Source organism: Apodemus sylvaticus, chromosome 5 (genome assembly GCF_947179515.1).
Source record: "Apodemus sylvaticus chromosome 5, mApoSyl1.1, whole genome shotgun sequence".
Classification (NCBI taxonomy): Eukaryota; Metazoa; Chordata; class Mammalia; order Rodentia; family Muridae; genus Apodemus; species Apodemus sylvaticus.
The window spans coordinates 105,265,998-105,321,003 of record NC_067476.1 but is presented as its reverse complement, the minus strand read 5'-3'; the positions used below and the strand labels follow the sequence as shown (position 1 = coordinate 105,321,003).

Sequence of the window (55,006 nt, the reverse complement as noted above, 5' to 3'; positions counted from 1 at the left end):
ATTGTGCATCTCTAAATGTTTTGTTTTTTAGATTTGGTTTTTTCGAGACAGGATTTCTCTGTGTAGCCCTGGCTGTCCTGGAGCTCACTCTGTAGACCAGGCTGGCCTCGAACTCAGAAATCCACCTGCCTCTGCCTCCCAGAGTGCTGGGATTACAGGTGTGTACCACCACCGCCCGGCCTCTAGATGTTTTTAGTCAGTGCAATATTTCATGACATGAAGATTATGTGGACTCTAAGTTCCAATGGCTATCATATCCCTGGGAAAATGTTCACTCATGCAGCTATGCAGCTGTGGCTGCTCTCATTCTGCAGTGGCAGAATTGAGTAGCTGTGACAAATGCTAAGCTTTTATTGTGGGGACTTTGCAGGAAAAGTTTGCCCTGTCCTGGTGTAGATGATTAAACCTCTGAAAGGCTGAAACAATGTGTGCATGCCGGAATCCCACTTGGAAGCAGATGTACTGGGGGAAACTTAGGCATCATTCACACCAGGTCTTTCCTTGTTTTTCCCCCCTTTTTCTTCATTCATTTTGGGGCTGGAGGAAAGATATGCAAGTAGCAATATTTCCCATCTTACCATAACCTATGGCATTCCACAGCTGTCTGCACAGCACGTGCTCACTACAGCCGTGGTAGCACACTTCCAACAAAAAGATTACACTTTAAATTCTCACTTGTACACTAAGTAGAAAGTAACAAGACTACGAGTAATGGAAAGTCTACAGCCTTGTGACTATAATCGACATGTTTGGAGTTTAAGATTATGAGAGACATCTACAAAAAATACAGTCTTTTGAGCAGCATCCTGGTTTAACAGACTTCATGTGATTTTTTACAGAAAATTACAAACTGCAAAGTTTACTCCATGGGTATTGCCCAATAGACACCAAGATGATACTTCAGGGTAACCAAATAGCTCCTTGTCTCCTGTCCTGACAGACATGGTTTTCAAGTGTTTGTTCTGGTTTCAGTTTCAGATTCCTTTGGTCTGTGTTTTACTTGCCAGTTCCTGCATGTTGGCTTGCGTGGGGTTGATTTGGTTTTTTAATTTTTCATTTTAACAAACCACTGACTGAAAAATGCAGGCTGGGAAAGTAGCAAAGCACTTGCCTTCCTTCCTCAGCACCACAAGAAATAAAAAAGATAAAAATGTATGTGGGTTGGTTTTTTTCCCCAAAATATATTGAGCTGTTTCTTGGTAAGAGAGTATGCTTCTTTTTAAAATAGAAAAATGCCAAAAAAGGCCTCATGAAAATAAGCCTAGCCTTAAAGAAAAACTACCTTGCCCCCTCAACTTCCTTAGGGGACCCCACCCTTTCTGCCCCTGCCACTATTCTCACCCAGAGGAAACCTGTTAAAGTACTGCAGGGAAGCTTGCCTTCAAACAGTGATAATGACTATGATGTCATTTGGGGTATGAAGAGGACCTGGGGAAGAGAAGGTATAGTTTCTGGCCACCCACTCCCCTATCTGTTGCTGACAAATCCGTGTTCCTTTGGGCTTTTAGTCAGCTACGGTTTGTTTAAGTATTGTCAGAACCCAAGTCCATTCCATTCTCCCCTTGCCTCTGTGTGAGTGTATTTAGCGAAAACTGACATACTTTTAAAACCCAATGCAAAGTATTAGTAATTTAGTGTAGTGGCCATGGATGTATATTTGACTCTAGAATCACTCTAGAATCATTTCTTAAGACACCATGATACTAGATCTAAGGTTGAGATCAAGAAGTCACTCAATTAGTATATGGGACCTATTCACAAATGCCTTCCATTTCAATATCCTTTAACTAAAAATTGACCCTTAAAGATTACCTTCGTGCCACTGAACATTGTGTGAAGCAGGGCTCAGGCCGGTTGGTGGTGGTGCATGCATTTAGTCCCAGCACTTGGGAGGCAGAGGCAGGCAGATTTCTGAGTTTGAGGCCAGCCTGGTCTACAGAGTGAGTTCCAGGACAGCCAGGGCTACACAGAGAAAAACAAAAACAAAAACAAAAAACAAAAAACAAAAAACAAAAAAAAAGAAAGAAAAGAAGAAAAGAAAGGAAAAGAAAGAAACAGGGCTCAGAAGTGTTCTTGGCTGTTAAACGGGAAAATAGTGTTATATTTGGGGACATCTTGGACCATATCCTCCCCCCTACAGATAGAAGGTCACACTTGTCTTCCTTTGGCAATGGCTTTAGAACCTGACTCTCAGGATAAAGTCCATTCTCTTGGTAAATATGCAAAATCCCAATATGGTCACCACATAGCTCACTCCCCCTGCCACATCTTTTCCACTGCCACTATCCTGACTCTTACATCAATTATGCCAACCCACAGCCAGTTTGGGCTAGTCTGGGGACAATCATTGCTTGTATTTGTTCATCTTTGTGCATTTGCGATGCTGTGCTCTGTGCCTACTCCCCCAGATTGTCTTGCAAAATAATATTGCAGTCCACATCAGAAGGGGTTAGGTGACTTTCCTAAGATCCTATGGGTAGAGTTGCAAAACAGCCATAAGTCACACATAGCAAAGAGTTGTAACTGGTAAGATGTAACTCAAAAGGGATCTGGTGTTGACTGATGTAGGTAAAAATCATGATCAAGTTTTAGGTAACATATGAAAGTAATGGAAAACTATAGTTCAGTAGCACTTTCCAAAACCGCATGCATGTTTGGTTACTGCTGCTGTTGTAGCCAAAAGTTTGCTGTGTTAAGTCTTTGGGTGGGGGAAGCACTAGACTAGTATCAAATAAAGGTCCCACTGTGTTCCTGTCCCTATGTCTTCCTCTATTTGGTCCTCACAACCATAACTCCAAGGCATCTCCTGACCTTTGCTCTCTAACCAACCTCTGCTTTGCCACTGGGGTACTGTATCCTTGCTCTGTCTTGTCTTTGATAAGAGGAAGTAATTGCATATTACAGTGAACATTCTGTGATTCTCAGTGGTCATAGCAGTAGCCCACATCCTAAAAGAAGGCTACACAGAACAGAATGGACTTGATCTACAATTGGACCATCACCAAAATGGGATGGAAATGAAACTGCTCAAAAACCACTGCATGGAGCAGGAGCCTGCCGGACACAAAAGCATACATCTCTGCAAAGTCACAGAACTATACAGGACATCAGAATCCAAGGTTAAAGTTAGTCTCATCGTGCTTGGTGACTGAATAAGATGCAGCTGATAGTGGACTTAGCTACAAGGTTGCTCCAAACCACACACATATTCTTGTTGTGAGTTCACACGGTGACAGCCTTACTCAAAACAATCTGACTGTGCTCCATCTTGACTCCCTTCTCAACAGTGAGACGTGCAAAATCCCTGACTTCTCCGTGTTCCTATTTCTTCATCCATAAAACGGGTGGGGTGGGGTGGGGTATAACACTTTTTCTGTATGACTCTCCTACTGAAGCAGGAGGAAACCCTCCTGCTCACCTCTTGGTGCAGACCCAAGGGTTCCCTTAGCTGTTTCCCACCGCCTTCTCGGCCTTTCTTTTTAACCTACATCTATTCCTTTCCTTTTAACCTACATCTATTCCTTTCTATCAGCTGCTGGTCTACAGAAACATTTTCTACCCAGGACCCCTAGCGGCCACATTGGGCTGTGATGCAGGTAAGAGATTTTTCTTCTCAATTCCAGTCTCTCCTGAATTACTCTTAGCCCTGTAGCAGCCAGCCTGCAGAAGCCCTCTCTCCCATCCTACCCCCATTCCCTGGGACTCTGACTCTTAGTGAAGACCCCAGTCCCCTAGATTGCTCCCACTGCCTCTTTAACCCTTTCCTGCAAACCAGTTGTGTCTTTCCTTTGTGTCTGTCATGTGCCAACCTACAAAAGCCCTTTCCACCCGGGGACCACACAGCTACCACACTGACCTAGGATCCAGAGAGCAAAAGCAACCCAAGGAATATAGTACCCACCTAACAAAGACAAGACCCCTATCTACACAAAACACCCCAAATATCATAATTCCAGATATCTAGATCCTAGTGCAACAACACAAGCATGAAAAGCCTCCTCTGGAAGCTAGTGACCCGATTACAATCAATCCTGAGAAAATCAATTTAGCTGAAGCACAAGACAAGAACTTCAAAATAGCAATGATGAATGTTTAAGGGCCTTAGCCAAGTCTGGTGGCTCGTGTCTTTAATCCCAGCACTGGGGAGGCAGAGACAGGCAGGTCCCTGAGTTTAAAGCCAGCCTGGTCTACAGAGTGAGTTCCAGGACATGCAGGGCTAGAGAGAAATCCTGTATTAAAAAACAAAAAAGGGATGTAAAGAGGATTGTGAAAACACAATCAAATGAAATAATGAAATCAAGACATGAAGTAGAAACAGAATCACTAAAGAAAACACAAGCTGAAATAAACTGGAAATAAAAACCTTGGAGAAGGTTTCAAAAAACAAACCCTCAGTGGTAAGCCTCAACAACAGATTACCACACATGGACTGAAGAATTTCAAGTCTTAAAAGACAAAATAGGCCGGGTGGTGGTGGGGCACACCTGTAATCCCAGCACTCTGGGAGGCAGAGGCAGGTGGATTTCTGAGTTCCAGGCCAGCCTGGTCTACAGAGTGAGTTCCAGGACAGTCAGAGCTATACAGAGAAACCCTGTCTCGAAAAAAACAAATCCAAAAATCCAAAAAAAGAAAAAGAAAAAAAGAAAAGAAAAAAACAAAAAAAAACACCTGACTTTTTAATGGAGATCCTGAAGGCCAGAAGGGTATGTCAGATGTTCTACTAACTCAGAGACCGCAGATGCCATCCCAGACTACCCTGCATATCAGAACTATCAATCATAATCAACAGAGGAGGGTGGGAAATCCATGATAAAACCAAACTTAAGTAATTTCTATTTATCAATCCAGCTCTAGAAAGCACTAAAAGAAAAGCTTCAGTATAAAGAGGCTAACCACACCCAAGAAGGAACAAGGAATAAATATTTCCTGAGCAACATTTCAAAAGAGGGAGTGAGACCCACATTAAAAAAAAAAAAGAAAGAAAGAAAAAGAAACAAGAAACCAGCACTGCTTATTGATAATTCTCAAATTCCCTAATAGAAGGACACAAGCTAACAGATTGGACTCCACTCTCCCAGACCTACTTGATCCAGTACTGTGTCTTGACTAGAGCAATAAGACATAAAGGAGATGGAAGGGATACAGATAGGAAAGAAGTCGAAGATCTTTATTTTCAGATAGTATAATTTTACATATAAATGATCGTAAAAGTTTCCACCAGGAAACTTCTGCAGCTGATAAACATTTTCAGCATGAGTAGCGGGATTATAAAATCAACAGGAATCAGTAGCCTTCCTGTTTACAGATGTCAAACGTACAGAGAAAGTAATAAAGGAGGGCGGGGAAAGTACCTTTCACAAGAGCTTCAAGAATATTTGAGGATAACTCTAACCAAGTGAGTGAAAGATGTGTACAATAAAAAACTTTAAAACACTGAGGGAAGAAATTGAAGATGGAAAGGTCTCCCATGGTCATGATCAGTAGGGCATTATATAAAGTGTAAAGTCGGCCATCCTACCAAAGCACCAAAGCACTACACCAGTTCAATGCAAGCCCCATCCAAATTCCATCACAATCCATAGAAACTGAAGATACAGTCCTCAGCTTCATATGGACACACACACACACACACACTAGCTAAAAAGCAATCCTGAATAATAAGTGAATAATAAAAGAACTTCTTGGGGGCTGGAGAGATGGCTCAGAGGTTGCAGAGGTTGAGAGCACTGGCTGCTCTTCCAGGGGTCCTGAGTTCAATTCCCAGCAACCACAGGGTGGCTCACAACCATCTGTAATGGGATCTGATGCCCTCTTCTGCTATGTTTGAAAACACAGCAGCAGTGTACTCATATACATTATATAAATAAATAAATAAATAAATAAATACTTAAAAATAAATAAAAACAAGAAAGAAAGAAAAAGAAAGAAAGAAAGAAAGAAAGAAAGAAAGAAAGAAAGAAAGAAAGAAAGAAAGAAAGAAAGAAAGAAAGGAAGGAAGGAAGGAAAGAAGGAAGGAAGGAAGAAAGAACTGCTGGAAGTGCCACCATCCTAGATCGCACGTTGGTCTACAGAGCTATCTTAATAGACTCAGTTCTTTTCTTTTATTCATTCATTCACTTTGTATCCCATCACAGTCATTCCTCCCTCCTCCCAGTCCCACCCCCACAAATCCCTCTCCCAGTTACCCCTTCTCCCTTCTCTGAGGAGAAGGGGAAACACCCCTTTGGGTACCAGCCTGCTCTGGGACATCAATTTACAACAGGACTAAGGCATCCTCTCCTACTGAAGCTGGAGCGACAGTCCAGATAGAGGAAGCAGATCCAATGTCAGTGACAGCCCCTGCTCCAGTTGTTAGAGCAGCTGCATGAAGACCAAGCTGCACATCTGCTACAATGTCGGGGACTTAGGTCTAGCCCCTGCATGCTCCTTAGTTAGTGGTTCGGTCTCTGTAAGCCCCTCTGGGCCCAGACAAGTTATGGGATTTCTCATTTCCCCTCAGGACTCAGGGATCTATGCAGAAGTGGAGACAGAAAGAACATAAGAATCAACGGGTGATGGGTGACTCTAAGGAAACAGTGTCTTCCAGACACAACAGGACAGATGCACATATGAACTCACAGAGAATGTGGCGATATACATAAGATTCTATTTTTAGGATTTTTTCCAAAACACCCCACATCCCACACCCAAGTGTAACTAAAGTGCTGTTGATAGCCATCAGTTCATAATAGTTCTAGCACTCATGGAGACTTTTTTAAAGTTATTTTCTATCTGAAGTAGACTTTTTTAAAAGATTTATTTATATATATATATAAGTACACTGTAGCTGTCGTCAGACACTCCAGAAGAGGGAGTCAGATCTCATTGTGAGCCACCGTGTGGTTGCTGGGATTTGAACTCAGAACCTTTGGAAGAGCAGTTAGTGCTCTTAACCACTGAGCCATCTCTCCAGCCCCTCGTGGAGACTTCTAAAAGATTCATTAATACCGTGATTGCTTTTCTCTTGAAGCTAACAGTTCATACCACTTCCAAAGTTTTGATCATTTTAAAACCCATTAACCTCTATCCTTAGTGTTAAAACATTAGCCGTGTATGTTTGAGCCCGGCAGCCTAATGGAATGAAGAACTAGGTTTAGTCCTGGCTTTGGTAGGCAGATCCCACTGAACATGTTATTCTTTCTTTGCAGGACCTCAGCCTGGCCTGGCTGTTTAGAAATACAGTAAAAATGTAAATGTGTAGCACTGTGCAGGCTTGGACGTGCTCCTAACAGCTTTGGGGATATTGATATTAACTCAATGTACTTCTACCTAAAATCCTGATGATTTATTACCACAGTCACACACTTGAAGCAACTGAGGCAGAGAAAGGTTGCATCCACTCACTCAGGATAGCCGATAAGGGCAGAGCTGAGATCCCATCCCAGACAGGCTGGCTCCAGCATCCATGCTCTCGGCCTTTATGAGCAGATTAAAGCTGGGACTGACCTTATCGTGCAGCTAGTGCAGTCTCAACTCCTGCTCTCTGAAGAACATCAGCGTGCCAGCGGGACTGCCCCAGGCAACGCTGAAATCCTGCCTGCCTGCCTGCACAGCTGTGTGGGAAGGGGCAGATGAGAGGAACGAGGGCCACAGCAGGACCAGGCTTGCCTTATCAATAGTTGCCCAACTATTGCTAGGCCTATCTGATATATTTTTTTTTTATTTTTGTAAATAAAAGCCCCTGAAGGAGCTATGCTTTTCTCAAGCACTGTTGGTAAGGAACTCAGGAGACAGCCTAGGGAAGTGGGTTTGGATCCAGCCTATAGCAAGATCAAATTCCAGCCTGCTTGTTTGATAGAGGCAAATGGGCACAGGTGATTTTCCTATAGTAATTTGGTATAGGAAGTTTGGCACTAAGGACTGTGTGATCATCTCTTAAGGCTCCACACAAAGTGTGATCTTTTTCTCCTGTATAGCTGAAAATGGGCATAGGTATACACTAGAGGGAATTTGTTTATTCCCAGCAGATTCTCTCCTAGGAGATCCATTTGAGAATGGAAGGAAACTTTCAGTATATAGGCATTACAGTTAGAGCGACCATTGTTGTGATGAAACACCATGACCAAAAGCAATTTGGGGGAAGAAAGGGTTTATTTGGCTACATATCCAGGTCACAGTCCACTGAGGGCAGCCTGGTCAGGAACTCAGACTGTGTAACAACCTGCAGCCAGGATCTGGTGCAGAGACCATGGAGGAATGATGCTTGGTGAATTATTCATCACAGCTTCCTCAGCCTGCTTTCTTACAGAACCCAGGGCCACCAGGCTAGGAGCGGCACTGCCTATAATGGGCTGGAGCCTCCCACATCAATTAAGAAAATGCCCCCCTCCACGGGCCCACCTATAACCCAATCTTGTGGAGACCCCCTTCTCTCATATGACTCTAGCCTATGTCACGTTGGCCTAAAAAGAGCCAGCACATTATTTTACATCAGTCTCTTTCATCCACACCACCTTCTGGCAGGGAAGAACTAACCCTAAGTTTAAAGTCTTCTCAGTGGGTGTGGTCTGGGCTGGTGAAGTGGGAATTGTTGCCCAGCTTATAGGAGTCTCCTAACTGAAGTCGGCATTCCAGGCCTCTGGCCTAAGCTGCGTATTCCACGGTTCTCCCTCCAGTTTGGTTTCCTGAAGATCCCTGGCTTCTCTGTCTTTACAGACTCTACAAACAATTCAAACTCTCTAACGTAAACATACATGTAGGGTGCAGGGTGGGTTTCACAGATGTGTCACTCATAATTGTCCTACCCTAGAACATTCCATCAGCTCAGAAATTATACCCTGTAGCCGACCCCTCTTCCCTCCCCTGTTCTCCCATCAGAAGTCTGTGATTAAGGAACATGTCCTGGGGCGAGATCTAATCAGTCATAGGCAGAAGGACCTAAAATGCTTAAGCAGTCTCTCAGTTCAGTACACCCACACCCATAGTCTCAGCCTGAAAATAGCTGCTCTCCGGGGAGAGCACTGACTAGAGCTGTCTCTGTCACATCATGTGTGGCGAAATGTGAGTTCTGGGAACTCTGTTAATCTAGTCTCCTAAGCTGGTGGTCGCCATGTCCCATCCAGAACGACCCACACTGACACGGTTGTGTCCTCTCTCTCCCCTCACCACCAACTGCACCCCATTCCCTCCATCCATGTACCTCATGTTTGCAGGTTACCTCAGCCCCCCAGCCAAGCCCACTTATCCACCTAAACACCTCCTATTTCTTGGCAGACTTCAGCAACAAATATATCCATATATATCTATACAGAGTCCACTTGGCTACAAGCATTTTGAGAACAAGATCAACATTCCAACCCAGTGACTCCATCTTTGCACAACAAGTGGTAAGCCAGTGAATCCAGATTTTAGACAAGCGTGGAAGCCTCTCCCTGACACCAGCCCACTGGAGACTCGAGCATGCTCCGGGACTCTGTGGCCTGGTGTGATAGCTAGTTGTGCTGTTAAACTAAACTTAATAAAATTAAATTTTACTATAGAATCTAGCCCCTTCTTCCCTCCCATGTGTAAGAACACAGCAAACCACGTGCCCCGAGTTCACCTCTGGACGCCACCCTTCTTCCCCTGCACCTTCTTTTAATCCTTATTTATCTGCCTCAGTTTGTTCAAAATATCCCCATGAGGTCACCAATACCCTTCCAACTGACAAAGCCCTTAAGTTCTTTGAGTAGACTTTAGTTTTCAAATAAAGCCTCCTATAATTCAAACATCAAGACAATATGAAACATACACCACACAGAGAAACATGTGCACGCGTGCGCACATGCACACACACACACACAGACACACAGAGAGAGAGAGAGAGAGAGAGAGAGAGAGAACAATATCTCACATCCAACCCCCTCCCCCAACCCCCACCCCATCCCCCTCTCTTCCAGAAGAGTACACACTTGTGTTAGCTTCTTGAGTCACTTCTCCAGAAGCAGACCTGCCCATTCTCTCCCTAACCCACAGGAAAGCATGCACTAACACACACTGCTGCTCAACTGCTGTGCTGTCTGTGATCTTCATATCAGCGCCTCCAGAGCCTTCTCAGGCTTGTTTTCTAAGTCCCAGTAGGCTTGATCTGCCCACTCTGGCTCTGGTGACCTAGCTCCTGACGCCACACTGGTTCTGTACCTATACCCTTTCCTGCTTCTCACCCCACTTCTCTGAGCTCTCATGGGGAGCCCTTGCCTCGCCCTGGTCCTGCAGTCCTCCAACGCCCTGTCCTTCCCTCCCATGCTCAGCCTGAGTGGTGTTTGAATGCTTGGTTCCCAACTGGTTGTGCTGTCTGGGAAGGCTTAGAGAGTGTGGCCTTTCTGGAAGAAGTATGTCACTGGGGTTGGGTTTTGAGGTTTCAGAGTTTGCTCCCTGTTTCCTGTTTGTGGTTCAAGATATGGGTCTCCAGCTCTCAGCGTCCAGCTCCTGCTGCCTGCTGCCTGCTGCCTTTACCCTGCCATCTTGGACTCTTAAGGAAGTGCTAAGCCCGGGTAACCCTGCCCTCCTTCTTTCAGTTGCTGTGTTTGTGGTGTTTTAATCACAGCAGTAGGAGAGTAACTAGCACAGCCTGGAAAGTGCAGCCCTTCCTGGGGAGATTTCCTAGGAAGCAGGAGCAGATGGCTGAGACTTTCCTTTAGGCGCACCCAGCTACGCACTAGCGTGGAGCCTTCTGCATCTTCTAGTGTGAGCCTTCTCACAGCCGCCCAAAACAAAACAGACAAAAACCAAGAAGGGAGACCTGCAGCTCCCAGATCACCTTCTGTCCCTTGTGGGCATCCTCACGCACTCAGACGTCCCAGCTTTGGAGAAAACAAGGCCCTTGCATTTTGGCTAGCCTAAATTTTGAAGGCAATTAATAGTAATGTAAAGGGCACAGCCAGAAAGAATAGAGGCACAATCCCTGACTCTCAGAGGGAAGGAGCCTGGTGAGGCGGCTCAGAAGATAAAGGCATTTGCCACCAAACCTGGGGCTCTCCATTCAATCCCCAGAGCCTACCTGGTGGAAGGGGACAACAGACTCTTTGGAGATGTTCTCTGATAGCCATCCATCCTCCACAAGTACACTGCAGCATGTGCATGCATGCCCTGACCCAGAAATACATACATAAATGTAAAAAGGTAAAAAGAAAAGAAGGTGGAGTAGAGCAAGAGCAGCAGCTATGGCTGACTGGATGGCGAGACCGGGATACGGCTCTGTGGGAACTTGGGCTACCTCAGTTTCCAGCATTTGCACACCAGCTGCTGAGCAGTACACAAGAGAATATGCGGAGTGACTGGCACCGAGCACACGGTTAACAACCACCAGTATCCATCCCTTCTACTGCCCACACTCCCAACCCACGGGGCCCCTCTTCCTGCTCCACCAGTTCTGCAGCACCAGGGGGATCTGTGAAAGTTCTGTATTTCCCTGGCTAGGCACCATCTACTCTAAGAACTGCGCCCCGGGAAGCAGGTCCCAGGGTACCAATCTATCTTGCCATCAGTTAATGCTAGGGAAATCGAAAGGTTCTTAATGCTTTTAACAGAGCGAAGTAGAGTGTCTTCCTTATAAAGACAGTGCAGAAGCCAGTTAAACAAAATGACTACATCAGAAATCCCCATGGAGAAGGTTCTGTTCAATAAACGGAAAACAGTAAAAAGACACCAAGAAGTCTTGCTTAATGAACTCTGCTAAGGAATGTTAATGAGTTGCTGATAACCAATAAACATTGATTTATAGCAGAATCTGCAGTTGGACTTTTTTTGACAGAGTGGGAGATTAAACGTCTGGATATAGTAGCACTTACCTTTCATCCCAGTACTGGGGTCAGGGGCTGTTCAGAGGCAGGCTGATCACTGTGAGCTCCATATCAGCCTGATCTATACAGCAAGTCCCAGGTCACCGAGAACTACATAATCTGTCTCAAAAAACAGACAGACAAGTGGTGGCAGCAGCGGCAGCAGCAGCAGCAGCAGCAGCAGTGGTGCACACTTTTAATTCCAGCACTGAGGAGGCAGGGGCAGATGGATCCCTGAGTTCAAGGCCAGCCTGGTCTACAGAGTGAATTCAAGAACAGCCAAGAATACCCAGAAAAACCCTGTCTTGAAAAACCGACCAACAAAACCAAAGATTAGCTGGATAATGCATAAAAGCTTTTGCTGAGACACACTGAAGAAAGCCTATATATCATGTCAGCCCTCTGGAAACACATGTATTAAATATTAACATAAAGCTGATTTCCATATAAATGCAGATCCATAATGAAAATGGTCTACCACTAAATAAGCAAAGGCTACACATAGAGCAGGCAGTGTGTGCGAAGGGAAGTCACCATCAAACATTTCAGAGGAAAACACTCAAGTATCTGTAATGGTTAGAGAAGCATGTACTCACCCCAAACAGCAGGGAGAATCTGAACCCTCGAGTGCATCTGAGATCACGGTTATCCCGACATCCAATACTGCAAATGGTAATACAGTCTGCATTAGCTTACATTTGGCTGTCTTTGATTAGCTTAAGCTTGGTGAATTTACTCATTTTTGCTGCATATAGGTGCATTGTTTGGTTGTTCTGTTGTTAGATACTTTGTGTTATCAACCCTATAATCTGTCTATAATACCTACTCTTCCTGGACATGTCAGAAGGCTCTGTTATTGGCCAGTGCCACTAGAAAAGTTAGAATGAATCTATGGCTCTTGGTTTACAGGTGTGGACATTTTTGTTAACTATATACAAAGAAATCCATTTGTTATGCTGTAGGGCATGTCTATATATAACATTCAAAATATGATATTATACAGGATAAGGTGGACAAGGGGTGGGGTTGGGGCCCCTGCCTTGAAGGCATGAGGACTTCCTTCCTGTGGAATAGGAATGGGGCAGAGCTCAGTGTTCAAAGCTCTGCCTTACAAGTGTGAGGCACTGGATTCTAAGTCACACTTTTCACATGGAGGACATTACGTGGGACAATTATCCACAGTGGTATGCTCCCGTCACGGTGGACATAAGCACCCCGTGCTCCCATCACGGGTGGACATAGGCATTCCGTGCTCCCGTCACGGGTGGACATAGGCACCCCGTGCTCCCGTCACAGGTGGACATAGGCACCCCGTGCTCCCGTCACGGGTGGACATAGGCACCCCGTGCTCCCGTCACGGGTGGACATAGGCACCCCGTGCCCCGGTTTTGTCTGGCTTGTCATTATTGCTCTTAATCGCACCCATTTTGGGTGCGTGTGGTGGGATCTCACTTTGAATCAAATTTACATTTTCCAGGGGCAGATTTAAAAATATGGTAAAAGTAAGTCCTCTCTCGTGTAAAGTCTTATCTGACAGATTTGTTTTGTTTGATTGCTTTGGATACTTTTTCTTTTTTTCTTTTTCTGTTGGTGGTGGTCGTTGGTTGGGGTTGGGGTGGGGGGTTGACATAAGATCTCTCTATGTAGCCCTGGCTGTCCTAGAACTTACTTTGTAGACCAGGTTGATCCCAAGCTCAGAGAGATTCTCCTGTCCTGCCTCTGCTTCCCCGTGTGCTAGGATTAAAGGTGTGGGTCACCATGCCCAGCCTGGGTTTTTTCTCCACAGAGCACAACACACAGGTTGTGTAGGTTTCCTGGACTTCCTCCATCTCTTCCCCTCAAAAAACTCTAAAGAGAAAAAAGTTGACTGCTCTCAAAGACTCGTTTTCATCTGAATCTCATTTTCATGTTTTCCTTTTAAGTCACTTGATGTGTCTGCTACATTTTTATATGACCTGGGAAGATTCAGGAGCAAGCCCTTGCTGGTAATAAATGTTGATGGTATGCAGACCTTTCCTCCTTAAATATTCTTTTTGTTTGTTTGGTTGGTTTTGGTTTTTTTGTTTTTTAGATTTGGTTTTTTTTTCAAGACAGGGTTTCTCTGTATATTTCTGGCTGTCCTGGAACTCACTCTGTAGACCAGGCTGGCCTCGAACTCAGAAATCTGCCTGCCTCTGCCTCCCAAAGTGCTAGGATTACAGGCGTGTGCCACCACCGCCCGGCTTCTCCTTAAATATTCTTATGTATGATTATTGCATGTGCATAGGATGATGAGATGGGGCATGTCTATAGTGTGAAGGTCAGAAGACAACCTTGTGGACTTGGCGGATGCCAGGCTTGGGTAGCATGTGATGTTACCTGCTGAGCCATCTCTTGGCCACTTTAACTTTTTCTGTTTTTCTGTTTGTTTATTTTTTGTTTGTTGTTTGTTTTTTGAGACAGGGTTCCCTGTTCTGGAACTCTCTCTGTAGACCAGGCTGGCCTCAAACTCAGGAGTCTGCCTGCCTCTGCCTCCCAAATGCTGGGATTAAAGGTGTTCGACACCACTGCCATGCCTGACCAACTTTAACTTTTAAGTCCACTGATTCTATCACCTATATGAACAGAAAACTCCGTTCAAGTTCAGTTTGATCATGCTCATAGTCGGCCAGTAGATGGCGCCCTGGGCTTGTGTCTGAGCCTTTTACCCACATACTGCCTAGTCTTCCAAAATACTTTGCAAGGAAGCAGAGCAATAGAGATTGTATTTTCAACCAAGAGGAGAGAATAAGCTGATTACTTGTGGAAGGCATCAAAACTTGTAATTCATCAAGTTGAGACCTTTGGAGAGACACTAAGGGCGACCCAACACTGTTGACCCAACACTGATGATCTTATTATGTTTATTCAGCCATGATAAATAGAGTGTAAATGGCTAGAACTAAATCTTCAGGTGAGAGAAATATATCTCTCTTTGGGAGGAGAATAACCCCTTCAATACAGAAATAGAGAAGTCTTCACCAAAAGGCAAGGAGCTCAGATGACGGTGTCCTAAACAGGCATCTGAGGGGTCACCTAGGGAGCCTGTTTCACTGTTTACAAAAGGCAGGCGCTCAGTCTGCAAAGAGAGTAGTGCCAGAGCTTGCTCGGGAGGCTGTGTGCCATTTTCCAACCCCTACCCCTCACCCCCGTCCCATATTCCTCCATTCAGTTTTTCAGTCACCCTGATTCTCTGCTGAGAACCAGCTTGGTGGGCCTTGGAAACCCAGTAAAAAGCGGACGGACGGCTGAGTGAGAATGCTGGGGAGATGCCTGCCTTCTGTGGTTCCCTGGCTCTCTCTGCCCAGCCCTCAGCTCGGAGGCTCTCCTGGCTTCAGCTGCCCACACTCAGGACACTTGGACAAGCCCTTCATCCTTTCCTCTCTGGCACTGTCACAAGCTACCTGGGTCAATGATCAAATGACAATGTCCTTAGCCTTCTTACATACAGGAACATAATGCTCTGTGCTCAAAGGAGACCCCAGAGAGAGCCTTGCCAGCCAGAAGGCTCTTCTGAGAAGGAACATGGAGAGCTATGCTTGAGAAGGAACGGGCATCTGCGGTTGTGGACCTGGAGAATCTGTGGTGCCTGAACCCTTTCTCCAGGCTTCTCAAGCCCTGGACAGGACCCTCACCTTCAGAAGTGACCACGTTTCATGAGCACACACATAGGAGCACACAGCCATAGATTCGAGTCATTGCCTGGGTCTTTTCTCCATTGTGAGTCACCGCCTCGGTAGTCTTAGAATTTGATGAGTGAGTTCTGTTCTACCTTTCTCCCTCTTCAGTTAGAAATGACTCCAGACAGAGCCACACTCATGCAGACCAAGCCTGGCACCCTTGCAGCCATGGAGAAGCAGATACAGAGGGAAGCCACAAATGAGACGCGGCCTGCCCTCCCTCCCTTCGTGGGGAGCGTTGAGCAAGCACAGATCTTAGCGATGTGGTAATTCTAGCCCTCAGAGTTTCACACCTCCAAGGGGAAGGGCTTTGCATCATGAGGACTTCCTGGGTCTAGGCCACCAGGGTAGGCATCCAGAGGCTGGGCTAGGGCAAGCCCAGGGCCCATGGGCACAAGCCAGGAAATGGCGTGTTTGCTGGGGCTGGGGAGCCAGGGACAAGCTCTGTCCCTTGGGTCTGGTACCCTGAGGAATCTTAGGTCTGTTGACAATCACCTGCAGCCTCAGCTGAGGCTGCCCATCCTCTGAAAGGGGAGAGGGGCCAAAGCCATGACGGCGGCGCCCTCTAGAGTTTGGGGCTTGCAGTCTCTCACTTTTCTCCCGGCCCAGGTATTGCTGGTGTAGCTAAAGCAGTGTCTACAGCTCTCAAAGGCTAATGGCTGCAGTGCTGTGGAGCAGCGGTAACACCATTATGGCTCTATGCCGTAAGCTATAAGAGTCTAAAAGGATCAGTTATACTTTAAAACAAAACATTTAAAATCCTCACGTCTCAGCGATTGTACCATTCAGTCCATGCCGGACGCCCCCAGGGGGATTTGCACAGGGGGATTCACACCCAGTGTGAAATGGTCTATGGTAACCAGAGCATCTCTTCCCTATTCTGCCTTCCATGACATCATGGTGGGTTCTCTGGTTTAGGCCCAGGCAGAGGGTAAATGCTCTGCAGGTATCAGCAAAGCACACAGAGCGAGACTTTCTGCTCCCCAGTGCCTGTATTTCAGTTTCCAGAAGGCCACACTAGACCTGGTCAGGGGCTTCCAGGACCCGTGATTTTGGGAGGCCAGTGTCCCTGGGTCACACAACCACTGTTGCCACCAGCCCTGGGCCTTCCAGTCAGAGGAAAGCAGGGAGTACCTGGGAAGGGAGGTGGCATTCCCAGAAACATACCCACCCCTACCCGGGCACGGCCAGTAAAAGCCTACTCACTACTTGTTGGAAATGAAAGAAAAGAAATCCAGGGGCATTAGGACACCAGGAGGTCAGCTTCAAGAAATGAAACTAGCCTGTGGGCAGCTAGCCTTGTGAACTCTCAGGAGAGGCAGTCACAGAACTTGAGTGTTCTTGTGGCACAGATGAGCCAGACCAGAGTAATCACAGGGCGGAGACTCCCCGTGGCCCCACTGCTGCCATCCTAATTCCTGTTAATAGGATTAGTTGGGTAACAGTGAGGGGTGCTAGGGACAGTGACAGGATGCTCTGGGTGCTCTGGGCAGCACAGGAAGCCCTCCCAGGGCCACTCCCTTCTTGGTCCCTCCTTAAAGTTTCTCTGAGTCACCTTCACCAAGAGGCTTCTTCCAAGTCACACATTAGGGCTAATTGCCCCTGGCACTCTGTCCTTCCTCCCTCCAGACTGCTCCCAGGCCTCTAAACACTACTACCAAATAGTCCTAGGAGGTGCCCATGACTGCACTTACAAAATTCTGGCAGATCTCCCACTCTTTTGAAAATAAATTTCTATTTTCAACTTTCAGTCAAGACTTCACCAACTGAACACTTACTAAACAGTTGACAGGTCCCCACCCTGAGCTAGGTGTGACGAATGTATAGGTGCCCAGGGTTTGGCCCTGGCACTCTAGGAATCAAGGTGACATAAAGAATCAATAAACTGGGGCTGGAGAGATGGCTCAGTGGTTAAGAGCATTGACTGCTCTTCTGAAGGTTCTGAGTTCAAATCCCAGCAACCACATGGTGGTTCACAACCATCTGTGACGAGATCTGATGCCCTCTTCTGGAGTGTCTGAAGACAGTGACAGTGTACTTACATATAAATAAATCTTAAAAAAAAAAAAAAACAAAAGAATCAATAAACTGTGGCAATGTTTCAAGTTCAGGACAATGGTGGGAGCATGTACACAGTCCTACCAGACCACACTGGGAAGCTAATTTGCAAGATAATAATCCAGACATAACTTTCTGATTTTTATTTATTTTTGAAGTTGTAATTTAGTTTCATTTTGCCTTCCAAACCCTGCTGACCATCTGCAAATTCATGCCTCTCTTTGCATTGTTACTGCATGCGTGTGTGTGTGTGTGTGTGTGTGTGTGTGTGTGTGTGCGCGTGCGTGTGTCTGTTGAGTTCATATAATGTTAATCATATGTATGTTTTCAGGGCTGACTGTTTGGCTGGACAACCAACTGGTATACCCTTCTCCCAGGAGGGCCACCTCTCCTGCTCTCAGTTTTCCTCAGTTACCCGTAGGATTGAGGCCTTCTAGGCTTCCCCCATTCAACTTGCCATGTCCCTTCATGTTGTCCTTGCTCAGCTCACATGTGGCAGTCTTGTTGGTGAAATTTTACAGGCAGAGCTTCTGCTGTTCCCAGGAGACACAGTCTCAGAGCAAACTCCCTGATCCTCCAACTCCTACAATCTTTCCGGCCCCTTCTTCCATGATGTTTCCTGAAACACAAATTTCTTTTAATTTACTGAAGAAAACTCAACAGTCAAATCTACCCTGTCTTTGCCATGAAGCTGCATCAGTCACAGTGTGAGCACACTGTGGGAAGCACGTGGCCTGTGTGCTTCAAGAGCAGAGTGGAAACTGTAAACCCCAAAATAGATACTATCTAGTTTTTGCAGAAAATGCTTGCTGGCCCCTACACTAAGGGACTGTGAGCAAATGTGTTGTGTGACTGGGGAGAAGGACCCATTAGAAGTAAGATCTGGGGCTGGAGAGATGGCTCAGCAGTTAGGAGCACTGGCTGCTCTTCCAGAGAACCTGAGTTTCATTTCCAACACCCACATGGCAGCTCACAATTGCCTGTGACTCCAGTGCCTACAGATCCGACAACCTCTTCCGACTCCTGCAGCCACCAGGTGTGCACGTACTCCACCTGCAGACAAAACACTCACACTTGTAAAATAAACAAATACAAAAAGGGAGGAAGTAAAGTCTAACCCACATGGTGCTACAAACTCCTACTACCATCCCTCAAGAGGCGAGAATTAGATCAGGAGTCTAAAGGCTGCCATGGCTATATTGCCAGTTGGAACCTTGCCTCATGGGACGTGACACTTTGTCTCAAACAGTGATCAGAGCTATTGAAAGACTGAATATCCAATTAGGAGAGAGTTAGGAAGTTTGACATGATTTCCTTGGTAAACCTATTGGTGTAAATATAACTGTAAATTGTATAACTAGTCAAAAAAATCAGTATTCTAGTAAGGGATTGTCTCCATGGCCCTCACTGCTTAGATCAAGTCACCCCCAAGCTCTGGGTCAGGACTCCTAAAGTCCAACCCTATGCAGCCCCTCCACAGGGGCCAACGGAGCCTCTCCTGGTGCTGGCTGGACTATGGTTCCAGCCTTCCATACCGAACCCTACAAAGAATCTCCCTGGCTAAAACCTCAGCCACTCCTGTTGCCCTTAGAGTGATGTCTGTCTTAATCAGGGCTTCTGTGGCTATGATAAAACACCATTTCCAAGAGTAACTCGAGGAAGAAGTTTATTCCTATTTCAGCTTCTGAGTCTATCACTGTGTGAAGCCAAGGTAGAAACTTAGAGGCAGAGGAAAGAGCAGAGGCCATGGAGGGGCGCTGCTTACTGGCTTGTTCCCCTGGCTTGCTCAGCCTGCTTTCTTATAGAACCCAGGACCACTACCCTGGGGCTGCCACTACCCACTACCCACAGTGAGCTGGGCCCTCCTGCACCTATCTCTAAGAAAATGCCTCACAGACTTGCCTACTTACCTTAGAGAAACTTTTGTTTGTTTAGTTTTGTTTGCTTTTTGTTTTTTTTTGGGGGGGGGGGACAGGATATCTCTGTGTAACAAGCAGCCTTGGCTGTCCTAGAACTCACTTGTAGACCAGGCTGCCTTCAAATTCACAGAGACCTGCCTGCCTCTGCAGTGCTGGCTTCTCCAAGTACTAGGGGTAAAGGTAGGCACCACTACTGTCTGGTGAAAAACATTTTCTTAATTGAGAGTCCCTCTTCCCAAATGACGTTAGCTTGTATCAAGTTGACATAAACCTAGCCAGCACAAGGTTAAAATCTAGCTTAGCACTGTGTCACACAACTTCTAATTTAACACACTTTGATATATAAATAGTTTTCCATTCATGTCTTCTGATTCCACTGAATACTTACCATGTGCTGGGTGTTGTCGTGGGCTTAGGATGCTGCGGTGAGCGTTCTGCTTCCCGTCCTGGAGCCTGTGCTCAAGCAGGGGACTCAGACATCAGAGAGATTGTCACACTGTGATATGTGCTGGTAAAGATATCTTTCCTGTCCACTCTTGCTCAGTCCTCAGGCCGCCTCCTGCCCCAGGATAGGCTCTTCATCTTGCTAAGATGCTACAGGTCCATGGGGTTGCCAGCTCTCTCCTCTGCAGAGTCTTCTATGTGGTTCCATGACACCTGTCCCCACCCCGAGTCCGGCATCTCCTGAGCCTAACACAGACGTTGACCCAACAGACACTTAGCCTTAGTTCTAGAGAAATGTCTCCCTAATCCACGAGTGAGTCATGTGGTTTTTTAATATTAGTTATAAAATTCTTTACTTTGAATCACATATCCACCCAAGGTTGGTTCTGGGTCCCGTGGAGACATGGATAAATATTTCCAAAAGCAGGAATGTTTGTGACCCAAGGACTCTTGAGTGGCTTAGCTGGTAAAGCACAGATCTCCAGGGCAGCCTGGGCCGGCACTGAGGGGCCTGCGGGCGACAGTTGAAGAGCTGTATCAATTTTTACAAAAGAAGTCAGTTTGCTAGGAGAGACTAGAAATTCCTCCTCACGAGGAACACATCTTAGAACACAACACATACAAAACACCTTTGTACAAAAAACATGGGAGCAGCAGATGCTGCAGAAAAGCCCGCAGAGGGGTGCGTGACGGGCGGCCCGCTACAGCCGAGCCCAGCCCACGCTTGGCTCTCGGCTCCCCAGCGCAGTCGCGTTATCAGGACCCATTAATCCTTCTCAATAAGCAGCCTCTACTTTTATTTCTGACCATGTGTTCCTGGTCCAGTCCTCTGTCCTATGGCACAGGAGTCTGGAGTCAGGTGCCCTCTGTACTCAGACCAATGTTTGTGAAGGTAGCTACTAAGGAAGGGCAAACCTAGCTGCTCAACCTTTCACCCCTGCCTTGTTTCTGGGCTCCAGGCCCAGAATTCCCTGCTCACCTCCGACTGCTGCCACCTACCACCCATCTAGAAAACCTACTTTGTCTGCAGATTGATCCTGAGGAGCCCCATTTCACACAGAGTCCTCCCCCTTGTTCTTCCAAATACCATGCTGCACAAAGAGGCCAAGAAGGGACTGGACAGGCCTTTCTGCGCTCCCCACCTCCATCCCATCAGTAGAACAGATGCCTTCTGTCCCATCACATTTCCACGCAACCACAGTCTTCAGTTAAATCTATGCAATGAAGTCTCTATAAAACCCCACAGCTTGACAACCCAGTTCCCGATAGAGAACAGAGCTCAGGGGGGCTAGACAGGTACATGCAGGCTGCAGGAAGGTGCAGACGAGTTACCCACAGGCCAGAAAGATGATGAACCCCAAATGTACAGGAGATGAAGCGCCCATGACCCAGACCCTTCCAGGTCTCGCTAGGTCTATCCTTTCATAGACTCTTGATGATAGGCAGGTGAAGTATGGTCCTGAATTTCTCTGTGCTGAGACTAATCAAGCCCAGAAGGTACTGTGTGGGAACCTTGGCAGTGCCTAGTCACAGGAGTAAGAGAGGCCTGGACTTGGGGCTGGTCTGAAATGGGGTCTGTTAGGAGCTGTGGCCTGGGGGACCTACTGCCGCATCCAGGAACCAGGACGACAGTATCGGTGCTGGGTGGGACTTGATGTTAGAGGGAAATATGAAGGTTTGGAGGTCACAGAAGTGAAGTGTGTGTGTGTGTGTGTGTGTGTGTGTGTGTGTGTGTGTGTGTGTGTGTGCGCGCGTGTATGGAGAGGGCTATTTGTTTTCCTCCACGTTCTCAGACCTACCCACTCTGGGAAAGTCTGTGGAAGAGACTTTGTCCTGGCCAGGAGGCCCCACCCTTGGCTCCCCACACAGCTTATCTAAGAATCCCACAGCCCTTTAGAGCTTCCTTCTTCCTCGGAATTAAGAGTCAGATCACCTGGTCCACACCCTCTGATATACGGTGACCTTGTGAGAAGGGGAGCAGCCGAAATGTCAAAGCAGCCAAGGGCAAGGAGAAAAGATGCATCTACCCCTCAGGCAGGGCTGGCTGCTTCTCCAAGGCCAGCCCTCCCCTACCTCCTCTCCCATTGGTTGAAGCCCCAAAGTCAAAGCCCCAGTGAATGAAGCCGACAGGGACTATAGACGAGTTCCCCTCAGCTTTCTGGCCAGAGGTAGGCACAGGCTCCACTCCCCCTCACTGGCCTCTCCCAGGCAGTGTGGTAGAGACTTCCCAGCCTCTCAGGCTCAGCCCACCTCACTAAGGAGTGGCCCAGAGTGACTGAAAGGAGGAAACTGCTGTGGGTGTATGCTGTTTACCTTCTTGCTGGGTGAAGTCCCTTAGTCCAGCCCTGATGCCTTCCCCATTCCAACCACCACCTTCCTGTCCAGCCTCATAGCCTCTGCTCTGGGCCCTGAGCTCTTTCCCACAATCAGCACTGTCCCACAGGTCCCCAGGCCACTGTGGTTCCCTTAGCTTCCAATGCCCTTCCCTGCAGCCCTGTTGATTACACCCCTTCTAGCAATGTTCTTCCTCCCCCTCTTCCCCCTCCTTCCCCTTCTCCCCTTCCTCCTGACAGTTAGGGCACAATAAAGGAACTCAGCTATGAAGCCACGAACCCACGTCTTCACTAACTCTTCAATGCTTCCTTGATGTCCCAATTTGTAGAGTCCAGCTCACTGTAGCTGCCTCAGTAAAAGGGGAGACATTGCCAACAAACCAGTGTATGGAAATGGTTTCTTCCAGAGCTAGGTTAGGGTGCCAGGCTCCATCTGTCCAGGGCCCTTCTGGTTCATTTCTCATCACATGTTTATTGGGTGGTGTTGCCTGTAAAGCAACATATGAACAAAAGATGACATGCCTCTGTGCTCAGGGAGTCCATGCCTCGGTCCTCAGAGGGTCCGTGTTTTCAGTTTAGCTGTGACAACAAGGAAACAGGAGTTAAAGGGAAAAGGCCCGTGCTTCCTGGCCACCCTCTTATAGCTGGGTCGGTGCACTTAACTATAGAATAACTGTGTTACATAAGTGCTTTACTATTCCATTTCACAGATGAGGAAAATGTGGCTCTCAGACGTGCTAAAGTTACTAGTGAATCATAGAGACAATTAATTGAATTCAGGAAGACTCCAGACTGCTCCTGCCCAAGCACAATGCCTAAGAGAACCAATGAAGGGTACACAGCTTCAGGCATCGCCTGGGGAAACAGGGCATCAAGGAAAGCTGTACTGAAGAGGTGGCATCTGAGGTGTGCCATGGAGGGCAAGTGGGATTTCCAAACACGAAGAGGCACACCGTGAGGCGAGGCCCACCAGAGGCCTTCAGTCTTATTTGTTGTAAGATCCCAAGCCAAAGGTTCTAACACAGCATTTCTTAACCTGTGGGTCTTGACCCCTTTGGAGATCAAATGACCCTTTCGCAGGGGTCGCATATCAGATAATCCTGCATAGCACATATTCACATTACAATTCCTAACAGTAGCAGAGCAGCCCTGCCTGCCCGGGTGAGGCCCTGGCACCATGGGCAGAGATTCCTCGTGTTCTTTCAGTGACTCAGTAGCTGTGACTGTCCTGTGGGCCACACTGGCTAAAGATGCCTTTGGGAGGAAACTCCCCGTGAGAGTCCTGCAGAGCAGCCCAGTTCACGTAAGCAGGAGCAGGGGACAAGGACATCATCAGCCACAGTGACAACAGGCACTTTGGGGGCTGCAGACTTAAGATGGAAGGAACTAGGGAAAAAAGCCCCACACTACAATAGATCCCAGTGGGCAGGGCCATGGGCTAGGTGGCAGGGCTAGGGAAGGTTCTTGGCTTCACCCTCAGAAAGCTGCTTCCAGCAGCCTCCAGGGCCTGGGGAGCTAAGCCAGCTGCAGCTGGCCTGAGCTTCACCTTCCCACCCAGGCAGTGACTCAGGGGCAAGGATTGAAAGCAGACAGTGACCTCAGCTTCCTCCCCAACAGGACAGCGTGACCATAGCCTAGCATCCTCTGAGGAGCCTGGGGCACTGTGGGATTGAGGCTGGCAGTGCAGGGTCCTTGGGCACAGGGAAACACCTTTACCAGAATCTGCATGTTCCTGCTCCTGTTCCTCACAGAAAGATACTGAGTGTCCAGTAGATGTGAACACTGAGGTGGCATTAAAACTGTGACAGGCCTCAGCTCATACCTACACCTAAGGCTCTAGAGAGGTCCTGCCACTGGGAATGGTGGTGAGTGAGGGTCCACCACTGGGATTGTAGGCTTGCTTCCAAACAAGTGCTGCTGAGGACAAGAAAGGCACTGTGCCAGAGACAGTTACCCTCCCCACTGCCTAAACTGTTCCAAAACCGCCCTTTTCCTCAGAAATTCTTTCTGAAGGATCTGAGTCCCCTCCCTCTTACACCTCAGTCCTCACGTCTACTGCCGACAGTGACTAAGGGAAAGCTCAGTAGTCTCTTCAGCAGCTGGGTTTCCAAGGTATTCGGTGGGAAATCACTTCATTTCACCTGTGAAATGAAGTTTTGTCTTAGTTTGGGTTTTACTGCTGTGAACAGACACCATGACAAAGGCAACTCTTACACGAGACGACAGACATTTAATTGGGGCTGGCTGACCGGTTCAGAGGTTCAGTTCATTAGCATCGTAACAGGAAGCATGGCAGCATCCAGGCAGGCAAGGTGCTGGAGAAGGACCTGAGAGTTCTGTCTTCACCTAAAGGAAGCCAGGAGTGGACAGTCAATGGCAAAGGACCCAGCTCAGGGAGCTACAAAGAGGGTCTCAAAGCACCCCACACACACACACACACAGTGCCATTCCCCGGGCAAAGCATATTCAAACCACCACATTCCACTTCTTGCCCCCCCCCTCTTGCTCACATAAGTGAGTCTACGGGGCCATACCTGGCCATAGCACAATGCAAAATACATTTAGTCCTAACTTCAAAAGTTTCATATCTATAACAGTCTCAATAATTAAAAGTCCAAACTTCAAAGTCTCTTCTGAGATTCACGAAATCTCTTAACTGTAATCCCTTATAGAATAAAAATTAAAAAAGCATATCGCATACGTCCAACATCACAGGATATACATTACCATTCCAAAATGACATAGTGAGGAAATCCTGAACAAAAGCAAAACCAAAAAGCAGCCGGCAGACTCCAAATTCTGCATCTCCTTGTCTGATGTCCCACTCCTGTCAGCTTTGCTGACTGTAACACAATTCTTTCTCCGGGAAAGGATCCACTCCCTGTTAGCAGCTTTCTTTCACAGATACCCCATGGCCCTGGCATCTCTGACATCTTGGGGCCTTAAGTCAACTTCAACTTTGCAGCTTCTGGTTCCAATGTCTGGGATCCACACAGGATCACCTGGGCTTCTGAAACGGCTTGGGTCACACCTCCAGCTCTGCCCTCTGTAGCACTCTGGGCTCTGCTTGACTCCACCACTGCTGCTGTTCTTGGTGATCATCCTGTGGCACTAGCATCTCTAATATGCTGGGATCTTCAGGCGCAACTCAGCTTCACCAATAGCCTCTCATAGGCTCCCTCTATGGTGCCAAGCCTCAACTCCTTTACATGACTTCTTTAGTCCTGGGCCATCAACTACAACTGATGCACCTTCACCAATGGTCTTCCCTGGCCTCTCACAGTGCCGAGCCTCAGCTGCTCTCCATGACCTCCTCAGACCTTCAAAACCAGTACCACCTGGGTGACTTTTACACATTACCAAATCCAGCTGCAGCATGAGGTACAGCCTTGGCTATCTCTAGAACACAGCCTCTGTGCTTTCAGAAAACACTTCCCAGAAGATTTCACCTCAGTGATGTTGGGCGCTTCTTAATTACCGCTAATTTCTTAGCTCCAGCTAGCCAGTAATTTCTTCTATTCTTGACTCTAAAGCCAGAGTCCCATGGCTGAAGCTATCAAGTTCTGTTGCTTGCTGGAGCTGGAAAATACCCCCTTGTTCTATTACATCATCACCAGCTTTCTGTTTTCCAAATCCATCACTGTCTAAGCTTGGCTGGCATGGAACTTGCTCTGTATATTGACCTTGAACTGAGAGATCTGCATGGCTCTGTCTCCTGAGTTCCGTGATCAAAAGGTGTGAACAACAATACATTTACTTGGAACTTGCCACGTCCCAAGCTGGCCTTGAACTCTTTGTCTCCTGAGATTAAAGGTGTGTGTCACCATGCCTGGGCCTAAATTTTTCCCGGCCACTCCTCCTCAAGATCCAGCTTAGAAGCCTGTGTCTTCCAGACACAAGATCTGGAACACAGCTATGCCCTCCATTTCTGGATTGAACTTCATTTCCGATCAAAAGTCTAAATGAAAACAGTAACCAGGTCGTAATAATGCTTAGATTTAGCTATCTCTTCTTCAACTGCAAAAGCATAAGTTTAGCTGGGTGGGATCTTGCACAAAAGTCACCACTCCTTTAATTCCATTTAATATCCTTGGACACAGGATTGGCTTCATTCCACTTCCTGTTGCCCCTTTATTATTACTTGAACCATACATTTTGTATTTTTTCTTTTTAAGCTTACTATGAATATTCCTCATGAGCCTAAACCAGAGAATGGTCTCTTGGGCTTTTTTGAGACTTTCTTTGTCAATGCAATTAACATAAATCTCTTAACCTGAGCCTCAGGTAGAATCTTCAGACATGGGCAAAAAGCAGCCACATTCATCACCAAAATACCACAAAAATAGTCTCTAGGCCACATACTGAAATCCTTCTCCACTGAAATCTCTTGGGCTAGGTCTACATAGTTCAAATCACTCTCAGCACCAATGTCTTCCATATTCCTACTAGGATGGCCCATTAAGTCCCATTTAAAGCATTCCACTGCTTTCCAAAGTCTCATAATCCACATTCCTCCAAATAAACATGGTCAGGCCTATCACAGCAATGCCCCAACCCTGGTACCAACTTCCATCTTAATTTGTGTTTTATTGCTTTGAACAGACACCATGACCAAGGCATTTCTTATAAAGGGACAGCATTTAATCGGGACTAGCTTACAGATTTAGAGGTCCAGCTCATTATCATAGCAGGAAGTATGGTAGTATCTAGGCAGGTCAGGTGCTGGAGAAGGAAGGACATGGGAGTTTTACATCTTCATCCAAAGGAAGCCAGGAGCAGACAGACGGTCCTCAGCCAGCTAGGAGGAGAGTCTCAAAGCCCACTCCCATAATGATGCACGTCCTCCAATAAGGCCACACCTCCTAGTAGTGCCTCTCCCTGGGCCAAGCATATTCAAACCACCACAAATTTGTAGCCAAAAGTGTCTTGTTAATTTAAATTTTGTCCTGTCTTTTAGGATTCATCTTCAAGTACTTAAGGATGAAGCAACATCCTGTGTCCTGCCTTTCACTTAGTTGAGTTGAAGAAAGACTAGACAAATGGATAAATAACAACAGATAAGATAGACAGACAGATAGATGGTAAAGGGCCTCCACACAAAGGATCAGCATTTACATAAAAGGAAGAGCAGTATCCAAGTAAAAGTGGAGCCTGGCAGTGTGCATCTCTGAGGAGACCGGCGGGCCCATGAGTGTGTTAGCAAGGCACCCCAGCTTAGTCAGCGAGCCTCGGGTTCAGGGAGAGACCCAGTCTCAAAACGAGGTGAAGAGCAATTGATGAAGGCCCCTAATGCTGACCTCTGAACTCCACCTATCCTCATATAAGCATGCTCCCTTAGGAATACACTCAGATATGCATGAACACTTCATACATACATGCATGCCACACTTACACATAGGTAGGTGGTAGGTAGATAGACAGGAAGATGATAGACAGGTAATAGATAGACAGACAGACAGATAGATAGATAGACAGATAGACATAGAGATAGACATATAGATAGATAGAACAGAAAATTGTAAAAAGAATGGTGAATGAATTACGGTGGGAATCTAGTGTGAGTGTAGAAACGCTTTAAACTCTTTTTATTACTTTTATACACTTGGAATTACTCCAAAATTAGTTATGATCATAAAAGTATATTTATATATTATAATGTCTACCCTATATACACCCCTAAACTTCCAGTTTTCCATAATATGTTACTAAACATAAGCCACGCCCTTGCAGTTCCTGGCCTGCTTTCTGCTGTCTGGTTACCCCTCGATTGCGGGATGTCACACATCCTTGCCGTTGGTAATGCGTACGCCTCATGTAGCCGTAGATTCTTCTTTCCTATTTTAATACTGTGTGGTTTTCCTTCTTCTTAAAAGCACATTGCTCCCAACACCTCTGTGTCTTTGTTAGGAATATTTCCCACAGTGGGCATCGGGGCACCGTGGCCCTGTACACCAGCTGCCAGGCTGCTCTCCAGCAAACCTGAACGGACATACTTCTGTTTCTCTATGACTCTGACAGTGGCCTCAGACTCTGACTTCAAAAGAACTGGGTTTCATATGATACGATCTCAAACTAGTTTATCTTGATGTTCACTTCATTCTCAACACTGAGTTGTCTGTTGGGAAAGGAGCCCCCTCCAAAACACGGTTCAGACTGGGTGGAGGGGTTGGTAGACGCCTGCTCTAGGCCCAGGGGTACCTCCTGCCTGTGTATTTGGTCCTCTTTCCTCCCATAGCCTTGTAACTAACCTGTATGTTATTGGGAAGTATTTCTTCCACTCCGAGGCCAGAGCTCCGTGAAGGCCTAGTCTGTGCTGTAGTGGCCTGTGTCTGCCATTTGTGTAAACATCCAGTGGGTCTGTGGCTATCTGAAGATCGTGTGATCACAGATGGAAGAGCTTGGCTGCAGTATGGAAACTTCACCAGTGTTCACCACGAATCACACTCCATGTCCTAGGCCCTCTGTAACAAAGAGGAGGTGTATCGGAAAGGAAAGGAAAGGAAAGGAAAGGAAAGGAAAGGAAAGGAAAGGAAAGGAAAGGAAAGAAAAGAAAAGAGTCTTAGAAATGAACGTCAAGGAAAGGAAAGGAAAGGAAATAAAAGGAAAGGAAAGGAAAGAAAAGAGTCTTAGAAATGAACGTCAAGGAAGGCTGTGAACTGTGACCTCTGTTGCTCTGCTCACACCTTTCCTTCCTGTGGGTGAAAAAGTCTTGAGGCAGGGGCAGCTGTTTCCTCCTGTCATGGGTTGAAGCTGTAGAGAACATCCTGCCCTCAAGACCAGAAGGAGCCTGCGGTCTAAGGGTGATCTCCGAGGCAGGCGGTGACTCAGATCCAGAGACGGGAAGTTTGGTGCTAGGGCAGAACTCAGAGCTGGCCCTCACAGAGGTTACACTCTGCAATACCAGTCCCAGCGCCGAGGGCCACAGGCCTGAGTGAGGAGGGCCGAGCACCCACTTCTCAGTACAGGAACGGTGGGCAAGAGCTCCCTGCTGAGGGTTGCCTGTCTTAGCACTGCTGGGAAGGGAGAAAAGGCGACCTGCTGTCTAAAGTATGCTCTGGAAGGTGCCTGGGGCTTAGCGAGTGCTGAACTCAGGAGTTAGCCAAGTGATTCCCAGAAGTCTCTCAGTGAGAGGAAACTCGACATCTCCCAAGTGTTAGCCAACGGTAGCATCCTCAAAGGGAATTTAGGAATTGGAAAGACATCTTTGTTATGCAAAGCATCTTCAACCGAAACTTAGCCACCAGGAGCATCTGAACTGGTATGGAGGACACACCCAGTGTGCCCGCTGTGTAAGGGCAATAGTTCAGGTACTACCCAGGCCTTTCTTGGGGCCTGGGGCCCTGAGGGGTTGTCCTTCCCACCCCCCAGTTCCTCTGCTACCTGAGGTCTTCAGAGAACAAGCCCATAAGGGACTTTCCCCAGGACCAGCACAGGGTGAGGTTATGGGCTGGTGTGATAGACCTTAGGGCCAGCCAGGCAAGGACCATGGGCCTTCCCCAGTAAGGACAAGGTGATGCTCCCTCTAAGGCTCTGCCTCCAAAACTGCCATCAGCACTTTTTAGGGCTCATAGCTGATATTAATCCTGCCAGCCACGGAGATGGAGGAGCTCACTTGGATCTCTTCCTGGTTTGCACAGTCCCCCTTTCTCCTGGTCACCTTCATTTCTATCACTGTACCCTCAACACATTGGGGGTGACAAGACACCAGTGACAGCCTCCAAGCCTTCTTTTCTCAGGTGCGCACCTTTGCTGTGGTTTTGGGACGTGTCCCTTGGAGGCTGCATTGAAGTCTTGGTCCCTGCATAGTGCTGGTGGGAGCTGGTGGAGTCTTTGGGGTGGGACCCAGTGCTGACTTCCTTGGCCATTCGAACGCATCCTCCTTCCCCCTCCCCCATTTCCTCTGTCACTGCTTTGGCTGGCCATGGCTTTCCTGTGAACCGCTGGCATTGATCTTTGGTCTTCAAAGTCTGCATCAGTGCACATCTGCCACCTCTACTTGCTACAGTCATGTCTCTATTGAGGTATCATTTCCATCTATAGCTTAGAAATATGTGTGGTTCTAATTCTAGCCTGCTCACTTCTCTACATTTTGAAATCAAAGCAATATTTGCAAACAGGTCAAAAGCATTTTGAGGTTGCTTGCATGCTTGTTTATTTATTTATTTATTTTAACATAGAAAGTTTTCATGTAGCCTACACTGGCTTTCGAAATCACTATGCAGTCCAGATTAGTCATGAACTTGCAGTTCTCCTGGTTCGGATTCCTGAAATTGCTGAAGTGTTGAACCATCATTCTTGAATAGCTCTAAAAATACAGATTTATTATCTATTTGCTTTGTGTTTTTTGAGACAAGCTGTCACATAGCCCAGGCTGGCCTTGAACTCTTGATCCCCTCTCTAGTGGAGGGATTACAGGCAGATGTCACAATGCCCAGCTTAACATCACAACTTTAGAAATCAAAGTTTCAAAGTATTGTAGGGGCTTGGGAAATGATGCCCAAAGTGAAGGCTTCTCAAGCTGTGTCTCTGGCCTTCTCTTTACCTTCCTGTCCCTTAACCCTCATTCTGTCCCAGAGGCAAACTGTAGAAACTAAAGTTCTTCATTTTCAAGATGAGCCATAGACATGATTACTGCCGTTCTGCAAAGCAGCCACAGAACCCAAAGCATTGCAGGGATTTCTTCCCACTTTTCTGTGTGAGAACGTGCCAGAAACAAGTTGTCTATATCCTACCTTGTTTGTCCCAGAAAGCATAGGGCCCTAATTCCCAGGAGAGAAGCTAGCACAGATCAGCCTAGGGAGTCTGCAAAGTCCTGACTAACCCACACCCGCCACCCTGTACCCCAAGTCTAGCAGTAGCTGGAGGCCTTTACTGGGGTAAAGTAATTACCCCAGTAATTTCTTACCCGAATGACCATGCTTAGTGGAAATGGAGCATAGATGTAGACAGTTTGCCCTAGCTGGGTCTTTGGTCATTAAGGTGTGGCTCTAAATGATGGTGGGAGACAGATGAGCCCTTTCCTGCTGCCCCAGCTGTCACCATTACGTTTGCTCTCTCTCTGTCTCACAGGCCTGCAGACCAGCACCTTCCAGCGCCATGCTTATGCTGCTCACAGTCGGCTTCCTGATTGGAAATCAGTGGCTCAACCGCCCATCCAGGAGCACTTCATCCTTTGCTCTAGCGGGTGGCTAACCATCATCAGGCTGTTCAGTTTTATTTCCCTCTGTGGGATCATATTCTACTTCAAAAAACGTAAGCAAATAAAAATGTAACTCCTGACTGTTTTATGTAGTCCCTGGGACTAACCATCAGAGATTTCCCTCTGGGCTCCCAAGGGCCGGTGGGTTTTATTGCTATGTAAGTGACAAGAATTTAGCCTTTTCCTATGTTTCCATTATATTTATATAAAAATTAAGGAAAGTAACCTGCCTAAGTGAACGATCTTGAGCCATGATCTTGAGCCATGATCAAGACAAGTGAGAATATGGCGTCGAGAAAAGCTTGCTCGTGGGCTCTCGTTGGCACCGCTCACCACGGCCCAGGACAGAGACACGCAGATGTCCACCACTGTCCAATGGACAGACCACATGTGGAACATCAGTGTAATAGATTCCTCAGCAGAGGGGTGGAGCTGACAGTGTGAGGCAACATAAAGGACCCTTGAAGACAAAGTCAGAAACAAAAGTCCACACATGGTCCTGTGTATGTAAAATCTCCAGAGTAGCCCAAGCCCAGAAATAAAAGTTTATTAGTGTTTGCCTTTGGCTAGGAGCAGGTCAGGGACAGTGATTGCTTCTGGGTGAGGGGTTCCTTTGAGAATAATGCAAAGGTTCTAGAATTAGATAGAGATGATTACCCGACTTTGTAAACATAATAAAAATACTGGGCTATGCAATTTAAATGAGTGACTACTATGGCATGTGAATTATAGCTGTATTTATTTTACACTCAATGAAAAGCAACTTCCTACTTGATCCCGTTCTTAGGAGCCATCAAGAAATGGGGTTGGGGAGAACATTCTGGATATGATTAAACCATTGCTCGGTCTCTGGTTGGCCAGACTCTACAGGGTACTGGCCAGGGTTCCCCGGCCTCCTCTCCATCCTCCCAGGAACAGCAGAGTCCCCATTGGCATCTGCAGAGCTGGTCTCCATGTGACTCCGACTCCTGGTCCCCGGCCATTCTCAAGCTGCCCTCCCTCCCACCTGTCTCCACGTCCCTTTTCCCCTGAACAGACCATATCCACATCCTTGCAAATTTTGCACCCTTTCTTTGCTTTACTGCAAATAATACATGCTCAAGAAGTTTCTGGGGTGAGATGAGTGAAACTCGGAAGTGAAAATTAGAAATTTCCACTTGATATTTAAAAGATGAAGTTTTATACTTCAAAATGTGCGTGTTCCCATAAAAAGATGCCCCCCACTTTTAAAGTTATGCAATTTTTGATATCTCTTGCACAAATCATATTTTTTTACAGATAGTCATCTAATTATTTTATTACAGGCAGTAATCTAATTTTTACATGTTTATACATTTCAAGGAAAATATCCAAGCATCACAAACATAAAATTTCAACTGTAAAATTGAAATTTACACCAATAAACACGGAAAACTATTTTAGGCTATGCGCTACCTTCACTTGCTTAAGCAGGATCCAAAGAATGCAGGCAAACCCTAAAAATGTAGCAGAAGCATTTCTGCACACTGGCATCAAAATCTAGTTTGTGCAGAAGTGTTTCCACTAGATTCATAGAGTGTTCTTTGGAAGAAAGGAGTGGCAAGCAATCATCTGGTCGCCCTCCGGACTTTCTGCAGCTCCTCAACAGGCTTCCACTGCTGGTTGATGGTTATAAGCTTTAAAAACAGAAAGCAAGACACGGGGTTAACCATCTACTCTCCAGCCTCACACTTCTCTGGAGGAATTGTCTGTACTCCTCTAAGGGAAAAACATCATAGCAATAAATAAACAAAGCACACACCCTCTACTCATCTCTGAGACAAGCACAGACTTGCAGACTGAGCCTGTTTCTACCAGTCTGTCCCCTAAAACCTCTGTCTCTAGGTGCTGTGGGACCAGGGAGAGCAGCCGTACACCCGGTCTTGCTTTCATTAGAAGTCTCAAGATTATTAATTTGCTAAGATAGCATTTAAATTCAAGAGGCACATTCGCACCTTGTCAATAGATGTACAATGGACAAGGCACACAGTAGGCTCTTAGAACTTCCCCACTGCAATTGCTTCATGGAGGTATAAATGACCCAGTCAGTTCTCAGTCAGACATCCTGAGTTTGCCCTCCCCATTGTTGTCTCCTTCCAAACCCTGGAAGACAGACAGTCAGGACAATCCCAAATGCCCCTCTTGACTTAAATGTTACCAGAGTTTTGCTTTTTGTAGTCTTCGCTAACAATCCCAACTGGTCTTCATTCTTCTAGCACTTCCGAATATTTAAGTTGCGAAAAACTAAAACCCAGGCCAGGGAGCCCTGAGATGACACTGTGGGTGAATGTGCCTGCCACCAAGGCTGACTACCTGACTTTGATTTCCAGGATCCACATGGTGGGAGAGAAGAACTTCATACACAAGCCATGGCCCAGGCATGTCTCCCGGCCCCCAACAAATAATTAAAAATAAAACCTTTGGAATCATGTAGCTAATTCCACTGGGAACAAATCCACTTCCATTTTTAGGAACTCCTATTGTTCACCATCTTATATTAATTTTAGGTAAGTAACAAGGAAACAACATAATTTCAATAATACAGAGGTTTATATCTAGGCGCTTAATTTAGGGGCTGGGTGCTTTGCTAGCAGGCTCTGTACTTTAATGCTTTTAGTTCTAAGGGCAACTTTTATCATCATACCCATTTCACAGATTCAGAGAAACCAAACTGTCCATAGTCCCCTGTGCAGAACAGAGCAAGGAGTTGAACTAGGTCTCTTGACCACTGTTCAAAGGGCTCTGGACGTCACTCTAAGTGCAAGTGCAAGGAGTGCATGCAGTCCGCCTTGCTCTTAAAAAAAAAAAAAGGTTTGGGCCGGACACCAGTCATGTTCTGTAAACTCAGCAATACCTTTTGGGGTTGAGTAGGATCCACCATTTCCCAAGGTTCTGGGTTTCTTTTTCGATCAATACTAAAAGAAAAAGAAGATTAATTAAATGAAGGTAAGTTTGTTTACACAAATCCCGAAAAGCCATTGGATCTATAAACTTTCTGGAGGCAGACTCTGTCTCCACACGGAAACTGCACTACAGTCACCAGCTAAACTTTAGGAACAGCTGAAGTTAAATAAGCGCCCACCGGAAATTCAGGGTTTGCCTCAAGCCTTAAGGATCTCTTCCTCTGTAGGGCTGGGCAAGAGGTCTATTTGCTTTATTTGATAAGACTGGAAACTGCTCCCACAAACAGGCACCAATGGATATGTAAGTGGCAGGCTGGGGAGGAGGCAGAGCCTCCTGGGGGTTGCGGGAGGGATGGAGCAGAGGGCGGGCTTGAACTGTGTAGGCGCTGGCTCCGGGTACCACCCTCTACCTGTTAGAGTCACAAAACAAGGTTTTTTTGTTTGTTTGTCTTTTTTTTTTTTAACTGTGCTTTTTTCCAAAGTTGAGACTAGAATTCGTTGCAGATAGCTCTATGTTTCAGTTCTACCACACCAGGAAAGAAAAGTTGAAATCTTGAAACTTAAATAATAAATAATTATGTTGGATGGTATGAGCCCCTAAATGTTTTTAAGTACTCCAATCTCAAAGCTTAAATTTAGAAAGAAATCAAATTTAACTTCACTGCAGGAGAGTGGAAGGGTCAGATATAAGTCTTTCTGTTACCAGAATTGTTTTTCAATCCAGGTTTTGATGCTTATTCATAGGAAAAACCCAGACACTGACAGCGTGTGTTTCAGAATCTCCGAGTCAGAGAAAAGCGCCCCAGACAGTCCTACACTGAAGGTGTCAGTACTTACACCACGTCGGTTTTTTTCAAAGCATACAAGCCGAAAGATGTGGCTCCAGTGGCGGCCATGCTTATAAAAAACGCCAAAGGAATGAGCTAAGAGAGAACAGGTGGGGGATAAACTCAGTAAGGAACTCCGAAATATAACAAATTCAAAGTCTTCATCATCTTCCCCCTCTTTTTTAAAAAGGAAAACTCTCTAAGTTCAGATTAAAAACTTACTTCCTTATTCTTCATCAATCTCTGGAAAACGCCCATGATGACTTTAGTGAAGAATTCCAAATCTAGAAGAAGGAAAAATCCAAGATACTGGTCAAAATCATCTTCCCTCGGACCTGGGCACCCAGCTGTCCAACAGTCGCAGAAGGCCCGGCGACCGCCCGCTCCGCAGAACTTTTCAGAAAGGAGACGCACCTAGGGCGGCTGCGGCCAGGAGGTGTTAACGCCCAGAAGCGAGCGGGCCTTATATACAGCCAACCGCTCGGGAAGGGCCGCGCGTCCTGGTCACGCGGGGACCGATCCGACCCAGTCGCACTGAGTCAGCTCACGCGCGCCCCCTGCAGGACGATAGCGCAGTGCGGCCGCTGACCGCGGTCCTTACCTGCGGTCGACCATCCCTTTCTGTCCTGGTCCTGCACCTCCAAACGTCTGGCTGGCGGGGCTGGGGATGTTCAGGTTCCGGTGTAATAGCCAACACCGGGGTACAAGACACCCAGCTCATTTAAGAAGGAGGGGTGGAGAGAGGGGTAAGGGAGGGCCGGGGCTCCAGCGCTGGCTACCACCTTCACCCCAGTACCAGGAGAGGCTGCCAGAGGCAAAGTGGGGTAAATTTGAACAAAATCAACCACATAAAAGCTCCAAAACGTGACACGTCACAAAAATGGACATTATTTAAAAGTAAATTGTAAAGGTCAGATTAACTCCAACAGTGTCCGGATTTCTTTCTTTTTTTAAAAAAGGGAAACAAAACAAAAGTCAACTGCAGAAGATTCCAGGTGCCCATTTCTGCTGCAGATTCCAAGTGTTGGCATCGGCTTTGGGTACCCCTAACTCAGCTCACACTTTTCTTTGGAAGTAATTCCACTAGGCCAGCATGCCAGATGCAGAGATGGATTCCTTGGATGGGAATGGAGGTAGGGGAGAATACGTTGCTAGATGCAGAAATGTTCAAGGCATGCAGCTGGTGAGTAGTAGAGATGAAATCAGAACAGAAGTCTGGCTCCTAACACCAGAACTCTTATTGTACCCTTCTCTTCAAATGAAATGAGCCTGGTTTCTTTAAGTTATTTAAAAACACATTGAAAGGTTGAAGTTATATCTCAGTGGGAAACCCCATTGCCTAGCATGTGCTAGAATGTCCAGCCTATGATCCCTAGACCTATGAGTCACAGGATGTCCAACACATTTACAGATGATGATATTATGTCACAATGTCAAAAAGTTGGATGATCCTGTGACCTGGGCAAAATTTCCATTTCAAAACCCCTTCTATAGTTATGAAACTTTTTTGCTGGGCACTGGCTACAACATAGCCCAGGCTGGCTTCAAACTTAAGGTCATCCTGTTCAGCTGATTGAGTATTGGGACCCTAGATGTGTACAACTATACTGTGAAAAAAACTCACCTTTTCAAAGTTTTTTTTCTAGTTCTTTGAGAATTTCATTCAAGGGTTTTGATCATACCTCCTCTCTTCCTCCAACTCCGCCCAGATCCACGCCTACCGCCCTCCTTTCCCAACTAAGTAGGGTTTTTTTTTTTTTCCATGTTTTAAATAAATAATTGAGGCCAATTTGTGCTTCCCATAAGCTCTGGGGTGTGGGGTCATCCAATGGCACATGGTCACCTGCTGAGGGCCACATTCTTATAATTTTCCTTCTGGAAAAGCTGCCAGCTGTCCACAGTTCCCCAGCTCAGGGTCAGGGTTTGTGACACCACCCCAACACCCCCCACCCCTGCTAAACTTGGATTGGTTTGCTCTTCCTTGGGTCCTGCCGCCATGAGTTCTGGAGCGCAGCTGTCCTGTCTTGTCCTGTAGAGAGCCTTATTGCGGTGACTTGCCACCAGGCTGGAGCTTGACATTAGCAAGGACAAGAAATCTGACATAAGGGCATGATAGGGAAGTTAAGTTCAGGCAACAATCTGATATTAGGCTATAATAGGGAAGTAGGTTAAGGCGTGAATTTTAATCTTAGGGTGGACCGAAAGAAGCAGGCTTCAGGCAAGATTTGGGGTTTGGACAAGGAAGTAGGCTCCAGTAGGTATTTTGGTTATTCTGACAAGCCCTTGGAAACAACTGTCACGGGACTTTGCTTATTGCCTTGACAATTTTGTGTTTACTGTCTTGCTTGTTCCTCATTGTACTACTATTGATCTTAATACCTGTAATTAAATGGTATAAAAGTGGATTGGAAATTATTAAACCTGACTTCTGTCTCAGAATTGACTGGAGTCATGCTGAAATGTTGTCTAATCGTCTGTTTTCTTTTTAATCCTCGCTCCTGCGCTGGAGAAGCAGTTGGCTGACTGAACAGGCTTGGTCATTGTCCAGAGGGCACTGTTTAGTTCCAGTCCCTCACAAACCCTGGTTCTTCCAATCCCCTCCACATGGTGATCCTTTAACTTGCAGGGGTGGTTATGTTATAAATGTCCCTTTTGTGGATGAATCCTCAAATGACTATTTAGTCTCTACCTTTAGGCTCTGCATAGCTAACCAATTCTTCAGAATACAAACACTTTCCCAAATGAAATAGAGCTCATAGCCTCACCACCACACTCCCTGTAACTAGAACACTATCTCCCCCAACTACACACACACACACACACACACACACACACACACACACACCTTATTCAAGAAGCACTGAGTCCTGCCATTCAGGTGTGGCACCAAGCCGAGGCTGCCAGGGAGACTGGAATTTGAAGCAGGCCTGGTGGGTCCCAGAGTTCTTTGGGACACTAGCCAGTATCTCTGTGGCCTTGCCAGTTCTTTGAAGCTTTGTCTCCCTGACTCCAAGTGTTGGACACTTCTAGGGCCTTCTGTAGCTACTGTGACCTGACTCAGATGCCTTAAGCCACAGTTGGTTGTCTCTTGCCCTTGGATCTAAACTTAACCAGTCTCGTCAGGCTTGATGAGAAAGAAGGCGCATCCTCATTATTGTTTGAAGTTCTTCCTGATAAACCCGGATGGGGGGCTACACTAATCCCATCATCACCTTATCTTTCAGTAGAAGTTCCACCAGATTTGACACTGGGATTTCCAGGAACTCTATGCTAGGGTCAACTACTAAGGCTACAGAATAGTCTGGGAGCTCAGGGGGAAATACACACTGCCGACTTACTGATGCTTTTCCAGGTCAAGTACTCACTTTCCACAAAGAAGGTTTTGGTGTGAAAGGGGAACAGGGAGTATTTGGGGTGAGAAGCCAGTGAGAAAGAAGGGATGGGGGAGACAACATGAACAAAGCACACGTGTGTCAGAATGTCATGAAAACCAGCCTAGGACACATATGTGCTAACTAAAACATTTAAAAAAAAAGTGTTCTGTTGAGGAAATTTTCCCCTGTGCCCATGTCCTCAAGGGTCTTCCCCAGTTTCTTTTCTATTAGTTTCAGTGTGTCTGGTTTTATGTGGAGGTTCTTGATCCACTTGGACTTGAGCTTAGTACAAGGAGATAAGAATGGATCAATTTGCATTCTTTTGCATGCTGACCTCCAGTTGAACCAGTACGTTTTGTTTAAAAGGTTATCTTTTTCCAATGGATGGTTGTAGCTCCTTTATCAAAGATCAAGTGACCATAATTCAGTGGGTTCTTTTCTGGGTCTTCAATTATATTCCACCCATCTACTTGCTTGCCACTGTACTAAGATCAAGAATTGACAAATGGGACCTCATAAAACTACAAGGTTTTGGCTGGGTACTGGTGGCACACACCTTCAATCCCAGCACTTGGGAGGCTGAGGCAGGTCTGGTCTACAGAGTGAGTTCCAGGACAGCAGGTACTACACAGAGAAACCCTGTCTCAAAAAACAAAACAAACAAACAAACAAAAAAACTACAAAGTTTCTGTAAGGCAAAGGACATTGTCCAAAGAACAAAACAGCAACCAACAAATTGGGAAAAGATCTTTACCAACACTACATCTGACAGAGGGCTTATATCCAAGATATACAAAGAACTCAAGGTAGACTCCAGAGAGCCAAATATCCCCCTTAAAAATGGGGTACAGAGCTAAACAAAGAATTTTCACCTGAGGTATATCGAATGGCTGAGAAGCACCTAAAGAAATGTTCAACATCCTTAGCCATCAGGGAAATGCAAATCAAAACAACCCTGAGATTTCACCTCACACCAGTCAGAATGGCTAAGATCAAAAACTCAGGAGAAAACAGGTGCTGGCGAGAGTGTGGAGAAAGAGAACATTCCTCCACTGCTGGTAGGGTTGCAAGCTGGTACTACCACTCTCTAAGTCAGTCTAGCAGTTCCTCAGAAAACTGGGAATGATACTTCCGGAGGACCCCGCTATACCACTCCTGGGCATATACCCAGAGGATTCCCCAGCATGTAATAAGGATACATGTTCCAGTATGTTCATAGCAGTCCTATTTATAATAGCAGAAGCTGGAAAGAACCCAGATGTCCCTCAATGGAGGAATGGATACAGAAAATGTGGTAAATATACACAATGGAGTACTATTCAGTCATTAGAAACAATGAATTAATTAAATTCTTAGACAAATGGATGGAACTGGAGAACATCATCCTAAATGAGGTAACCCAGTCTCAAAAGAACATTCACGGTATGCACTCACTGATAAATGGATATTAGCCTAGAAGCTTGGAATACCCAAGACACAATTCACATATCAAATGACGCCCAAGAAGAAGGAAGGAGTGGCCCCTGGTCCAGGAAAGGCTTAGTGTGGCAGTGTAGGGGAATACCAGAACAGGGAAGTGGGAAGGGGTGGATGGGGGAACAGGGGGGAAGGAAGAGGGCTTATGGGACATTCAGGGAGGGGGGATCTAGGAAAGGGAAAATCACTTGAAATGCAAATAAAGAATATATCAAATAAAAAAACAGGTGTTGGAAGTTGTACAGAACAGTCTTCTGATCATGGAAACTGAGTCACACTTCCATGACAGACACCCAGATGACATCCTGAGTGGAGAGTGGCCCAGCAGGATTCCCTGCACACTGCTAGTGAGGAAAGTAGCCAACACTGTGTACTGCTGGGGCTGCCCGGTGCTGTTAGTATTCTGATGTAAACTCTACTTCCTCAGGTGATGTCATGTGAACCTTCTCCCCATTTTGACTGGTCAAATAAAGGACAGAGTCTGTGATTGGGCAGTGTTAGGGAAAGGTGGGGAAGGGAGAGGTGTTGGGAGGGTAGAGTAGGGACGGAGAGAGGAAGAGGATAGAGGAAGAGGAGGCAGAAGGGAGATGGAGCAGATCCACATGGCCTGAAGAAGCCACAGCAGTAAGGATCTCATAGCTGGGGAGAGAGTAGTGTAGTGGTAGCTCTGCCCTTATAAATCCTGTAACTGAGTTGTGTGTTTTTGCACAGGCTTACTGGGGTTGGAGTTTTACTGCAACAGTGTACTACTGTTACTTTGGGGGTTAAAAGAAATCAAGGACTGGAAGGTTACATACCAAAGGGTTTCTAATTTTTAGTTGCTTCTATAAAAATAAAAACACACAGATAAGTAAGTCTATGACCTCAAATTATGTATAACATAAAAGGGAGAAAGTTAAGTGTCTAATAGAGAAACCAAACAATACTGAGGGGTCAGAGCCAACACCACCACTGCTGCGGAGAGCACACCAGCATTGGCGACGCCTACAGCAAAGCCGCTGGCCGGGGAGCTTTCCAACCCACAACCAAAGAAACCCAACAACACAAGCCCAGGGCTGACTACTCCTCAGACAGCCTATAGCAAAGCCGCCAGGGATCTTTCCAACCCACAACCAAAGAAACCCAACAACACAAGTCCAGGGCTGACTGCTCCTCAGACAGACAGACAAACACCCGGACCCAGACTTCTCAAAGAGACTGAGGCCAAGAGAGACTAAGAACTGTTTCCAAGTAAAGACAAGGAAGACTCATGACAACTAAACTCAGTGTGTAACCATCTGACAGAAAAAGATCACCATGCAGGGTATCACTCGGGCAGAGAGAAATATGCCAAATATATTAAAATACAGTTGTTGAAGTTAAATTTTCTGGAGTTGGTGAGTTAACTGTGGCATAAGGCAATTTTATTTGTGAGGCACACATGCTCAACACGTAAGGGAGCCTTAAGCATGTATAGCCATAAACCGCATGTTTGAGTGACAGGCATGTATGAGAGTGAACTCCCAAGATCTTCGTACCTGGTGGTATCATTATCTTGCTGGAATAACCACACTACTCCATGACATTCACAACAATGATGTGTACTAATGGCGCACTTTCCAGTCTCTCTCTCTCTCTGTCTCTGTCTCTCTCTCTCTCACTCAAACTCTCTCCCTCTCCCTCTTTTCCCTTTCCCCTCTCAAGAAAGTGTGAAGTTTTCATAGAAAAAACTGAATAAAATAAAAATTTAATCATCTTCCAAGTCAGACAGTCCTTTCTTAAATAAGTTTTCGTAGAAAGTCAACTCTTTCAGGGTTAAGGATGGCTTCACAGTCCTGAGTGCTCCTGTGAAATGCTCCTGTTTCACTGTGGTTGCTTCCAGTCCGTTCTCTTGCAGAGCAAACAAGGCAGCCTGAAGGACACAAGCAGTAGGCAACAGTTAATTCATTTCACATTCACACTAACAGTAACTGTCAACACTGCAATCTGGTTGCAAATCCTTGGTCACATCAAAAAAAGTTCAATGCCATCAAAATAAAACACTAAAAGTTAAAGTGACTAAAAATTCACCATAGACCAGTTACCTGCACACTAAAAATCCAGCCTTATGGAGAGATGGCTCAGTGGTTAAAAGCACTGACTGCTCTTCAGGAGGTCCTGAGTTCAAATCCCAGCAACCCCGTGGTGGCTCACAACCATTCACAGTGAGAACAGACTCCCTCTTCAGGAGTGTTAGAAGATAGCTACAGTGTACTCACATATAATAAATAAGTAAGTTGTTAAAAAAAAAAAAAAAGTCCAGCCTTAAATAGGCGAACTGCAGAATAAGACACGCCCTGGATCCTCATACAGTCTCAGACGAGCGAGAGGAATTCCACAGCACTGCTCGTAAAAGGAAAGAGGGCACAGTTTACAACCTGGCAAGTCTCCTTGCAGCCATGAACACTCTCACCACAGACAAATTGTTCATGGCGAATGTAGAAACTCAGAGCTCAAAAGCTGCAATGCTCGTCTCCAGTGTGGGAGCGAGCAGAGTGGCCGCCTTTGGTGGGCAGCAGGGCAGAGGGTAGGAAGGGTAAAAGGAAGATTCTGGAATACCTAAAAGTGTAGTCACTTTCCAGTCATTTAGTACTATATTCTTAAGATCTGTGCATTCGGGCTGGAGAGATGGCTCAGCGGTTAAGAATACTGACTGCTCTCCTGAAGGTCCTGAGTTCAAATCCCAGCACCACACGGTGGCTCACAACCATCTGTAATGAGATCTGATGCCCACCTTCTGGTGTGTCTGACAGCTACAGTGTATTTACACATAATAATAAATAAATCTTTAAAAAATCCATGCATTCTTCTCAATCTTATATTTAGAAAAGCTTACAGAAAAGGAAAATTTCAAAGGTCTGGCCTCTGAATCAAACAGTGCACACTCACTTCTTTGCAGAGGTTTCTGAGATCAGCTCCAGAGAAAAAAGAAGTTTCTGCTGCTAGGTCTTCTAGGGAAACATCAGGTGCTATTGGCATGTTGTTTGTACAGACTTTTAAAATAGAGAGCCTGCCCTAGAAGAAAATAAACAAACAAACAAATTTACAATATTATAACATTCAAGTTCAACTCTGACTGATACAGTAAACATTTTAAGTTCAAATTTTCTTATCACATTGCAAAGTGTGTGTGTGATGCATGTGTTGTGTATGTGTTGTGTGGGTGTGTGGAGGGGTGCGGTATGTGTGTATGATGTGTGTAATATGTATGGTGTGTATATTTGTGTGTACAGTATGCATGTTTGTGTTCATATTCAAACAAAATCATTCTTGCTTCTGAGAGACTGAGTCATCAACGGTCTACACAGCATGGTAGACACAGTATCATGAAAAACAAATATTTTCTTAATCAACTTTTAAAGTTGTTAGTCATAACCATTTCTCCTTATGAGAGAAGATGACTCTCTTTCGGGAACAAAAGTGCTATCAGAATAGGTTAGAAAGAAGCACATGATTTATCAGACATATTTAGAAGCATCGGACATTTACTTAAAAAATAACTCTTTAAAACTTTATTAAAGCCCAAGGAGCCCTTTACCATGACAGTGGTTCTGGGTATTTAAGAGCAAAGCATTCCTGACTGGACACGCTGCAGCCCCCACAGACCCAGACCCAAAGCCAAGGCCCTTTGAGAGACTCTAGCGCCTTAGGCTTCTTCCATTCCAGATATAATGACACCCAGCGCCCTCGGCACTGCTGGGACCACCAGAGTCACTTCCAGGCCCGGTTCCCTGCAGGCAGAGCCAGGGAACCAGCCCGGACAAATATGTGACTTTGGGAAGAGCCAAGCAAAGAACCGAATACCAGCATTACACGGTAAGAGCAGGACACACTGTGCACTGCTACGCAGCCTGGAATTTATCCAGACGTGCTACAGGGCAGAGGTGGTGCAATGCACTGCTTACCTCTCGGTCAGGAGGGGGAACATAGATGATCTTATCTAATCTTCCAGGACGTAACAAGGCATGGTCTAACACATCGGGCCTATTTGTTGCCACAACAATCATGACACTACGATTAAGAATTTCTTGACACTCTGAGGAAAAGCATATAACACAAAGTAACATCAACAAACTGACTTACTAAAATGCTTCAAGCTAAGTCGCATATGAGAAAGTGCTGTGTTTGACAGGGATAACCTTCTTTTGGAGCCAGGATGCTTTTGCCCAGTCCCAGCCACCTTCTTGGTTTAAAGCCATCCCACAGCAACTCACTAAGCAAAGAGCTACCTTGTGTGTCTGAGAGGAAAGGCTAGTCCTGACAGGCGTTTCTCCGTGTGAGAACCGGAGAGAGGCAGAGGGAAGAACAGCTGGCCAGTTCCCAAGTCCACCCAGGCACTCAATCATCAGCAACCCCAGAGAAGCTGCTTCAAGGGCAGGATGTGTGACTAATGGGAACAGGTACGGCTCTGGAAGGCCTAGCTTTCCTTCCCCCAGAGGAGGAAATTCACTTTCCAGTCTTCTTTTCAGAGGCAGAAATGATGACAATCAACCTGAACTGCAGTTTTGCAAGCCCTGGATGAGAAGCAACATTTGCTTCTTTCTGTTTGAGATAGGGTCTCATGTACCCCAGGCTGCCCCAAAACTCTTTGCCCAACAAAACAAAACTGACCTTAAAAGCTGTGCTTGCACTTCCCGAGGACTGTGTTTACCAGTGCATACCAACACACCTGGCTCGTGTGGGGCTGGGGACAGAACCCAAGGTTTGGGCCTGCCAGGCAGTCACTCTGCCACTGAGCTACAAACGCTCCTCAGCCCCAAAGAAGAAACAGTTACAAGACAAGGTGAGGCCTAAATCAAAACCACTCATAGAGTTGAACTGTCCAAGCAGTTTTCCAGCGTTTACCCTCAAAGCACCAAGTTCCCCAGCACGCTAATGGGCTAAAGAAAAGCATCATGAGATCACGTGATCACCGGTCCCTTCTAATTAGAGAGGTGGTTGAAGTGCTCCTTCTGTGAATGACTTTTAAAAGGTGAAATAAACAATATGATTATACTAGAAGTCAGAAATGACCTGCTCAGGATAAGAAGCCACTATTTCTGAACAAGAGGTTCACAGAGGCAGGGTACCCCAAAAGCTACTTCAGTGCTAATTTGTTTTGTAATGTTTCACACACACAAATTGAAGAAGGAGGGGTGAGTCCTTCTTCCGGATATACACATCAGAAGAATTTCCCTTCTCCACTAAGTAAAAAATATTTCTCACTCTTAGAAAAATTAAATTCACATACTAGATAATTATAAAACTTTTCACTTTCTTCTGTCCACGTCTCAACCCTTATCTGCCCTGTAAGGTCCCAAGAATTCAACTGACATCACATAAATCCCTCTTTTGGATGAAATCAGTCTGGGCAAAGCAGCCGTGTGGGAATGCTACCCAGCTCCGGTGCGTCCTAGCGACAGACAGCGGTGTCTCCAGCCCCTGGTATTTACCCCGTTGGCTGGCTTCGTTCCCTCTTCTCTCTACCGTCCTAACTCCCACACCATCGAGTTCATTCAGCAGAACTGAAAGAACTCGCTCCCGAGCATCACATCCCGAGGTGCCGACTGAGCGAGACCCCAAGACTGAGTCAATTTCATCCAGAAACACAAGCGCTGGAGTATTGGCTCTTGCTTGTCGAAATACCTTAGTGAGGGAAGAGAAACATAAAGTCACACGCCGTTCCGGCGACCGCTCCCACTTTCCTATTTGTAGTCATCAAAACAGAAAAATGAAGATTCTATGTGTTTACAAACTAGGGAATAAGTAAGTAGAACAAGGACCAAAGATAGACAGTTGTTAAAAAATTATCTTCTCAAAAGATTTTTAACATGGAATTTAAGGCAGGATTTCATTATGTAGCCCAGGCTAGCTGGGAACTAATAGCTGGGAACTAAGAGATCCACGTGTCCCTATCTCGTCCGTTCTAAAATTAAAGGCATATATGCCACCAAATCCATCTGGTGACGATGTTTAACTTTAAAAACCAAGATAAATACGCTAAAGATGGCTCAGGGGCTAAGAGTGCGTACTGCTCTTCCAGAGGTCCTGAGCTCCCAACCACCCTGGAAGAGTCACAATCTTCTGCAACTCCAGCTCCAAGGGACCCAGCATCTTTTTCTAGGTCTACAAGAACACCTGCACACAAGTGCACAGAGCCCACCTGGACACACACACACACAAAATAAAGATAAAATTTCAAATTGGTAAAACCTTACCTCTACCTTACTCAAAATCAGAGAGAGAAAATTTACCAAACAGTAGCAGTACGTGGATGGCTTATGGGGAAGAGGCTCTTATTTTAAACTTAAGCATGCATACCTTTCATAACAGGAAATAAACCAACCTGAGACAAGACTTTTTCTGAGTCTCCAACAAAAGGAGAGAAGAGATCAGCCCCGCACACCGACACGAAGGAGCAGTGGCAGCCTGTGGCCAGGGCTCTCACCAGAGTGGTTTTGGCACATCCAGGGGGGCCGTACAGGAGAAGGCCCTTGGGCTGTGTCAGGCCCATCCTAGCAAACTCCTGAGGGAACATCAGTGGCCACTGAACACACTGTAAAGAGGCAGACGGAGATGTTAGTGCCCAACCACTGCAAATCCCTCATCTGGCACGCCCACGCCCTCCTGTCCTCGGGACAGCCCAGGTCCCTGCCACTCAGCTCCCCTGCACCCAAGCACTTTACTTCTGAGTCCAGCTGTGCCTGGTGTTCTCCCTGCAGAGGTCAGAAGTCACTGGATGCCCTGGCACTAGAGTTCTGGATGGTTATATGCTGCCAGATGTGCTTGGGGACCTGAATCTGGTCCTCTACAAGAACAACAAGAGCACTTACCTGCTCTCCAGCCCCTGTGGCTATTCTCTCATTCTCTCTCTTCCTCCCTCCCCCCGCACCCCCATTAGCTCAAGAAGTCTTCCCCAAGAACTCCGCGTAGAGCAGAGCCCCCTTCCCCCAGCCATGGCCCGTGCTGCCTTCCATCTTACTCAGGCCATTTTCATTCACCACTGTTCCTTTTCCAGGACGGCGGCTTGGCCACTCTACTCTTGCTACAAAATCAGCAGCATTGGTTCATCCTAAAGCGGGCACTCAAGAAATGTTACCAAATGGTGAAGAAGCCCTGGCCACCTCTGAGCCACATGGGTTTACCATCATTTACAGACTCAGAAGCTCAGGCCGAGAAAAATCAGCAGTGAACCTGTGCAGTTGCTCTTAGTGAGGCAGCAGAACCAACACTGGCCTCAAGAAAGAAAGAAAAGAGTGTAGGGGGGAGAGCTCTATTCTGAAGGAGAGAGATTTTTAAACTAACAGCCAGGCAGGAACAGGCACTCCAAGAAGAGATGCCACAAAAAGAGATATGGCGTGAAGCCATTGAATACGCTGCCCTGTCAGTGAGCAGATGCAAAGGCGATGACGTGAGGCAGAGCAAACCAGAGAAATAGACAATAACAGTCCAATCGGCAGCGCAGAAAATGTGGAGTGCACTGGAAGGCTGGAAGATCACTCAGTGAAGATGTCGAGGACAGACTGGTCACTGAGACATAAGACATTGCATTTTACAAAGTCCTAGTGCCATACTGCTGACAGGGAACCACTGGTTGACTGCATTCACTGAGATGGAATTCTGGGTAGAGTTGGGGAGTTGATTAGCTGGACTCTATTTTTTGTTTGTTTCTTTCCTTTTGGTTCTTGAGACAGGGTCTCACTACAGAGCCCTGACAGTCCAAGCTGGCCTCAAACTCTGAAAAATCCACCTGCCTCTGCCTCCCAAGTGCTGGCATTAAAGGTTGTGTGTCCTACACCCGGCATTAGATGGACCCTGCACACAACATGTTGACAGTTCTGTGGTCATCCAGAAACGTTCTGATGACCTGAAGAAAAGTCCACCCAAGACTTCTAAGGAACAGCTAAGACCAATCACAGACCCTATCAATCACCTCGGACTGCAGAAAGGGTATCTGGGACGGGAAAGATGGTTCAGTGCTTAAGAGCTCTTGGGAAGGACCTAAGTTTTGCTCTCAGAACCTACGTGGTGTTTCCCAACTGTCCCTAACTCCAGTCTCAGGGTATCTGACACACTCTTCTGACCTCCATGGGCAGCAAGCGTGCATGTGGTACCAATGTATCCATGAGACCAAAACACTGATATGCATAAAATAAAATAATTTTAAAGAAAGATATCACTAAGTCTCTCAGAGCATCAATGTTTCAGGGAAGGGAGAAGGTGCCCAGAGAGGTAGGAAACTGCTACAACCATGCTAACAGAAGACATCCAAAGAAGTGCAGCTGTGTCTCTCAGGCATCATACTGTGGAAGTTAAAGAAGACAAGCCCATGAGAAAGACTCCCTAAAACATAAAACTCCAGCATCACGGAGGAAAAAAAAAACACAGTACTTGCATATAACCTACAATCTATCCATTAAAATACTTAATGTAAATACCTTGCAAACAGTTGGCATGCTGCATGGTCTAGGGAAAAATAACAAGAAAAAAAATGTTCAATCTGTTCAGTGTGGACCGTATTTTGGACAGCTGCGTCCACAGATGCAGAACCACGGAACCACAGGCCAAATGTTCTTGTTTACTGCTCTCAAACTATGGTGGCAAGGCTGACGGTCTCAGAGATTAAAGCATTTCCTATCCTGCTTATCACAGGAATTCCGCTGTCCTGTGTTCTAGATTATAACCAACTCTTTAAAGCAAAAAATCTTAAAAGATGAAGTCAGGGAAACACAAAAACTAGTGTCTACCGAAGTCTAACAAACGACCAGGAATTTGATGACAGCATTTTCATTACAGACATAGACCGTCTCTCTGGGACTCTGTGAAGTAACCTGATCACTAACAGATACCTGCTTTAACTTCAGCTTCACATCGTCAAGTCCACCTATCTGCTCCCAGCCGACGGGCTTGATGTCCATCAGTCCAATGGAACTTCGAAATGATGAGGGCTGAATCTTTTTAAAAGCTTCAAGAAAATCCGTTTCCTCAATTTTAGGACTGTCTTGATTCTGAAGAAATATATCCCAAAAAGAAAAATGAAGCCAAAAATTAGGCAGGCCTTTTCTATAGTATACACAAATGCATAAGAAACTCTAAAAAAACAAACAAACAAACAAACAAAAACAACAAAACAAACAAATAATAACAATAAAATCCCAACACTCTTTTGAACCTGGAAATCTAATTATCACTATTCCCAAGTTCAAGCATCCTCAGCAATCGTTCCCTCAAAGCGGAGGCACTGAGTCCACTCATTCGGTTTTAAATTGTGACAGCTACTACAGCTGTTACCAGACTGTCCTCTAGGGAAGCCATAGCCAGGAAGAACACTCACTACTCAATACTGTGTTGATCAAATTTCATTCAGTTCAGAGCAAAACAGGAAAAATAACAGGATTAGAGAGTCATCATTTTCTTGAGTTCTATAAAAGCTATTCTGAGTAAGAACACTGACGAGGGGACATTTATATGTTTCAGGGTGTCTCCTCATACACTTCTTTTTTTATTTAAAGATTTATTTATCTATTATGTGTAAGTACACTGTAGTTGTCTTCAGACACACCAGAAGAGGGCATCAGATCTCATTAAGGATGGTTGAGCCACCATGTGGTTGCTGGGATTTGAACTCAGGACCTTCGGAAGAGCAGTCAGTGCTCTTAACCGCTGAGCCACCTCTCCAGCCCCCATACACTTCTTTATTAGTAGCAAACAAGAAAATAGCTGCACAGTGGAGAACTGGACAGCTATCTTGTGCCTAGATACAGTAAAGGCATAATCCTGACTGTGTACTGCTCCCAAGAGGATGTATACCTGGAATCTGACCATTCTATAAAATAACTGATCTGAGTCACTCACATCAAAGTCACAAACCTCAGAGCAAAAAAATATTCTCAAATGGCTCCTATAAAAGACATGCATGTGCATACTCACACACACACACACACACACACACACACACACACACGCACGGACAAGAGAGAACATGATAACGCTAACTTAGCAAATGTTAAAAACCATGACTTTGGATAAAAGGGTTTGGTTGAAGTTCTCTCTAACTATTTCTCAACTTTCCAATAATATTTAAATGATTTGAAAAATAAAATGTTAAAAAATATTTAAAAGGAAATGGACTTTTGCTGGTCTTGTCTTACTGTCTTTAAAAGTTCTTTCCCTATGAAGGAAATGGGCTGAAAGCCCTTATCCTGCTCTTAAGTGAGCAAGTCTGCTTGTCTGTCGGTCTCCAAGTGTTCAGGTCAGCAAGCCACGTCCTTGTCGATCTTCTTTCCTGTAACATCATGTATTTACACTACTTTATGAGTTTTCTATCAAGTGAAACACAATTCTGGTTGTTAAAAGCTCCTCATGATCATTTCTGGTTCACCTGTTGAATAATTTGCTTCATATCATATTCTAATTATTGGGTTGTCTACAAATTCTCATTTTCAACTATCATCTATTTTAGACCATTTATAAAAGACCATGAGAATGTATACTTATGGTAGACCTATTCTGAACAGTATTATCTAAAATGCTAGCAACTGTCAGCTCTAATGTAGTGTTTTAGGCAAAGCTGCACTTCCTTTATACCTTGTCACCCTGCTTGGTGTCAACGCGTGTTTAATGCGGAAACATTCTGACAGACTACTTGTCATTGCTGTATGTTTGTTCTACTGTTGATGAAAAGACTTAGGGGCACATTATCATAGGTTTTGGTTTTGTTTCTTTGCTTTGCTGGCTTACAGTATTAGACCCTGGGTACCGGAGCTCTAAATAATTTTTAGAGAATACCAACGTTTGGAAATCCACGTCAAGACCAGTTGTGTGCTCACCATTCCATTTGCCTCTCATCACCTTGCAGGCGCTAAGTCCTCTCTCTTCTGTATTTATTAAACTATGTTTCTAATCCCTTAATTGGACTAGTTCAGAAAAACTTTAACGGACCCCTTATCTGCCGATACAGACAGAGTCCCTCACCTGCCTAGTGGGAGGGGAAAAGATGAGTCAGTGCCTTCCCAGATGTCTGTCTCTTCTCCTTTCCACTCTCCCTGGGCTGTTTCTGAACTCAGCCATCACTTGTGGTGACTAGACTTAGGTAGCCTCCCTCAGGTAGGAGTGAGCTGACTGGTCCACCTAAGCTTAAGACCAAGCCTGGACCTTCACAAAGCAGAGGGAACTGTAAATGTGCCTCCCTTCTCCTCTCCGTCTCTCACTCTTTCTCACAAGGTGCGTCATACATTTTCACACCTTCACACACGACTCATTAAAACACTAAGCAGTCTGGTACCAAATCCATTAAGATGAGGCCTCAGAAGTTCATATAACTTCTTCTTACCTTCAGTATTATAATGAAAATAATGGAAACATTAGGAAAGATGTGAATTATTTAGATAAAGGTCTAGAGACCCAGTTTATCTTATACGAAATGATTTGATTTTCAAAATAACAGTACTGCAAAATATTATATTTAAGATAGCCCTATATATTTTTAAGGTAATTGCTAATTTAAGAAGATTAGATTTAAGATTAAAACTTCATTTCTCCCTTAGATATTTATCAATTTAAAAAAAAAAAAGCCAGTATCATGACAATGAAGAAATCTTGTAGATACTGGCTTGTTCTAGAGTCATCATGAGTGACTAAAGTTCTAACTGTGGTATCATGAACTGTGGGATAGTCTCAAGTCTCAGAAACACATACACACATATAAACACATACACACATGTAAACTCATACACACATGTAAACACATACACACATGTAAACTCAAACACACAAAGAAAGAAATGTCAAAGGAAGCCCAGTAGAATCTGGGATAATCCGGGAGAAAGCTATGAAAAGTTTTAGCACCATTTTAAGTCTGAGTGGCTGCTTAAAAGCTTTAAATTCAAACTTGTCTGATTATTCGAGAGACGCCATCTTTCCTGGCTGCTCTGGGCTCTAGCACTAGGGAGTTAACTGTGGCAGTGAGGAAAATTTCCCATGGAGACTTTCCTGGAAGACTCAGTCATTATCCTTATCTTTAGTCATATGTTTATATTAAGTTGAGATGTAAATGTATTAATGTATTTGTATGCATATGTGTATACACACACACACACACACACACACACACACACACACACACACGGAAACAGCTGTGGAGCCTAGCAGCCAGGCCAAGAAATGACTTACGCCCTTATTTTTTTCCCAAGACAGGGTTTCTCTGTGTAGCCCTAGCTGTCCTGGAACTCACTATAGACCACGCTGGCCTCGATCTCAGAAACCCACCTGCCTCTGCCTCCCAGAGTACTATGATTACAGGCGTGCGCCACCACCGCCCAGCATACCACCCTTTTTAATAACCCCACGTTCACCTGTCATATTAATCTGAAAGATTGCCACAGCTGACGACAGGGCAACACCTCCTACCTTCTCATTCTTGAGGAGAGCACACATGGCAGCCTCCCGACAGAGTGCTGTCAGGTCAGCACCCACATAGCCAACTGTCATTTCTGCCAGGAGACCTAAATCGATCTGACTGGACATGGGCATCTTTGAAGTAATCACTCGCAGAATTGCCTCTCTTTGTTTAAGGGTGGGAGTCCCAATGACAACCTATAAGCAAAGCAAAAATAGAGAAATTAGAAGTAGACAACTTAAAATCTTTCTTTAAAAGCATCCTCACTGCCGGTCGGTGGTGGCGCCCTCCTGTAATCTTAGCATTCTGGGAGGCAGAGGCAGGCAGATTTCTGAGTTCGAGGCCAGCCTAGTCTACAAAGTGAGTTCCAGGACAGCCAGGGCTACTCAGAGAAACCCTTTCTCAAAAAAATAAGAAAATAAAAAAAAAAGCATCCCACCCCCCCTCCCCCCAATACGCACAGTCACTCAGCAAACCTTACTGGAACTTCTAGGCTCCCCTTAGATTATGAATACAAGAAAATGTTAATTGTCCATGGGAATAGCAGTGGCTGGAGATTTCCATGATGAAAACTCTATATTTCACGGAAGGCGTCTTTGTTGTTTTTTTGACAACACACCAAGTTCTGGCAGTCAGGGATCAAATAACAGACTAGATAATGTAGGTCCTTGTTCTTTGGAACACTCAGGTCCTCGAAAGACTTAAGAGAATCCTACCACAGATTTTAAATATTACTTAATTACTAATAATTCCTTAGAAATTAAAAAAACAAATCACTTGAGGACCAAAGCTCCTGAGAAAGCCTGCCCTGACAACTTAGGTAGTCAACTGTGGGACTGGACACCGCTATCCTGACATTTGAGTACATTAAGGGGCTTATGTCTGTTTTTATTTATCTTCCCTGCCTTCCCTTACTGTGACTAAGTTCTCATCCCAAAGGCTATTTCAGTTTAACATGCTTGCAGCAGGCTTAGTTACTTCAACAAAGTAAATGACCATCCTGCCTCCCAGGCGATTTGAACCCAGGTTCTGGCTTGCAAGTCACAAGTGATCTGCAAATCCTGCCTAACCCAGTTGTCCTAAAGGGCGAGCTTCCAGGAACTTTACCTCTCTGTCAAACCTCCCTGGCCTGCGAAGCGCTGGGTCTAACTCGTCTGGCCGGTTGGTGGCTCCCACGACCACAACCTTTCTGTCCCCGTGGATGCCATCCAGCAGCGTCAGCACCTGGGCCACCACGCGGCTCTCGGGAGCTCGCTGGGGACCGCCTCTCCGGGGACACAGGGCGTCCACCTCGTCCAGGAAGAGGAGGCTGGGCCCGCGGCTGGCCAGCTCCTGGGCGCGCTGGAAGATGCGCCGCACGTTCTCCTCTGTCTCTCCGGGCCGGGAGCCCTGCAGCGCCGGGGCGCTCACCGCCAGCAACTCGGCCCCGGCCTCGCGAGCCACGGCCCGCACTAACTGGGTCTTGCCCACTCCCGGGGGGCCCGCCAGGAGCACCCCACGGGGCACCGCCAGCCCTAGCGCAGCTAAGGCGAGCGGATAGCGCAGCGGCAAGCGGAGCAGCTCCCTTAGGGAGTCAGCCATCTCCGACAGGCCCCCAAGGGTCACCTCTCCCGGAGGCTCGACCTGTGGCGGAGGCTTGTCACTGAGCGTAATGCGGGTGTGCGATGTGACCCACCCGCCGGGCTCTGGGTTCGGAGACCCGCCCATCACGTGCAGAGCAGCTACAGGGCCGGGGATGCCCGGCGGGGAGGCCACCACGTGTCCCCGCGACACCGGCCGGTTGCGCAGCAGCTCTTGCGCTACCTCCAGGACCTCGGCGGAACTCGGGGCTCCCGCCTGCGGCCGCAGCACCGGCCACACCTCTAGGCGCCGCAGGGGCGGACAGGGCACCGGTTGCAAGCAGTCCATACCGATCCTCCCCGTAGCTGCCGCGGTCCCGGGGCTGGCGCACTGCTGATCCAGCTGCACAAAGCCGTCCGCCCCGTCGCGCCGCGGCCAGGCCGTGCAGAGGCAGCAGCCGCCGGCGGGCAACGAGATCCTCAGCGGCGAGCCCAGGCGCGCGCCCAAGCTGCGGAAGGCGGCCGGCCCCAGGCGGCAGCGCTGGGTGCCCCGGTCCCGGGGATCCACCGGCAGCAGCTTCAAAAGTTGTCCGTCGGGGCAGGGCCCCGAGTCCGGAGCCATGACTAGACCCACGCCAGGGAAAGCCTGGCAGCAAACCACTCGGATGCCGGATGCAGGCGGCGCGCATGCGCCATGAAGGAACAAGCCAGTGATTGACGGGTCGAAAGGACTTCTGGGAAAGTGAGAAAAGGCTAGGTAACTTCAGACGCCCGGTTGTCGGTCCAAGAGACTCAAGGAAAAGGTCTCCTCTGGCATCCGACAGACATCATACGGCTGCTCCATTAGGCCATAAGAGCTTTCATTTTGTGAAAATATTTCTTGAGAAAAAAAAAAAAACCACAAGCTGCTGACAAGGTGTAACCTGTTTACAGGTATAAACAAGGTGTAAATAATATACCCGCCAGCTTAATCATGATGCTCGCACCTTATGAAATATATTTTATT

At 46.2% G+C, this 55,006-nt stretch overlaps 2 protein-coding genes across 2 annotated transcripts; both read right to left on the bottom strand.

The window, feature by feature from the left end:
* Nucleotides 1-32,171: 32,171 nt before the first annotated feature.
* C5H15orf48 (chromosome 5 C15orf48 homolog) lies at nucleotides 32,172-35,694 on the bottom strand. The gene is made up of 5 exons (XM_052183440.1): nucleotides 35,612-35,694; nucleotides 35,420-35,481; nucleotides 35,208-35,293; nucleotides 34,322-34,382; nucleotides 32,172-33,104 (listed from the first exon to the last, which is right to left on the bottom strand). The coding sequence occupies exons 2-5, from the start codon at nucleotides 35,453-35,455 to the stop codon at nucleotides 33,036-33,038; spliced, it is 252 nt and encodes an 83-aa protein (XP_052039400.1). The 5' UTR covers nucleotides 35,456-35,481; nucleotides 35,612-35,694; the 3' UTR covers nucleotides 32,172-33,035.
* Nucleotides 35,695-41,741: 6,047 nt separating this feature from the next.
* Spata5l1 (spermatogenesis associated 5 like 1) lies at nucleotides 41,742-54,698 on the bottom strand. Its single transcript, XM_052183439.1, has 8 exons — nucleotides 53,549-54,698; nucleotides 52,453-52,638; nucleotides 48,894-49,052; nucleotides 46,391-46,600; nucleotides 45,498-45,690; nucleotides 43,971-44,101; nucleotides 42,955-43,080; nucleotides 41,742-41,938 (listed from the first exon to the last, which is right to left on the bottom strand). Exons 1-8 carry the CDS (start codon nucleotides 54,620-54,622, stop codon nucleotides 41,774-41,776), a joined length of 2,244 nt encoding a protein of 747 aa, XP_052039399.1. The 5' UTR covers nucleotides 54,623-54,698; the 3' UTR covers nucleotides 41,742-41,773.
* Nucleotides 54,699-55,006: the final 308 nt, after the last annotated feature.

Excerpts from the sequence above, each read along its gene's own strand:
- C5H15orf48 (XM_052183440.1), bottom strand. The coding sequence starts at position 35,455 with ATGGGCGTTTTCCAGAGATTGATGAAGAATAAGGAA. Across the intron at positions 35,294-35,419 it reads GATTGATGAAGAATAAGGAA|CTCATTCCTTTGGCGTTTTT; the intron begins GTAAGTTTTTAA and ends GTTCTCTCTTAG. Across the intron at positions 34,383-35,207 it reads TTGAAAAAAACCGACGTGGT|TATTGATCGAAAAAGAAACC; the intron begins GTAAGTACTGAC and ends TTTTTCTTTTAG.
- Spata5l1 (XM_052183439.1), bottom strand. The coding sequence starts at position 54,622 with ATGGCTCCGGACTCGGGGCCCTGCCCCGACGGACAACTTTTGAAGCTG. Across the intron at positions 43,081-43,970 it reads TTCCCCCTCCTGACCGAGAG|GGCAGGCTCTCTATTTTAAA; the intron begins GTAAGCAGTGCA and ends ATTTTCTTCTAG. Across the intron at positions 41,939-42,954 it reads TCAGAAACCTCTGCAAAGAA|GCTGCCTTGTTTGCTCTGCA; the intron begins GTGAGTGTGCAC and ends TGTGTCCTTCAG.